The sequence below is a fragment of the Lycium ferocissimum genome, chromosome 7 (assembly GCF_029784015.1).
Source record: "Lycium ferocissimum isolate CSIRO_LF1 chromosome 7, AGI_CSIRO_Lferr_CH_V1, whole genome shotgun sequence".
NCBI lineage: Eukaryota > Viridiplantae > Streptophyta > Magnoliopsida > Solanales > Solanaceae > Lycium > Lycium ferocissimum.
In genome coordinates, this window is record NC_081348.1 from 20,089,379 (window position 1) to 20,159,541 (window position 70,163).

At 33.6% G+C, this 70,163-nt stretch overlaps 7 protein-coding genes across 11 annotated transcripts in view; 5 read left to right on the forward strand and 2 right to left on the reverse strand.

Annotated features, from left to right (window-relative positions):
* LOC132063679 (protein ZINC INDUCED FACILITATOR-LIKE 1-like) overlaps positions 1-10,166 on the forward strand; it is a 116,628-nt gene extending 106,462 nt beyond the window's left edge. Inside the window, exons 1-17 of one of the 2 annotated variants that reach the window (XM_059456350.1) lie at positions 1,773-1,954; positions 3,324-3,364; positions 4,356-4,416; positions 4,512-4,614; positions 4,719-4,821; positions 4,893-4,946; positions 5,085-5,147; positions 5,329-5,378; positions 5,468-5,543; positions 6,338-6,523; positions 7,212-7,299; positions 8,155-8,240; positions 8,336-8,443; positions 9,160-9,204; positions 9,325-9,413; positions 9,670-9,713; positions 9,846-10,166. In XM_059456350.1, the coding sequence (XP_059312333.1) occupies positions 1,804-1,954; positions 3,324-3,364; positions 4,356-4,416; positions 4,512-4,614; positions 4,719-4,821; positions 4,893-4,946; positions 5,085-5,147; positions 5,329-5,378; positions 5,468-5,543; positions 6,338-6,523; positions 7,212-7,299; positions 8,155-8,240; positions 8,336-8,443; positions 9,160-9,204; positions 9,325-9,413; positions 9,670-9,713; positions 9,846-9,940 (1,443 nt within the window). In that variant the 5' untranslated portion in view covers positions 1,773-1,803 and the 3' untranslated portion in view covers positions 9,941-10,166. Of the gene's footprint in view, positions 1-1,772; positions 1,955-3,323; positions 3,365-4,355; positions 4,417-4,511; positions 4,615-4,718; positions 4,822-4,892; positions 4,947-5,084; positions 5,148-5,328; positions 5,379-5,467; positions 5,544-6,337; positions 6,524-7,211; positions 7,300-8,154; positions 8,241-8,335; positions 8,444-9,159; positions 9,205-9,324; positions 9,414-9,669; positions 9,714-9,845 lie in introns of those variants that run through there. The other variant, XM_059456351.1, reaches the window with a different exon arrangement.
* Positions 10,167-17,647: 7,481 nt separating this feature from the next.
* Positions 17,648-23,795, forward strand: LOC132062004 (DNA polymerase epsilon subunit C). Its single transcript, XM_059454664.1, has 6 exons — positions 17,648-17,938; positions 19,815-19,887; positions 19,973-20,066; positions 21,306-21,413; positions 21,538-21,595; positions 23,565-23,795. Exons 1-6 carry the CDS (start codon positions 17,906-17,908, stop codon positions 23,793-23,795), a joined length of 597 nt encoding a protein of 198 aa, XP_059310647.1. The 5' UTR covers positions 17,648-17,905.
* A 1,038-nt stretch (positions 23,796-24,833) lies between these two features.
* Positions 24,834-31,156, forward strand: LOC132063680 (uncharacterized). Of its 3 annotated transcripts, none has more exons than XM_059456354.1 (3): positions 24,834-24,998; positions 26,908-28,965; positions 30,950-31,156. In XM_059456354.1, the coding sequence occupies exon 2, from the start codon at positions 27,012-27,014 to the stop codon at positions 28,962-28,964; it is 1,953 nt and encodes a 650-aa protein (XP_059312337.1). In that variant the 5' UTR covers positions 24,834-24,998; positions 26,908-27,011; the 3' UTR covers position 28,965; positions 30,950-31,156. The 3 variants fall into 3 exon arrangements, with proteins under 3 accessions (XP_059312337.1, XP_059312338.1, XP_059312336.1); XM_059456355.1 differs by lacking the exon at positions 30,950-31,156 and adding an exon at positions 30,083-30,673; XM_059456353.1 differs by lacking the exon at positions 30,950-31,156 and adding an exon at positions 29,004-29,150.
* Positions 31,157-35,658: 4,502 nt separating this feature from the next.
* LOC132063681 (probable serine/threonine-protein kinase PBL5) lies at positions 35,659-42,579 on the forward strand. 2 transcript variants are annotated; one of them, XM_059456356.1, is made up of 8 exons: positions 35,659-35,950; positions 36,863-36,960; positions 38,861-39,069; positions 39,318-40,001; positions 40,299-40,447; positions 41,158-41,379; positions 41,551-41,700; positions 42,020-42,579. In XM_059456356.1, exons 1-8 carry the CDS (start codon positions 35,762-35,764, stop codon positions 42,329-42,331), a joined length of 2,013 nt encoding a protein of 670 aa, XP_059312339.1. In that variant the 5' UTR covers positions 35,659-35,761; the 3' UTR covers positions 42,332-42,579. The 2 variants fall into 2 exon arrangements, with proteins under 2 accessions (XP_059312339.1, XP_059312340.1); XM_059456357.1 differs by having other exon boundaries at positions 40,302-40,447.
* Positions 42,580-44,845: 2,266 nt separating this feature from the next.
* On the forward strand, positions 44,846-55,112 carry LOC132063682 (65-kDa microtubule-associated protein 5). The gene is made up of 11 exons (XM_059456358.1): positions 44,846-45,124; positions 46,937-47,140; positions 47,231-47,485; positions 47,582-47,797; positions 49,348-49,503; positions 49,656-49,815; positions 52,106-52,254; positions 53,465-53,552; positions 54,152-54,225; positions 54,307-54,381; positions 54,554-55,112. Exons 1-11 carry the CDS (start codon positions 45,044-45,046, stop codon positions 54,803-54,805), a joined length of 1,710 nt encoding a protein of 569 aa, XP_059312341.1. The 5' UTR covers positions 44,846-45,043; the 3' UTR covers positions 54,806-55,112.
* A 567-nt stretch (positions 55,113-55,679) lies between these two features.
* Positions 55,680-59,994, reverse strand: LOC132063683 (cytochrome P450 98A2-like). Its single transcript, XM_059456359.1, has 3 exons — positions 59,481-59,994; positions 56,988-57,385; positions 55,680-56,552 (listed from the first exon to the last, which is right to left on the reverse strand). Exons 1-3 carry the CDS (start codon positions 59,971-59,973, stop codon positions 55,908-55,910), a joined length of 1,536 nt encoding a protein of 511 aa, XP_059312342.1. The 5' UTR covers positions 59,974-59,994; the 3' UTR covers positions 55,680-55,907.
* Positions 59,995-62,335: 2,341 nt separating this feature from the next.
* On the reverse strand, positions 62,336-65,542 carry LOC132063684 (protein MAINTENANCE OF PSII UNDER HIGH LIGHT 1). The gene is made up of 3 exons (XM_059456360.1): positions 65,156-65,542; positions 63,283-63,420; positions 62,336-62,928 (listed from the first exon to the last, which is right to left on the reverse strand). The coding sequence occupies exons 1-3, from the start codon at positions 65,336-65,338 to the stop codon at positions 62,503-62,505; spliced, it is 747 nt and encodes a 248-aa protein (XP_059312343.1). The 5' UTR covers positions 65,339-65,542; the 3' UTR covers positions 62,336-62,502.
* Between the last annotated feature and the right edge of the window lie 4,621 nt (positions 65,543-70,163).

Below are 70,163 nucleotides of genomic sequence, written 5' to 3' on the forward strand. Positions count from 1 at the left end.
ATTGACAAGTTTTGAACATTTGGTACGCGTGTCAAAGTTGTTTATGAACTCTTCACGCATGTAAAAGTACAGTATAATTACTCACACTAAACACCTTCCTAGTAGAACTCAATAATTCACAAAAATATTTGTGTATTTTAAAATCAAATACTTATGTCCCTAGTCATGAAATATTTTCTTGGATGAACTTGACAAAAAAAGTACTTCCTTCGTTTCAAAATACTTGTCATTTTTTTGCTTTTCGTAAGTTAGTTTAATTAATCTTAGAAGCTTAATTGCGTTAAATTAATTTAATATTTAAAATTAAAAAATTAATATACTTAAAAAATATAAATTCATATAATTTAAATTTCAAGAAGCGAAAGGTTATAAATATTTTGGGACGAAAAAATACCTTACAAGTTATTGGTGTGCAATTGAAGAGGGCAAAGACAATTAGACTACCAATTGAGAGTGCATCCTGGAAAATGAAGGACCTAAATGTAAGGCGTCATCGCTAGCAGTTGAATGGCTGACAGAATGAGGACAAATTATGGTTGTTGGGATATAAAGAGGGAATGAATCCGCGAGAATCACGACAAAGAAGAATTCCATATTGTACGTTATTTATGTTTAGTCAAACAAATTTGATCAAAAGTAAGTATACTTTTAAGTGATTAAGATCTCAGTAATTGTTCATGTTCCACATCGTTCATGTGGTCGGAAAAAAAAAATCTATTTGACTTTCCAAATATAAACTACACCGCATAATCCCTCCGTCTCAAATTATTTATTATTTTTTTATTTTACACGCTGAAGTATTAATTAGAAAGGATATTTGATTAATTTTATTTTTATTTATGTCTAAATTATAATTTCTCCATTAAATATTTTATTCTATTTATATGTTATCTTCATTAATACTAATAAGGATAAAATAAAATAAAATTAATTTTACCTTGAATGTCTAAAATGATAAATAATTTGAGATAATTATTTTTAATAACCACGATAAATAATTTGAGACGGGGAGTAATACATATTCCAGAGATTAAAATGGGTAAAATGAATTGGACATTACTATTATATATAAGAGGGAATGTGAGACTTTTATCTAATTTCCCATTTTTAAAACTTTTTCATTAATTACTTTTATGTCCTAATTTTATTTATTTAAGTCAATTTTTTTGTTTTTTGTTTTTTAAAGTCTACTTTTCAAAAGTTTATGAAAAAAATAATTTTTCAAATTTTTTTAAAACTTTTTAATTAATTACTTTTAGGTCCTAATCTTATTTATTTATGTCTAAAATGATCAAATCCTACCTCATTTTTCACGTTTGATTTTAATAATTATTTGAGCCCAATTAATCCAATAATTCGCATCATCGCGCCTAAATAATTCCTCCAAAGATTTTTTTCCATATCCATGTTCGAACCCTGTAATCCCTAATTAAGAGAGGATTCCAAGATAAATTATATATTTGTCTTAAAAGTTCATTAACTATGTATAGATTATTTATTTAGAACTAAATAACAAAATTAGGATACATAAGTTATAATTTCATCAAAATGGAAGTTAAAATATTAAAGAAATGAAAATTTTGATTTTATATATATATGACTAAATGAGATGGTTGTTGTTGTTGTTGTTGTTGAATAACTAACACAAATTATATTTTTCATTAAAATATCTCTCGCGCCCTACATAACTAGTTGTACTGTATAAAGAAGTGAAACGAAAGAAACGTGGATTATATATATGTGCTTGTGCATGAGGGAATTAGAGACGTTAGCTCATTTTCTTCTTCTTCATTATCATCAAAAATGGCGAGCGAATTAGAGACATTGCTAAATAAGAAAGAGCAATACTACTACGAGAATTGCCCAGGTTGTAAAGTGGATCTACGCAAGTCGGGTCAAACTGGTTTGCCCATTAAGGAGCTCCTCACTATATGGGTCGTCATGCTTAGCGCAGGTAATTAATTTCCCTTTCTATTTCATGTACCACTACTTTTTTCTATCGCCTCCCTTTTCTTTTAGTCCCTCCGTACAAAAAAAAAAGATTACATTCACTTGACACGGAATTTAATAAATAAAATCAATTTTTTAAAATATGTGATTCTAAATAAATCTTAAATTATCTCATAAATTAAATTATTTTTAAGTATAAAAATGTGTCAGACAAACTAATAAAGAAAATTAATACTCCTTTCATTTACTTTTACTTGTTTACTATATTAAAAATAAATTTTTATTTTTACTTATTTAATTTAGCATATTAAGAAAAAATATTTTTTTTCTTATTTTATCTTTAACATTAATTATTTATTTCTAAATCATTCTCCAAGTCATGAGATTATACACCACTTGATATGAATATTAGGGTAAAATATATATTTTATTTATTAAATCTTAAGGGCCGTGTAAAGTTAAAAGTGGATAAGTAAAAGTGAACAGAACCGTATAAAGTTAAAAGTGAGTAAGTAAAAGTGAACGGGGCGTATAAATTTAAAAGTGGATAAGTAAAAGTGAACGGAGGAAGTACAGTCTTTTTGGACAGAGGGAGTAATATCTAATATCGTGTTTTGCGGTGAATAATTATAAGGAAGATAATGCCCAAAATTTTAGGAGTAGTAGTATTCCTTAGTTGCAACTTGCATGCACGCGTCTAGGACTAAACTAATGAATACAAGACACATATGTTGTCCGCATTCATGATGAGGAATCATAAAACTTAGAATTTTCTCAAAATGTAAATTTCACTAGTGTGTATATGTGCAAAGCTGCGATTTGCATGTGTTCTGAGTTAACCCCGGCAACAGACGGTTTGGAAATGACAACAACAACAGCAACAACATACCCAATGCCCAATGAAATCCCACAATGTAGGGTCTGGGGATGGTAAAGTGTACGCAGACCTTATCCAGGCTGTTCCTGAAAGACCCTCGGCTCAAAGAGAAAACATGAGGAAAAAGATCAGATAAGGACAAGTAGTTCAAAGCAGTATGAAAATGAGCTTTGGAAATGACGTTAGCTTAAATAGCATTTCTGGAATGCCATTTTAGCTGACGTCATCACCCAGATGGTCCGTTGCGTCAGTTATTAGAACACATGTAAATCATATTTCACATATGCTTCTTGCATATTTTTGGAATTGTGATAAAGATTTACATACTAGTGGAGATTGTAGCCAAAATTGCACATTTTGGAAAAATACCAAGTTTTAGATAGTTATTGCTAAAAGCCTCCTTGGAGGATCCTTCTTTCAATTTTATCTGTTGATATTCAGACTGATATTTTTATTTTTTCTTTTCTGTTTCGTGGGATTCATCAACTCTGATCAGCACTTCCAATATCATCTCTCTTTCCATTTCTTTATTTCATGGTAAGTTCACTCAACTCCTTGTTCTGTCCTTTTAGTTTAAGTTTTCCGAAAAATACACATGTTTAAGTCAAACTGAAATTTAAGAGGCAGAATTGAAGAGAATCTACTCAATCTTTAGAATAAACTATTAAGATAATAGCTCTTGTTAATAACTTGATCTGTCAAGGCCTCATAGTTTATGGATATGATCTCTTCACTCTGTAGAGCTCTTACGAAAAGTTTTAGCTTTAGGTACAACCAGTTTATATTGTTGAATATATATAGTTCTACACACCCTGCTCCTTCTTTCTAGTTCTTTCTAGTTTGTTGATTTGATTTGATGTGATTAATGTTGTTGAATTAATTCCGTTCTACACGCCCTGACCCTTCTTTCTAGTTTGTTGATGTGATTTGATTTGATTAATGTTGTTGAATTAATTGCGTTCTACACGCCCTGACCCTTCTTTCTAGTTTGTTGATGTGATTTGATTTGATTAATGTTGTTGAATTAATTCCGTTCTACATGCCCTGGCCCTTTGTTGACTTGATTTGATTCTTCTGAACTTAATTAGATGTTTTACCGATGAATTTCCAGTTCACTCACAGCTTTTTACATTTCTGCAACCTGTCTTGCCAGAGCTTTAATGGTTTTGACTGTTAACCATTCGAAATTATGATTATGATAATTGTTAACATGCATAAGGGATCAGTTTGCATTTGTAACATCTGCCCTATTGCCTTGTCGATTGTGTTTCTTGAAATTGGCCCCCTTTGTTATTTTATTTGATTGCATAAAACTTAATGTCTATACTGCTATATTTTATTGCTAACGTTATTTTTATTTCAGCTGTAAAAATCTGATTATTAAGCTTGAAATCATTGCTTATTTGAAGGTATCGCATTTTGCATGCATAAAACTTGTCAAACAGGGGACGACATTTCTTATCATGAAGATAATTTCATGCTATATTACGACAATTCATTGCCTTCCTAATTTTGGCTTCCTGTACAGATAAAGGACTTTCACATTGCAAAGAGAGAGGAAGATATTAGTACATATGCAGGTTATGTAGGTAAGCTTATTTCATGCCAAAATTTTTATGTTCAGATATATGATTATATAAAGGTCTGTCGAAAAACTGCTTATCAATTTCCTGAAATACTGAAGGTTCTGCATACATGCTCGGAAGAGCTTTGACATCTGTCTTTTGGGGAACAGTGGCTGATCGATATGGACGAAGACCAGTTTTAATTTTCGGCACTTTTGTAGTGTACGACTAATCTTTATTGAACTAATCTTTATTTAAATTTTCTCTCTTTTAGACTTCACTTAAATGTCAACAAGTTTATATCTTTTGCTTTAATTGTGCTTCAGGGTTGTTTTCAGTACTCTCTTTGGTCTTAGTGTCAACTTTTGGATGGCAGTCATTACACGATTTCTTCTCGGTTTCTTAAATGGTTTGATTGGACCAATAAGGGTATGCTATCAGTTTAATTCCATCGTACAGTTCAGAACTACTCTATTAAGATATTTACCTTCCATTCTTAGGCATATGCCGCGGAAATTTTTCGTGAAGAATATCAAGCACTGGGAATGTCAACGGTAATATGCGCTTTAGTTTTCAGGTTATGCAAATGATTTCTAACAAAAGAAATGGAAATAATGCATTTCTGAATGACCATTTAGACAGTGGAATTAGGGAATTTATTTTGTTTTTATTATATGTTTGAATTGTTTCAGATCAGTAGTGCATGGGGCATTGGATTGATTATTGGCCCAGCTTTAGGAGGCTTCCTTGCTCAGGTATTTTCTTTTCCTTAGCTATTTCCTTTTTGTAAGAGAAATTTCATAGCCTAAAATCCTTAATGTTTCTACTTAAAAATTGCTCTGCAAATCTTAGCAAGAGAATTGAAGAACATTATATTTTGAGAAAATTTCCAATTTCCATCAGCATATATGCTCTAAATGTCCGCTTTTACCTAAGCCTGCAGAGAAATATCCGGCTGCATTCTCAAAGGATTCCATATTTGGGAGGTATTCTGCCTTTTTTCTTTTCATAATTGTGTATTTTCTTCTGTTGCTTAAATTGCTACTCGACTCCAACGTATGATCTTTTTCTGCAGATTTCCCTACTTCTTGCCTTGCTTATGCATATCAATATTTTCCTTGGTCGTGGGTATTGCTACATTTTGGCTGCCGGTAAATCTATATGATTATGTTAAATCTTGTTTGCAGTCATCATACAATTAGTATTCACATCCGGAGCAAACTTGAACTTCACATAAACTTTTAATGGACAATCATTACATATTATTTCAGATACCCATATTACTTTAATTTCCGATGTTGCTGAGAATGAGAATCGTCTAGACATCTTTTGCCATTTAATATTTCAATTTGTTTTTGAGCTTCTGTACATTAGTGAGGCGGATGGGGAAGGGCTTGTTCTAGTTGAAGCTCTAGTTCTGATTTAAACTTACCCCGAGACATATCGAGGTTTGTCTTAGTTCTTTTTCTTGTTGGTGTTGGGAGCCTACAACATGTTGAAAGAGAGCAAACTAATGCTTAACTGGTGAAGTGGAGGATTGAGTTGGGAGTTTCTTTTTTGGGATGATTACATTTTTGGACTGCTCAAACGAATAATAGCTAGCAAATGTATAGGTTTGTATATTAAGTATAATTATACATATAATATACATATCGTATACATACAATATACATAATCAGTTTATAGGTTTTATATATTTTGGCTAGCGCCCATAACTAATTTCGGCTGGACGGGCCAAAAATGAGAAAAGCCTGATAAGAAGTTGTGTGGTAATATAGGGTGTATCTCTGGTGTTTTGGTGATGAGAAAACTCTTTAAATATATGGACTCGTTTCTTAATCTTACCTGCAATATATAGATTTCTGAATTTCTCGAATCGCTTTAATCCGTGCGTCTTCGTTTCTATTTTCATATAGTATTCATCCTTAAAGATCATGGATTACAGGAAACATTACACAATCATGAATCAAGAATGCCGCCTCAAAGTTCATACAAGGCTCTAGAGGCTGCATCTGATACAAAAGAAGGATATGAATCAACCCCAAAAGAAAGCCTTTTCAAGAATTGGCCATTGATGTCGGTTATCATCTTATACTGTGTCTTCGCTCTTCATGATATGGCTTACTCAGAGGTATATAGCATATCTTCTAACCCAAAATAAGTTACTGTAGGATACAATCTTTGCATCATGATTATGTAGGCATCTTCTATTATAAAAAAATAAAAAATAAAAAAGATAAAGCTATGCATATCTTTGGTATGACATCCGTTAATTGCATGTTGTCATGCAATGACTTTACTGGAAACAAATTGTATTAGATATTCCTAAGGGACAATGTCGATTTATGTTTTACGCTGATTTGTGTTCCATACCAATGCTGCACCAGTGCAAAGTTTTCGGCCCCAGCATTCCACTGTAAACTTTTAGTAAAGTTCTTTTTTCTCATCTTTGAAGATATTACAAGTGATAAGGTCCGACATTCAACTTTCAATCTGTTATTCTGTTACTTGTATTTTATGTGTGTGCTATTTGCAACTCTAGGGGTATATGAAGAATGAAATACAACAAATTTATCATATCAAGAGGATTTAAGACTGCTAAGAACATCCCATTTTAGCTTCATTACTATTTGGGTAACAGTGATTGTGAGTTGCAAAACACAAATAGATTCTCTTCAATTTGTTGGTAGGTTTTGGAAATTCCCTCCAGTGTAAACATAATGAAAATGTAGATCATACTTGTTCTTTCAATCTTCTGGCACCAGGGGCATTGCATAAATAATCCATTTCATCATCCCATACCCTATTTGCCTTTGCAGATCTTCTCATTATGGGCTGTGACCCCTAGAAAGTTTGGAGGGTTAAGTTACTCCACTGTTGATGTTGGTGAAGTACTTTCGATCTCAGGTACATGCCAATTTTCTAGTAAATTAAATTCTTTTGCAGATAAATGAACCTTGCATGCCATTCTTTTGTCCAACTAATTTATTTGCTTCTTGCTTTTTGTTTCTCCATCTTTGATTTGATTAAGAAGAAGCGCTTGCTGTATTCACGTAGTCAAAATTAACACCTTTTAGGAAATAAGATATTTTAATCTATAATATCAAACTTGATATGATCCTTTCAAAAAAAAAAAAACTCTGTTAGATCTACTAATGCAACTAGTTAAATAGTAAAGGAGGAGCAGAATTTGATCCGTTAAATGCGACTAAAGTACATAGATTGTAAATAATTCAGAAGCACTCTTACTAATCTTTTAAGTTTATAACTACTTTTTTCTAATTGTTTATGATTATAGCTGTAAGGTTCTACAATAGTTCAAAATAACTTGTTAGTTCCTCTTTCTATTTATGCCTCCTGTTGGAAGATTTGTCGATATCAAGGTCTTTTCACTTAAAATGAAAACTAATTCTATGTTGGCTATGATTGCGTCAGCACACATGATCAGTCTTCATATTAGTCAGTAATTATTTTTGCTATTACCTTTGTCAGATCGTAATTGGATTATTTGGTCATTTTTGTTCTTGAAAAGCATGCTAGAGCACAATTATGCTGTCAAATATTACCATTCTCTAGAAGGTCAAGCAGAATTAAGGATTTTAGATTGGCAGTCAATAGAAGAATTAGCTCAAACAGAAAAGTTATTTTCAAAGCGTATTGAGTTATCTGCTGTCTTGTTTGGCATAGATAGAACTACAGCTAATACATTTCATTTCATATAGTGATAAGATATTACGTACTGAAATTACAGTGGCGTTTCAGGATGTGGCCTTCTAGTCTTTCAACTAACTCTATATCCATGGGTTGAGAAGTATGTTGGCCCTATCATCATTGCTCGAGCATCAGGAGTAAGCACTTGACTTGTAAAATACGTTAAACTCTTGAGTTCTATCCAGAATTCCAGAAAATCTATAAGTAACTTAAAATTCCGTGATATGATCAGGTTTTGTCAATTCTCGTGTTGACAAGTTACCCTTATATCGCTATGCTGTCTGGGATCACCCTCTCTGTGGCGATAAATTTTGCATCCCTAATGAAGAATGTTTTGTCTGTAAGTGCTCTTTTCTGGTTTCTGTAATTTATCTTACTAGTCGATCTATTCTTGCTACCAAGTATTTTTGTGCGCATACAAAGTACAGACCAAGACCAAGATGATGAATGAAATATGGAAGTGAATGTGATATTCTGAGAAAAGTAAACCTCTCTTTTAATCAATCTCTCTCTCTCTCTCTCTCTCTCATGACAAAGTTATATTGGCTAATAGGAGGCTGTTGTTAGAAAATGAGTGCTGCAAATGGACAAAGTGAGAATCATATGAAGACTCTTAACACATCATGGTTTCAATTAAGATTAAAGTAATATCGAACAAATATTGAGATAAAACCCGACTCTTGAGGTGTAAGATCATTATGCGAGAAGTGGTTCCGCTTAGGGCATTGAGTTTTGAACTAGTAGATTGTCCCGAGTATATGATATACCACTCATATGGGCAGGGGCAGAGCTAGAAGCCCGCGCGGTTCGGCGGAACCCAGTAACTTTAGTCTAAACTCTGTATTTGTCTAAGAAAATTTATTGAATCTGTGCAAATTATTGATCCAGAACCCAGTGACTTAAAAAAATGCTAGAATCAGGAACCCATAAACTTCAAATCCTGGCTCCGCCTCGGCATATGGGAGTAACATTTCTATACGTGAACGATATTCTACATACTAATATTGTAATTTATGATCTCAAATTCTAACATTGACTTTCGAATTGCCTTCACAGATCTCAATCATAACAGGGTTGTTATTGTTGCAAAACAAAGCAGTGGTAAATTCTTCATTGCTCTCTCCTTTAAAGCTATATCTTGTAAATGTCAATTGCAGAACCATTATATCATCCATGCCATATGCTTCACTTGGTTTTGGTCTGATATTAAATAATTTACAGGATCAGCGACAACGGGGAGCTGCTAATGGACTTTCAATGACAGCAATGTCATTTTTCAAAGCTCTCGGTCCAGCAGGGGGAGGAGCACTGTGAGTTCACTTGTTTTTTATAACACTAACCATTCAACATAGTTTATGACATTTTGGAAAAGGCGGGAATTGGTTGACCAGTATCTTCCAAATTGAATTTTGATAAATCTTGCTGAACAGATCAGACTGTATTCATTTTCTGATGCTTGCGAGGGGGTGGAAAATCAGAATGTGTTTACCTGGTTTTGCTTTAGAAATAGGAATACTAATCTCTGTTCTTACAGCTAAAATTGTCGCCTTTTCTTGATTTGTGCAGCTTTTCTTGGGCACAAAAAAGGCTTGACGCTTCCATTCTTCCAGGTAATGATCATAATATATCTATGTTCGTTGTTAGAAAAGCTGATCAGCTGAACCCATCGCATATACATTGCATCCGCCTATGCTCTTTGCTCTCTCTGATCTTTATTTCTGTTGTGCTCTACGTGAATACAGGTGTTCAAGTGGTATTCTTTGTGCTGAATGTGATTGAGGCAATTGGTGTATTGCTGACATTCAAACCATTCCTAGTTTCAACCCAACATACTTAGAGGAGAGCCTATGGTCTTTTTCATTAATTAGGGCACCTGAGCTCTCTTTGTTAATTATTACTATATATATATATATAAGGGACAACAAAAAGGCTTTTGTAGTCCTCACAAAACTTTCCCAAAAAATGTAAAACTTTTCAATTAATTACTTCTAGGTCCTAACCTTATTATTTAAAGTCAAATTTATTTTTTGTTCTTATGGTCTACTTTTTTAAAAGCTATCGAACATTCTGCCTTATTTACTTATTTTCTATCGGGTATCTGGTACCCACATTGGAGCTCGCCGAATACAAATTCGGGTCACATAGGGCCCAATCGGGGGAAAAACTCCCTACCAAGGATTTTTTCATACCCAGGCTCGAACTCGAAATCCCTGATTAAAGGAGGAACAACCCCATCCGCTGCACTTTATTTTCCCTATTGCTTTCTTCTGTTGACATTCGATCTTTAATTTTCTAAATAAAATTTACATATTTGAAAACTATATAAAAAGTACTATAAGTCTCAATAATTGACATTTTAAAATATTTAAACGACATATGAAAAATTGCGGTAAAAAAAATCCGTTTAACTATCAAAATGGGAGAGAGAAGCTCTTTGGACTATAAAATTTATGATAATTTCAAATTTTATATTTAAGCAAATAATTAATAAGAGAGAAAAAGAGTCAAGAATTAATAAATAAAGATAGTTAACAGTATTAATAATTAAAAGCAAGTCAAGAAGAGTTAAAGGGAAAAAAGAAAAAGGGAAAAAAGAAAAAGGGAAAAGGCAACTGATATAAATGGGTTCTAGTCAGCAAGCCAAAAACTGCTATGTTGTCTATTTAATTAGCAAGCCAAAAATTTAAATCTTATCTATTAACCTAAAATATAGTCATTTTTTTGCTAGATATTCTTGCTTCTTGTTGCTCTTTGTTTTCATTTGTTGCTTATTAAAGATTTTTACATGTAAGCATTTCTTTTACTTTATATTTGTATTATGAAATTTGAGAATTTAAAAATTCTTTTACTTTATATTCATACTTTAATGAGCTCATATGTGTTTACCAAGATTAGTACAAAAATGATTTTCAGATTGTTTTTAACGTTAAAATAAAGATAATATTATCAGTTAAGATCGGGTTATTTTTAAAATTTCTTGTTTGGTTAACTAAAATTAATTTTTTAAACAAAATGAGTTTGAAGTAGGGCGGAATTAGAGTGTCAGCTACCGATTTGATCGGATTCGGTAGCACTTTGGTCAAAATTTGTCTTAAAAGTTCATTAAATATGTACAAATTATTAATTTAGCACTAAATAACTTAAAATTTTAGGATTCGAAACTCATATATTTCAAATTATGGCTCCGCATTTAATTTGAAGTAAATAATTTCATCAAAATGAAAGTTAAGATATTAAATGAGTGAAATGGAAGTTTTGCTTTTATATATTGAAAATATACTTATTTGAAGTTTAATTGTCCGTATAGTCAGTAATCGATGTAAGAAAGATTCTTCTATTACTACCAACATAAATTATATTTCTTTAATTAAAATGTTACTTTTTATCACTGGAGTTAGCTCGGGCCTCGTGAAGCTAGTCTTAAATATAAATGTCATTTTTGTCTGCTGGCAATTCTTTTTAGGTTAGAGGGTATTTTCTTTATGGTTGTGTAGGATGTGGAACTTCATTCAGACACCCAGTTATAATATAGTTGATTAATGAAAATTTACATATTTGAAAACTCAAGCATGCACTAAGCCATGGTTAACTAAGAAATATAGCCAAGAATTATGCATATTAATTAACCACAATTAAGTAATAATCCTAATGTAAAACAGTGTTTTAAAGGTAGTTTCGGGACTCATCTCGGGGCCCGGGGCGGGAATAGACAAAACGCCTCGGGGCTTACGTGTATGGCTTAGTTCTATGAGGCTTACGCCCTAAGCGCCCGACTGTTCGCCCTAAACACGCCTAACGCCCAAGGCTCGGGGCTCGCCTAAAAGTTCTTACACAAATTATATGTCAAATTCCCCAGTTAACATTATCGACCCTCATAATTCTTTATTAAATGAATGATGCTTAATAGTTTGCTTCATTTATAGAAATAAGACGATTGAGAATAACTTAAATAACGAATCGTAGTATTGCATATTTACTATTTGAGAACACTGTGAGGGTGAACATCACTTAACATTTCTTTTAAAAATATTTAGCCGAATTTTACATCTTTACTTGCCATTAGTCTTCACGTTTTTGTCATGTGTCTCAAAATTATCATAGTTTATTACTTTGTTATTTGAAATTAATTTTATTTTTATTCATGAAGGAGTGATGTTTTAATTATAATTTTTTAAAGCTTATTGATTCCTTTCTTTTAGGGAGGTAAATTGCATAGTTTATATGATAGTAGTATGCTTTAGAAATTATGATTCTTTTATTGTTTGAAAGTTAAGGGGCTAAAAATGGTTTGTATCTCATAATAACTTTTAAATCATTGCAATTATTTATACTTGTAAAATCATGTTAGAAGTTTTGCTTTCTATAAGTTTTTTTTAATCATGTTATTAATTTTTTTAAACTACTTATATATATTTTATAATTTTTGTGTCATTATACTATTTTACTATATTATAAATTAAAATTTTAAAGATCCATAGGGCTTACGTCTCGTACTAAGTAAAACGTCTAGCCTCACGCCCCCGCCTTTTAAAACACTGATGTAAAATATATACTACACACACATGTTGCTTGGTGTATGTACTGATTTCAGATATATATTTTTCATGAGTGATGTATATATAGGCCTAATAATGACATCACGAGAATAAGTTTTTATCTAATTTACATCAACTGCATACTTAATGTTATGCATAGCATATACATTTTTCGGCAAAGGGCCAGATCTGCCCTTCAACTATACAATATTGCATGCATATGCCCGTCATTTAAATGTTGTCCCACGCATGCGCTTAACGTTACTTTTTGGGAGGTTACCATGCCCTCGGTTTAACGGAAACCTGAAACAAATATTGGAGGACATATTTGTTCAGTTTCGCATAGTATAGGGGCATATTTGATCCATTGAAATTCCTAAATATTATGGCACAAAAACAACAATATGGCACAAAATATCATTGCATTCCAAAATATAAAAAGCATTTGCAATTACAATCTATCCACCATTACATTACATCATTATACAACTAAAAGATCAAATGCAATTACAACCATATTTTAAAGATTGTTTTAAAAAACAAAAGCACCATGTTCCCTTTTCATTTTTTTTTTTTAAACTAATGATAATATCATTTTTATTTTTCAATTTGTTGATGACCTGGATATTTCATTCTAGATATATTTCGTCTTCCCAGTCTCAATATCTACACGATAATGCACGCAATAACTATCGCAACACAACAACAACAACAACAACAACAACATACCTAGTGGAATCGGGTAGGGTAAAGTGTCTGTAGACATTACCCCCACCTTGGAAGGTAGGGAGGTTGTTTCCGAAAGACCTTCGGCTCAAAAGAAAACAAGGGAAAACAAGGCAAAAGAGTCATATACGGACAAGCATATCAAAGCAATGCGAAAATGAGAAATAACAAGAGCGAAAAAGTCAAGATAAAACAGCCTGTAAAGGCCAGACCCAACACATAAAAGCAGGAATCAAAGGTCAATAAACGGTAGAGCAAAACTACGCCTACTAGTGCGAAAGAAAAGCGAGACTACCTACTAGCCTTCTATTCTAATCGAGTCCCTCCACAACCTCCTTATCTAAGGTCATGTCCTCGTGCATCCGAAACTGCGCTATGTCCTGTCTAATCACCTCTCCCCAATACTTTGTTGGCCTACCTCTACCTCTCCTAAAACTATCCATAGCCAACCTCTCACACCTCCGCACTGGGGCATCTATGTCTCTCCTCTTCACATGCCCAAATCATCTCAACCTCACTTCCGCATCTTGTCCTCCACCGATGCCACTCCCACCTTGTCCCGAATGTCTTCATTCCTAATCCTATCTTTTCTAGTGTGCCCATACATCCACCGCAGCATTCTCATTTCCACGACTTTCATCTTCTGCACATGAGAGTTCTTGACTGGACAACACTCTGTCCTGTATAACAAGGTCGGTCTAACCACCACTTTGTAGAACTTGCCACACAACACTCCGGAAGCGAGCCACTATTTCATCTATCCTGCACCAATACGATGTGTGACATCATCGTCAATATCCCCATTTCCTTGAATAATAGACCCAAGAAACTGCCGCAACAAAACATAAACATAAAGAAAATTCATTATAGATCTGGCCCGAAAATTATCACAAGGAAAAAGAGATAATTTACATTAGACTTATGACACCTGAAAAAATGTCTCCCGCAGTGCTGAAATTTTGATCAATAATAGAGAGAATATTACATTTTAAGCATTTATACAGTTTCTTACATAAAATTCAATGTGGTCTGGCCCTTTCGCAAATTCCACATAAAACAGAAATTTACTAGAATTTTCTAGAGTCCATGTTGTGAGATGGAGTGCAGCAACTCCACATCCACAAACCCTTCCACAACTATTTGAAGAACTCGAAGCTTTCGACATTTCATAAACAAGTGAAAGAATAAGAGATCAAAGTGTGGGGTTGCACGATAAGTGTGAAGTTTCAAAATGTAGTATCAAAAAATCACTGGCTAGCATAAATTGCACTACCAAAAAAAAAAAAAAACCGAGAACTATTGGTACAATATGTAATTCAAGAATTTCAATGGATCAAATAAGCCCCTATGCGAAATTGAACAAATATGCCCTCCAATATTATTTCTGGGTTTCCGTTAAATCAAGGGCATGAGTAACCCAAAAGTAACCTTAAGGGCATATGTGGGACAACGTTTAAACGACGGGCATATGCGCGCAATATCGTATAGTTGAAGGACAGATCTAGCCCTTTGCCATACATTTTTTCAATGCAATATCTCCAACACAATCAAGAGGTGTAATATCTCTATTTTAAATTTTCTGCTGAGGTATAATATGTCTCTTTTAAATTGGGATAAGGCATAAAAAATACCTGAATAATAGTGAAATTACTAGTTACTCACTTGAGCTATGTGGGGATCCTATGACCCTTCTAAACTTCTTTTTATTTTTATTTTTTGTAATTTTTACCAGCTTCGGTAATGACCTTATAATGAAGACAAGTTAAAACTTGGCTTGTGCAACACGCACCTATATATACAAAACCAAAAAAGAGAGTCTTACGTCCATTATTTTAATTTTGTGCTCTTAGGTTAGACCCAAAATCGATCGAACCCTCTTTCATCTCTCAACCCTTCATTCTTTCACATTTATCCGATCAAAATCTCTTGTTTAATTTTATTTATTTTCTTTCGTTTTGTTAATTGAAGAAATAATTGAAAAATAAAAAAGCAAGTGCAAAAATGAGTAATAACCCCTATCTCCTATTTTACTTTTTTTCTTTTTTTTAATCAACGCTACACACTTAAGTACAAAAGTTTATCTCTTTATTTGTAGTTGTAATTTCATCGAAACTTGAAGAGATCCAGGATTATTAAGTGCTACATAGCTAATCTTAAAACTATGTACCGTTTGAAAACAAATTACAAATCCTAGCTTAAGTTGTAACACTTTAAAGGAATAGAAGATTAAGATTTATAATAAAGTAATCTTTTTCACAAAGACGACACTAGCTTCTAATTTGGACCCTTGCATGGCAGATATGTAAGGAATATATTTAATTTGGTCAATACACACTCTTATAACGTGCATTCACCTTGCAATTCAAATCATTACTGAAGGGGGTAAAAAATACGAAAAAATACGTTTAAGGAGGTCATGGACCCCAAATAGTTCAATTGTGAAACTAGAAATTTCATTTTAGGTGTATTTCTATGTCTTATTCCTTCTAACTTTTTGCAATATCAATTAGGTATTTAATAACTTTCGATACTTAAAAAAGGTTCGAGCGCCAACACGCATCGATCTCATACCAAATCCCATCAATCGAATCACTTTTTTCGAGAAATACGAGACATCTAAGTCATACAAGTAAAGAGATCTATTCGTTGATAAGAAAAAGAAAAAACGTGAACGGGAATTGGATTGATGATAAAATAGAATCCTGAGTCGCGAATAGTAAAGAAAGCCAGATATATCTACTGTAGTCATCCTTATAATAGTAAGTAAAATACTTTGCACTTATGAATGACTGCATTCGAATAGAACCCCAACATGAAATTCAAGTAATTGTTTGTGATATATCCAACAATCAGCCAGTGATCGATGTACATTTTGATTATAATAAAGATACCACATAAATGTTGCAGGACTTATCCCAATAGCAATCCCAATAGCAATATTTGCCTAAAGTGCAAAGAAGCAAGATTGATTAATAAAGTATGAACTTTAAATCTTGTTTATGCATGGATTTTTATTAACTTTTGGCTCATCTATTCCAATAATGTACTATTTTTAAGGAAATACCAAAAAAAATGTATTTGTAAGATGCGGATTTAAGGATAAAGCATGAAGGAAAAAGAAGACCAAAGCCACTCAACTTTTATTTTATTACACTAAAAGTCATTAAATTTTATTTTTGTAAAAAGATATCCATCTTTGCCTAAATATCATCAAAACTTGAAAAAAAATTTACTCAATTTTGCCTAAATTTCACAAAAAATTTATAAACAATTTGTGACGAAAAACATTAAACTTTGCTTAAATGTCTTTTAAGATATCTTTTCTATTTATGCTAATGATTTTTTTTGTAATAATTATGCAAGTTTAGTGACCTTTTGGTTACAAATAGTTTAGTGACTTTTGTGGTATTTCGATAAAATAGAGTGAAGCATTCAATACAGAAAATTATTTAGTGACTTTAATGCAATAAAGTACTCCCTCCGGATAAAAAGAAGTGTCCACATAGCCATTTGCACACCCCTTAAGAAAATACTAACTCCTAGACAAAAATAGGTAATTTGACTAAACTGTCCCTAATTAAATAAGCATTAGGATTTGATCACACTTAATAGGGATAAAACTGAAAAAATAAGGTTAATTCTTTCTTGAATTGATAAGTGGACACTCTTTTTGACCCAAGAAAAAAATAAGTTAAGTAGACACTTTTTTTGATCCGGAGGGAGTAAAAAGTTAAGTGATCATTTATGTAACTAACCATAATCATTTCATTATTAATCACCATGTAGTAATTCTTTTATTTTTATTTACCGTGTAACAATTAATGTAGTACTAAACTACTAATCACCATATAAACAATCTTTATATTATTAATCCCAACATAATAACCCCCTTAATGTATTACTTTGTCCCTCCCATTTTATATGAGGGTGTTTTTTTTTGGCATAAAATTTAAAAAATAAAGGAATACTTTTAAAATTTATGATTTAAAATAAACCATAGAAATTTGTATGCCCAAAAATCATTTCATTAAGAGTAAGAAGGTAAATTTAAAATTGAATTGTTACTAAATATATAAAGATAGAACTGACTAAAAAAGAAATGTCATATAAACTGAAACGGAGGGAGTATAATTTGTCTATAACTGGTTTAAGAAACAAATGACCCCTAGATTATGTGGTACATACTATTCACCCCAAGATGTAGTACATCTTTTTACATCATTCTCTCTACCTAACTTTAGTACTATACTAGTAAACCTCGTACAATATTTTTCCAAAAAAAAGTTTAAGAAGGAAAACAAAGCAAAATGGTGGTCTCAAATCACTATATTGTTTAGTAAAAGGACCAATGTGTCAAGTCCTAAAAAAATACCTTCGATTTGCCCCAAATCGTCTCTTCTCTCCCACTTTGAGCAATGATTGCGTTATTCTGATTCTTCCAATTTCATTGAAAAAAAAAATTGTTCACTAGATTATATAATTTAGTATTTAATATCCTCAGATTCTCCTAATTTGTGAATGGAAAGAATCTGATAATTATCATGAGGAAAAAACTTGATACTCGCTTCCCTGCGGTGAGTTCTACTTACACACTCTGTTCCTTCATTTTTATGTGTATTGTTGACATGATCTGCTTATGGGTTGTGTTAGTTTCAATGAATCTGGTGTTTTCTGATCTGTGTTTCAGTTAATTTTGGTTTATATTGTTCTGGCCATGTCTACTTCTTGATAAATTTTGTGCGTTTTTTGTTTTTTTCAGTTCTTGAGTGTCTTGTCTTAATTTGACGGAGAATTTGAGGTTTTAGCTGGAGCTATGTTGCTTAGTGGGTCGGTTTTTTTTTTTTTTTAAACTAGGGTTGTTGCTTTCGTTTTGTAGTTGCTTTATACTCCCTCCTGGTTCACTTTACTTGTCGTCCTTACTATAAATAGATGACCCAAAATAGTTGTCATTTTAAAAAAAACAAGATATAATTAACTACTAGTTTCCGCCTTTACTCTTGTTCAATTAATGTGGAGAGAGGTTAATGTGGTGAAAAAGAGTAGCATTAAATTGAGATCAAAGAATGAATAAAATTACCCTTTTTGTTAATGTTTTCTTAAGGGGCATTAAAAAAAATTGACAAGTAAAGTGGACCGGAGGGAGTATTATTTTGTAACTTCAAGTTGAATGTTTGAGCCTTTTTAACAGTTGACACGGAAACTTAGGTGTTGCCAAAGAGCAAAAGGGAGCTAGGATTTTGTGTTGTGGGTTAAAGTTATCGCTTCCATTTATTGGTGAAATAAAGAAAAAATTGTGCTGCTACTTCTTACTGGTTAGTCTGGTTTTATACTTATGTGTTATGGTCCATGAAATGACTCAAGTGAGGTATATTATCTGTGCTTGTCAACTTGGATCATTGTTGGATACAGAAAGACAAATCAGCAAGTTCCACTTTGTTGCAAGTTGTTGTTTCACAGTGTAATTTCTTAGGGCGCATTTGGAACTTTTTCAGCTTATATAAATTCTGTCTGCTGCTTTGGTGGTCAATGGCATCCACAACTGTGGGGTTTGCCGTTTGGAGCTGACTGTTTAAAGTTTTATATTTTCTTTAAAGATGTAAACCAATTAACCCTAACTAGTCCAGGCCAAGCTTTAAAAGATAACTCATTCTAACTTGTCTAAAAAATGTCTATTGTAGACATGAGGCCTTATCTCGAAGAAGTAATCATTGGGATGCGTCTATTGCTAAGAGCCATGAAAAGCACAACTAGCGCAATGTGCAATGGCCTCATAACGATGGCTGTGCTAGCATTGTTCAAGGAGACAACAAAGAGGAAACAAATTCTATATTCCAGAGGTGGCATTGCTTACCATGATGAGAGATTACCTCAAATCAATCATATTAAGTGTGCAGACCTCTTAATCATTCTTCTTAAATGGCATTGCCACAGCCATTTGTTTGTCTTATTCTCTTTTTTTTTTTTTGGATTTTTTTGAAGACACATTAAGTATAGTTTTCTGGTCTGAATTACTATGGTAAAAGATGGTGATATTATCACTTTGTCAAAGAAAAAGAAGGCTGGAATTTCCTTGTGCCAGTCTGTCTGTGGCCAACTGGATTTGTGACAAGACGTGGGATACTGGTATCCCTGTCTCATATCTGTGTGTTAAATGAACAGTATGCTGGTGCCTCTCTAGGATCTGCGTTATTACCTTTCTGATTCAAGTAGGGTCTTTGTTTCAATGAGTAATTTATCCTTCGGGTTAAGAATTAAAAGGATGAACTTAGAGGATTAACATTGAAAACACATAGAAGAACGTCTAATCAGATTCAAGTCTCTTTTATTTGTTATTATCGTTGACGTTCTTATTGTTGTTGTCGTCATCATCATTATTTGCTTTTTAGCTTTTAGCTCTATCAAATGTGGGATATCTGAAAATATCTCTTTTTCTTCATGAAAAATGTTTAGGCCCGGATCAAGAAAATTATGCAAGCTGATGAGGATGTTGGTAAGATTGCAATGGCAGTGCCTGTTCTAGTGTGTAAGTCCTATATAATGTTTGTCTTTTGTCAATTTACTCGTTGGTTGTCTTTTTCTAACCCTTCATCTCTTGGCATTAATGGCAGCAAAAGCCTTGGAGTTATTTTTACAAGACCTTTGTGACCGGACATATGACATAACTCTTAGAAGAGGAGCAAAGACTGTTAATTCACTGCACTTGTGAGTGATTTGAATCCATTATCTGTCTAGATTCTAGATCAGATCTGGAAGCTAATAAAGAGCCATTACTATTCATTCCCACTGATTTCTGATCTGGATAATTTGTTGTTGTGTTCGGTAACTGAGTCCTGATAATCGACTTGACTGTGCTGAGTAGTTGCTTCAGATTTGTTCTTATCTGGCTCAGGTCTTGGGATTCTAGTGTAGTATTTGTAATTATATTGCATGGATGAAACACAAAGGCTTTGCTAGGAAGGTAATTAGATTTCAATTTCTACATGTTATCTTGGATTCTTGGTTGTCTGCGAAGTTATCCGGCTCATTTCAGGAAATGTACTTGCCTTGTTATAGTGTATAGGTCTCCAGTGCTGATTTTCTTATGTAATACATTTAAAGAATTTATTTCTGCAGACTGCTTCATCTCAGTGCCATTTTATTTTTATCACGTTTGATTGATGAGAGGACCCTAGTCTTCCTAGTTGTGTCATGTGTGGTACTTTTGGTAAAACCTCTTCAGTCTTTTTGATTCTTTTCTCCGAAAATATCTGCTTTTGTAGTGCTGTTCTTTCTCTAAATCTGTTTCTATCGTTGGAAACTTGTTTTGGCCAAATGGTTGAATTGCTCTGCATTTCTCACATGCTCTCTCCAAGTGTGCCAATTTCTACCGCAAGCCAACTGAGATGGATCCAGAAATCATGACTTCTTTTTAACATTAGTGGAGTATAATGGCTTCCTCTTAGCATGGCGCAGTATCTTATGTTTGAAAGAACCTGTGGTAGCAATAGAATTAGTTAAGAGCGAAAGGCTGCAGGAGGACTTGGGTTAATACACTTTTTATATCTGTAAATCATAACATCAATTGATAGGAGGACTAGGGGAAACAGTCACATATGAAATCCTAAAGAGGCTAAGACGATTCTTATTTAAAAAAAAAAAAAAAAAATGAAATTCGAAGGAATTCTTCAATATTACTAGTTGACCTTGGAATTCTCTAACAAATTGAAAATAGTACTCTAAAGAATATTATTCCTAGAATTTAGATTCCAATGCATTTCCCAAATCCCCTTTTATTGTTCGTGTCATCGTTAAGTCTGTGATTGCTAATGCCTCATTTTTTTCTTCCCACTCTGCTGAAAAATATGCTGCCGTTTTAACTTACTAGTCAATTCGGAAATTATGGGCTTGTTGGTTCATTTAACCTATTACATGCGTACTGATTGCATTTAACATTTTTTGTAGAAAGCACTGTGTACAAAGCTACAACGTGTTTGACTTTCTTCGGGAAGTTGTCAGCAAGGTTCCTGATTATGGCCATTCTGATGCTGCCGGTGAAATGCCAAAAAGAAGGTTAGGATCATTTTCTTGTGTTCCTTATAATGTTAAAGTTAGGAGTTTTTCTTCAATTCTGTTGATTATTCCTCTTACACTTTTAAGGTGACAAACTATGCAAAATCATATACTGTTTTACCAGGAAAGTTGCAACAGAAGAGCATCATGACAGTGAGGATGAATACAAAAGAAGCAGGACGGTGAGATCCCCTTTTGTTGACTATTCTAGTTTAGATCCTCTTAATTTCTCAGACTGAAAACTGAAAGCACTTATTTATAATAAAGCATTTAATTATTGAAGCATTTAGTTCTTCAAAGAATAAAAAGTGCTCTGGATGTAGTATTAGCAGAAACAAGTAATTGCTGATGATCTCATTCTCGTGAGATGAAGGTTGCACGGGACAAACTGATTTAGCTCATGCAAGGATTGCATTATCCATATCTTTGATTCTTTTGATCTTCATCTTTTAGTAAGACATAGAGCCTGTTTGGATGGGCTTAAAAAAAAGCAGCTTATAAGCTGGAAACAGCTTATAAGCTGCTTTAGATAAGCTAAGCCAAACGGGCCCATATTATTTTTTTGAGCTTATTTTAAGCATAAAATGGCTTTTAGCTGGCCAACCAAACACTCAAAAACGCTGAAAACAGGTTATAAGCAACTTGTAAGCCAATCCAAACAGGCTCATAATGTTTTATCTATTTGTTAGGGTAACCCTATTTTCATTTAAAGATAAGGTTTTGTAGTCTTAAATCTTTTTTTTTTTTTTTTTTGGTTGATGAAGTAGTCTTATATATATATATATATTTTTTTTTTTTTTTTTTTTTTTTATATTTGATGGAGTAGTCTTTTTTGGTTTAGAGATAAAAAGCTTATAGTGGTTTCACAAGCTCTAATTTGTTCAGAACTCCAGGACCCTTAATTGCTTTACTTCGGAAAACATTTAGTGGATAACATTTTGCTTTATTTTACTTTTATAATGGTGGTGTCCGGGACTAGTTTGTGCACACCTTGATTATCCATCCCGTTCACAAAGGCTTAGGAAAATGAGAATTAATGGATAACACTTTATGAGTTGATCTATCTCTATATCTCTTCTTTTATGCTTATCTCGGTTTTTCGTGCTTCTCTCCTATCCGCTTCCTCTTCCTCCTCTTTCTTTCTCTTTGTTTCTTCTCTTTCTTCCTCTTTTCTCTTTTCCGCTTACTCTCTCTTCTCTCTTTTTTGTGCTACATCAATTTGGTAAACTCTATGTTTTTCTTTTTTTGGTATTACATCAATCTTGGTATGAGAGCATTATTCATAGTTCTAATTCATTACACTTTGCTGCAATTCTTTAGCACCAATTAGTATTTATCATCCTACCTCCCTAAATAACTCAATCTGCAATAGTTACTCGGCCCTCTTTTCATCATTCAACTGGCATAGTTACTTGGCCCTCCTTTCATGATATGAGAGTTGGAGACAACAATGGTTCTTCAAGACCTCATTACAACGGGAGTTGAATCTATTCTAAGTTAGACATTTGACAAAATTCCTAAGAGGGATGGAAATTAACTGTTATATGATGTTATGTTGACCATCAGTTATGAGTTCCACTATTGTAGTTGTGATTTTTGTTAGAGTTGCACCAACAATTTCACTCATTGCATTTTTCTTTTCTCCAAGTAAGAGAGTGATGTAGCTTAAACTAAGGTTGCCCTCATTATCTTTGGTTTTTGTTTGTTTAAGATTTATTTGTCGATAGAAAATGTAAATATCTTAGTGATATAACCTCAAATTACAGAATATTGGAATGAAGTCGGTCTAAATGGGCGAAATGGATAATAAAGATTCATATCGCTGATCTAACTACCTTGGCATTGAGGCACAGTGTTATTGTTTCTCTCAGTTAGGGTTTATATATGGCATAATTAAATTCGGAGGAAAGATGTAATGTGATTAGGCAGCATCATATCACTTGTCAGGTGTTTTTATATAATGTGATAACACAATCATTTCCCCACTTGTGGGATTACCGTGGTTTTTTTTTTTTTTTTGTTAACGCAATCATTTGTTGTCATTAATGTTGTGAAAGCATAATGTTTTCACATTAGCAACTTACAGTGCACAGTGATTGCCTCATATTTTCTGTTATCAAGTCATGACATGAATGGCTTCATTTCGTGCAGGAGATGTGTCATGCTAGCAGTAGTGGTAGGGGAAGAGGTAGGGGTAGAGGAAGAGGTCGTGGTCGGGTAAGCCGTGCTGATAGGGAGCTCGCACGCCCTGATATGCAACTCGAATCCTGCACATCTGTTCCGCAGAGTGGTCAGCAAAATCCAAATCCTGTGACTCAGACAGAGAACTGCGTGGAACCAAAGGAATCACCTAAACAGGATTCCACTACAAGGAAATTCTAATCTGAAGGTCAACATAGATGATAATGTTGATAAACCAACTGCACCGGAAATGGCAGACTGCAATCCATCACCAAGGCCTGTTAATGAGAAGGCAGAGGAAGGTCCCCAGTGGTCTCTCGAAATGGATAGAATGGTCATTGACCCTGCCCATATGTCACAACTAAATTCAAGTGTGGCGGAGGAAGAAGAAGATTATGATGAAGAAGAGTAGGCGGATAAAATAACAAACTGGCTTGTTTGGCGTATGATATTTATTGTTCTAGTGTCCTGTAGGCCTTAGCATAAAGTGCATGAATCCCTCTGCCTCCCTTTGTGATTTATTGCCATATTAGTGTCTATTTCGTAGTTGTCTTTTTGACTCGAGTCTTGTAATGGTCTCTAACCGTTCTCTCTTTTCAGTAGAAATAAGTAGGAAGTGTGTTTATTGCTCCAACCAACACTCCATGTACCAGTTACTGTATGAAATATGTCAAGATGATCTTGCTACTGCATCCATTTTATTTTGTTAACTGAAGATCCCCGAGAGCACTCGATGGGAAATGTTTCCGCCGCTCTGCAACTCTTACCTTTTTTTATCATAACCGAGAAATCCGCAAGGGCCAATAACACACGATTTGGAACTAACGGGCCAGCTCCTCTGCAACTCCACACATGTATTTCTGTAGAATCTTAAAGGGAAAATGATACTTTTCCTAAATATGCTGGAGGTAGAGTATTATTTATGGCTGCAGACGAATTTAATAACTTTTGATTAAATCTTGTATTTGTATTAGGAAATTTGTTAAATGAGTATAAATACTAAATTATGAACCTGGTGACTAACATGAGTCATAAATACTTAATTACAAAGCCAATAATTGAGATAGATAACTTTTTCAACTTCTTTTGGAATTATTAATTTTCACACTTCTTTTGGAATTATTAATTTCACAAGAAAAAGAACTTTAAGACAAACGTAAGCACTGTTTGATTTTCTCAGAACGTAAGGATACTCTATGATCCACCACTTGGTGATATCATACTAGCCCGGCATAATTATTATTCTTGTGGGGGTGGGGGGCACAATTATTATTCTTGTGAACTTTTGTTTTGGTGATATCATACTGGCCCTGCCCTTCTCTTCTCATAACCCCACAACTTAACCCCTTTTTTTTTTCAGATCATCCTCCCTAATCAGAAACTAAATTAGATAATCACGAAAAGGTAATTTCTATCTCCATTTTTTTTTTTATTGTACCTTTATAATGAGGCCGATTGTTGTTGTTGTTTTTTTTTTTTTTTAAGTTGCTTTTTCTTTTGTATTGTGCATATGTGGGTGTTTTTTCCCCTGTTTAGTGGCCATGTTATGGAAAATAAATCAATGTTTGATAAGTTTGCATATGCTTGGAGTGCTGCGAGGTAGGTATGTACTATAATAGCTGGATCGTTGTAGAAGAAATGGTGTGCTATGTGTCTGAATAGGTTGCTTTGGCAAAAAAAATTGACTCTTCTTATATATGTGTCCAAATTGTTGATATGTATCTATTTGCTTGAGTCTTTTAATTTATTTGTTTTGGGTTTTTGATATAGAAAACAGCCATCTTTTGCTGCTTAATTTTATGGAAATAATAGCAAGCTAGCTTTTGTTTTTTGATTGTTTAACAAATGATTGAGATGAATAATGTAAACTGTTGAGTTGAGAATTATTCCCTCTTGCCCCAAGGCATAATCTGCTTTTGGCTTCTCAAGATGTGAAGAAAGAAACTTTTGATAAAGATTTTGGGAAAAGGTTACTCATAGTACTACTCAAGAAGTTTCTGAATTTTGAAATTTTATTTTCAAGAGGTGGATTAGTGCATGTCCTCTATAAGACGTCATTTAAATTGATCATTGAAAAGCAAAAGGAGTATAATCTGTGATGAAGTAATTTTGTAAATTTTTATAAGTAGAATGAATTTCATTGATACTGAATGAACCAAGTAATTGTGTATGTTTCCATAAGTAAAACGGATTGCATTTGTAGTGAATGTACAGAGTGATTGTGTATGTTTCTGAGGAAATGAAACGAAGGCATGGAATAAGTATTATGATTTGGTCATGATGAATTCTTTTGATTGTAGCTTGACAAATGTTTCCAGTGATGCTCTAAAGTTTGTTATAATGAGAGAACTTCCATCCGAAAATTGTTGCACGGTAGAAATCAATAGATTTGTCAACTGCATTCTTACATGAAGAGGGATTGGTGGTTTCATCTTTACCATGGAGTTAATTATGAATTTAGTTTTTGTTGAATGCAATTTGGTTCAGCTACTAAGTTCCAGGATTTGGAGCCTATTTTGTTAGGCGATAAGCTGTATGATTTTGGCAGTCATGAATTGGGTTGACATGTTATAAGTGTTCGATTACACAGATTGTCTTTTGATTGAAGGTGTTGGCCATTATAATCATTCTATTTTCTTGCTGCTTGCAAACTGTGATGAAATATATATAGAATCTAGATATCAAAAGCATCATAGCTCCCCTCTGTTTTCTTGTTTCAACTTTTTGCCATCCGAGCTGTTGTACTCATCTGATTCCACTTTTGTCATGTTTTCATTTTTGTGCCTTAACACTTCATGTAATATATCAATCAGCTATGCCTCCCAAACTGGTTGCCTATACTAATCCTGTGTCCTTTTGTTCTATTTAGGTTCGCTTGATTTCAATCCTATTAGACAAATTAGGAGCTTTTTACTATTAGAGGTTCCAGAAATCTTAGACTTATGCTTACACGGACAGCCTACACTCTTTCGGTAGCCATCCATACTAGCATATAATTTACGTGTAAATAGAAGCCAAGAACTAAAGAAGTTGGAGGGGTTGACCCTTCCTTAACGTCACAACCGATGAAACATACAAGCTTAAGAAGAAGATTAAAGACCCCTGGACCTAATGTTTTTAACAACCCAACTAAGCCTGAATCCGTAATAGCTGGTATAGCCTAGGAGAGTCCTTCTCTTGTGATACTTTCTAGCTGCTGCATGCAGCAACATATGCATTGCTTTTATGATGATGGATAACATTATTTCCGGCCTCTACATTGTCATTGACTTTTGTTTGATGTGTCGTAATTAAGTTTTCCTCATTAATGCAGGCTGGAGACTGCAAAAGGCTGCTATTCTCATCTCTTGCCCCAAGTGTAGCTGTTGGTAGATGTGTTCATATTCATCTTCTAAACTTGAGGGCTAAACTTTCTCTATGGCTTCCAGGAGTAGCATCCGTCTGATATCATACTCAGAAGAGATTATAAATGGTGAACCTATCTATATTTCCTCGAACTGCTGTCCTATTAAAGCTCACAAATATGAGCCTGCTGGGCTTGCTTTTCACTCTGCTGCTCTTAGACTGATTGGCCATGTTGAGAAAGAAGACCCCAAAGACAGTAAAGAAAATGTTCCTAATGACAAGGAACAGACATTTACATATTCATCAGAATCATACAGCTCTAAGGGTAAAAAGAAATCTTCTACTGGGGAAAAGGTACAAGATCATTATGCATTGTTAGGTTTGAGCCATCTAAGGTATCTTGCTTCTGAGGATCAGATAAGGAAGAGCTACCGTGATGCTGCATTGAAGCATCATCCTGACAAGCTGGCTTCTCTTCTTCTAGCCGAGAGAACTGAAGCCGCAAAACAAGCTGAGAAGGAGGAAATAGAAAACCACTTCAAAGCTATTCAGGAAGGATATGAGGTTCTTATTGACCCTGTTAGAAGAAGGATTTATGACTCCACAGATGAATTTGATGATGAAATCCCAACTGATTGTGCTCCACAAGATTTTTTCAAGGTCTTTGGACCTGCATTTTTAAGGAATGGCCGTTGGTCAGTTACCCAACTTATCCCCTCGTTAGGTGATGAGAATACTCCAATTAATCAAGTGGATAGCTTTTATAATTTCTGGTACAGCTTCAAAAGCTGGAGAGAGGTCCCACATGCTGATGAGTTTGACCTTGAACAAGCTGAATCTCGTGATCACAAGAGGTGGATGGAAAGGCAGAATGCAAAACTGTCAGAGAAGGCCAGAAAGGAAGAATCTGCTAGGGTACGTACACTTGTTGACAATGCCTATAGAAGAGACCCTAGAATCTTAGGAAGAAAAGAGGCCAAGAAAGCAGAGAAGCAGAGAAAGAAAAAAGCTAAGATACTGGCGAAGAAATTACAGGAGGAAGAAGCAGCTAGGATTGTTAAAGAGGAAAAGCGTAAGAAAGAGGAGGAGGGAAAAAAAGCTGCTGAAGCTGCTTTGCAGCAGAAGAAGTTGAAGGAGAAAGAAAAGAAATTATTGCGAAAAGAGCGTAGTCGTTTAAGAACCCTTGCAGCTCCTGTGTTGTCCCAGCATATGCTTGGGCTAACTGATGATGATGTAGAAGGTATATGCATGTCATTTGACATTGAAAAACTGAGGAACTTATGTGATAAAGCCGATGGAAAGGGTGAGCTTGTGATAGCTGAACTTCTCAGGGAGGCGCTTGGACGTGAACACAACTTGAAATATGAGAATAAAGTTGAAAAGAGTAAGTCACAGCAAAATGGTTCTCTGGAGAATAAAAAACAAGTTCCTCTGATGAGCAGTGAGAAAAAGGAGAAACCTTGGAGCAAAGAAGAAATTGATCTTTTGAGAAAGGGGATGGTGAAATATCCTAAAGGAACTTCTCGAAGATGGGAAGTTATTTCTGAATATATTGGTACTGCAAGGACAGTTGAAGAGATCCTAAAGGCTACAAAAACAGTTCTGCTCCAGAAGCCTGACTCTGCTAAAGCCTTCGACTCCTTCCTTGAGAAAAGAAAGCCAGCACCGACTATTGTCTCTCCTCTTTCCACGAGGGCAGAAGTAGAAGGGGTAGAAAACAGTAGCAAGCTTGAAGGTGAAAGTGCTAAATTAGCTGATTCTCAGGAGTCCCCTAATCAAAGCACAAACAGCCAGAACACTGAGGACGCACCTGGAGCAAACGGGGTTTCCTCGAGTTCTGATTCCGACATATGGTCCGCTGTTCAAGAAAAAGCTTTAGTTCAAGCTCTGAAAACCTTCCCCAAGGAAACCAGCCAGCGGTGGGAAAAAGTTTCGACTGCAGTCCCTGGGAAGACCATCAACCAGTGTAAAAAGAAGTTTGCATTACTCAAAGAGAACTTCAGGAACAAGAAGAGTGCCCTGTGAGGTTAGTGGTGCTTGATACTTCTGAGTCTCAGTAGTGAGGTTAGTGGTGCTTGATACTTCTGAGTCTCAGTACGGCATTGTGAAGTTACTATACTGGAATACATTAATTTTGATGGGAAATACCGATGATACCTAAAGTTATGCATCTTTATATTTATTTTGATTGTTTGGTCTAAATTTAGATTCTCTCTTCCCTTCATAAAAGTTTCTTCTTTTCATTCCCTCTCCCCTTTTGGTCGAGCTTCTTTTACCCTGCTTTGGGGTCCTCGATAATCTCGGTGTGGTTGCTAACTGCTTTGGAGCTACCCTTGTTGGTTGACTCCGCCCACATCATACAAGTTGATCATCAGTTCAATAATGTGGTGTAAAGTAGTTAAATTGAGGCCCATGGAACTTCTTGTTGAGTAGAGATATAGAATTGAAATATTTCTTTCAACATAAGTGGACTTCATTCTAGGATGGGTTAAACGGAAAAAGGTGGTCGTCTTTTAAAGAGAAGAACTACTTTCCTGCAAGCTATTGGAATGTGCCTTGGTTTCTAATCATGTTAAGCTTTGCCTTTTGACCTTTTCCATTGTATCAGGTATTAGTCTACTTCATTCATGCTTGTGTCCTTCCGTGTTAATTATCATCCGGGGTGTTTCACCTGAACAGCCCATCCTCATAATATTTAACTTCTCAGATAACAACATACCTTCAGTTCTCTGTTAAGTTTTCTGACAGATCCTTCCCTTTTTCCTTATTCTTTCTATTTTCTTCCCAAAGGCTGTTGTTCAAAATAACAAAAACGAGACTTGGCCAAGTAGTTTAAATGCTGTTGACCACTTTTTTGTGTTCGATTTTCAACTCACGCCTGGACATTATGTGGCTTCTATTTTTCATTTTTGTTCCCAGCTATACATAGGACCGGTCACCCTATAGCCCTTTCATTCCAAACATCTATTTCTTTTATCTATTTTATGATTAAGCACCTCAACTACGAGGTATGAATTTGGAAGAATAGTGAACTTCCCAAGGATGATGTTAACTGGGGAAACAATATTGTAACATCTACTTAAAAGTTCGAGTGAAACTTACTGAATAGCCCGACCTTATACTTGTCCATTTTTGTCATGTAGGTATTCGTACTTACGGGTTTGCCTACTAAACCCCTCTACACTTAAAAACTGAGCATTTTAAACCCCTCTGACCGTTGACCAAACGCGTGGCATTAATCGTGCTGAGTTGGACAAACTGCGTGAGATACAAGCGTATTAAGAGCGTGAATTTGATATTTTTGATTAAAAATAAATATTTTCAAAAGAAGAAAAAAAGAAAACAAAAAAAATAATTAAGCAAAAGAAATTTCCTAGCCCTGTTCATCTCCTTGTTCACCCTCATTAAAAAAATTTTTAAAAAAAAAAGAAGAAAAAACCAGCCCCACCCATGTTCATCTTCTTCTTGCAATCTTGATGGCAAAAGTCTAACCCATCTCTGCAAATCTTCTTTCAACATAAACCTACCAAAGCATCACAACAACAAAACCCAATACCCAATCTATAACCCTTCTTTTCCACACATTAATTGAAAATTCAAAAAGAGTTAAACCTAAACCCCCCAAAACACATCAATTTCTAAATTCTTCCACAAAATTAATCACAATCCTACATCAATAATTACCAAAGGGACAACCCAAAATCCCCAATTTATGTTCTTTCTTCTTCTTCATCTCCATCCATTAAAAACCCCATCCATTAGGGCTGTGCAAATTAACGGTTAAACCAATAACCCGAATCGATTATTGGGTTAATGGTTCGAGTTAATGGATTATTGGTTTGGGTCTCAGTTGGTGTCCTGTGGTTATTGGCTTATTGGGTCGGGTCATGGTTTGACCATTTTTGTTAACAGGTGAACCGATAATCCAATAACTATTTATTTAATTACAATTCTTCCGATTTAGGATTCACTTAATTTCCACTTCATAACCATTTTTCTTGTTTTCTCAGATCATCAGGACATGTCAATGGTATTGATGTGAGATTATTTTTTGTTTTCCCAAAGAAAATTCTACTTTTTTATTTTCAATGTATTCTAAATTTTGATTCTATTCTTTTGAAAATTGTCTTTTTTTTTAATACTACAATTCCCTGTACACTAGATAATTCCAGTGATAGTGTATATGGTTGATGATTAAGGAACTTATCTTTCTTCGACTAGTTGATTTAGAAATTTATCTTTATTTTCCTCTTTTGATATCAGGTCAAACTTTATGCGGTTGACTACAATAGTAGCCGAAGTTCTTGAAATTATTTTGTGTGAAATCTTAACAGTTAAACCGATAACTGAACTGATAAGAAACAACAATCGATTAACTGATAACTCATTAACCGATATCTTAATGGTTCTTTAACGGTTTAACAATTCTACAAATCAACAACCGAAAAGTTGGACCGATAACTTTCAAACTCAAACCGAACCGACCGATATGCAACCCTACCATCCAAGACCCGACCCGAAGAGGTTGAAAAAAAAAAATTGACGACTTTATAAGAATGAAAGTGAGGTAAGGCATCAGATACAAATTACTTTTACTAATAGGAAATAAACATTCAGATAAGATTTTTAGCGGGCAAGGCATTGATTTTGATACCTCCCTCGATATTTGGACAGTTTCAATATCTTCACACGCTTGAGAGAATAGATTGACATGAAATAGTTTGTAAAAGGATCGTTTAGATGTGGATATTTTAGGTATGTGGTTGTAACAAACTAAGCTTAATTATTTGTTGGTTTTTGGTGGATGGTGGTGGGTGTGGGGGGGGGGGGGTGGTGGTGGGTAGAAGAGGGAGATGTAAGGGTAGAGAGAGAAGAGACAGTTTTTTTTTCTTTTCAGAAAAAGGAATAAATTTGGTTTTTTCACAAAGCTAATTTTTATAAAAGTAAATGGTGATATGACATTAATTTATTTAGGTGGATCTGATGTGTCATTCATGTCAGGGTGAGTGAACCACACACATCATCAGAGGGGTTTAAAATACTTGTTTTGATTGAGTTGAGGGGTTTAGTTGGCAAACCCGTAAGTACGAACACCGGCATAACAAAAATGGACAAGTACAAGGGCCTCTCAGGCTATTCCGCCAGTGAAACTACATGGTTGATTTTGTTGAAGAAAATCAATTATCATTCATACTTTTGTGTTTTAACATCATAGTATAATAATAATAATAATAAAATAATAACTAATACATCATATCATTTCCGGACTAGCGGCTGAGCAAATTCATTTTCTTATTCATGGACAGAAAAAGATTGCGGTCAGTTTGATAATGATCGAATGACATTGCTTCTTTGGCCCGAACCGAGAAATCCCTTAGATATGATGCAAAAGGACTCTTGAATTCATTCGAGATGTGAGTAAAACTCAAATTGGAGAAGAATATGGGCGCTCGGTTCCTTTTATTGGCACTATGTTTTTATTTATTTTTGTTTCTAATTGGTCAGGAGCTCTTTTACCTTGGAATAGAGTGTTTTATTTAGAGCAAGGTTTAAAATGTTCTCATTTGAATTACAGAACTTTCAAGGTAAACGATATTAAAAGTAGTTGGAGTGTTTTACCTTGAAAGTTCTGTAATTCAAGTGGGAACATTTTAAAACTGGAGTAAATAACTACATCATATATAGGATTGCGAAAGGCATTTAATTGTTAATCATCATTTAATTTATAGCATCGAGTATCATGGCAATGTTTGCTGATGAAAATACGGTTAATTCTATTCACCCAAGTTTGTATAGGTTCGACAGGGCATAGTTTTGACAATTTAAATGGGTAGGATTAGGCACATTTTCATTGTAGGTAAAACTGGGTACAATCCAAATTAGTCCGTCTACAAGTTAGGTTGATTTGGTTTTGATATATCTCAAAATGACCTAAGGGAGAGTATATATATATATTTTTTTAAATTGATATGTTAGATATAGAAATGATACAGCAAAGAGTTTTATTTGGAAATTTTGATAAATACTAAAAAAAAAAAAAAAAAAAAGAGTTGAACGAATTGAGCTATGATATATTATTAGCCTATTTTAGCTCAAGTAATATTTGGATAGGTTGATGCTTCGCTCATTTTTTGTTTCATCCTAGTCTAAACCTCCGTCTAAATTCAGTTTAACCCGCCTCTTTGCGTCGATTGTTGTTTTTCTCTTTGATAAAGAATTTTGAAGATACAGATATATGTAATGTAACTAGTGCAAACTCTAACAACACACGACAATATATGGAATTTGCCTACGTTGGAGATTCTAAGATTCATCAACTCCTTATTTTATAGAAATCTGTCAACTTCAAGTCTCGACAGGTCCCTACTGGAATAGAGAGTAGTACTGCTGGAAATCAAATACATGACTTCTCTCCATATATGATGTTTAATGCATTCATTAAATTTAAAAGTATTTTTCGATAATCTTAAAGGAGAACAAACACTTAAAAGCAAATACATGTTCTCTTGAGAGGGGGCTTTATGTTTTGACATTTGAACTAGCTCTATAGCTGATTTAGTTCGATACAAGTATGAGGTAATTTAGTTTTTACAAAAATTAATAAAATGATTTGTAGGTACTTTGTGCCATGGAACTACTTAAATCGTGTTTTTCAAATCATTTCGCAGTGAAAGGAAAAAAAAATTTTTTTTTACGTCATCACAGACATGAGAATTTTGACTTTCTAAAAGAAGATCGATAAAGCATATTGTATTACAAAACTATATGCAATATAACCTTAATAAGTAACTTTATAAATTATACTCCCTCCGATCTAAAATAATTGAGGTTTTAAGCTTGAGCACATGGAATAAGTAGTTCACTAATTTCTAAAAGTTAAGAATGGTTTTGACTTATATACCATCCTTAATTATGATTTTCTTATCTCTTTAGGTTGACATAATTATTGTGGGAATATGTGAATGTGCAAGGGCAAAATTTGGAAAAGAGAACTACTCTCTCCGTCCCATATTACTTGGCCAATTTCCCTTTTGCACGCTAATTAAGAAATCATAAATAAAAGATTTATTCTACCTTACCCCTATCTCTCTCCAATAAATACATACTAATCAATATTGATTATTTTCAAAAACATTTAATACTAAGGGTAAGATGGGAAAGATTTAATTAATTTTATCTTAATTTTGTAAATGAACAAGTAATTTGGGACATATATTTTTAATAATGTGACCAAGTAATATAAGACGGAGGAAATAAATATTTTCTTGGGTTTGTGAAATATCAATTATTTTGGATCAATTTTTAGAGGCTAAAACCTCAATTATTTGTACAGGAGGGAGTAATAGCCCAAGTTTTTATCAACCGCATGGAGATGAATCTTTCCCCAAAATTAAACAATTCACTTGCAAACAAATTAGATACCTTGTAATTAATGATTATACTTACATCAGCTAAATTACTGTTTTCTTTCGGACAGCTTAATTAGCCTAGAAGTTAACGACCAGTAACCTTTTTATACTAGCTATACAGTTTTAGAACAGAAGTTGGATCCTTTTGCTGGATTCATCCTTGTACATTCGTGAACAAGTTTTGCTCTTTCATTTCATTTACACCCCACTTTCGTCTCTGATCGACCAGTCGAACTCACAGTCAAACACATTAAATCAGACACGTTAATATTGTTATGCTCACGACCAAAATCGTAACTTAGTCTATCTTCACACACCTCTCAATTATATTATCTATCAAATTTTTCTTGAAAAAGCGTAATTAAAAAAAAAAGTAAAAAATTATAATGGGAAGCAAGAGAGTGGTTGTGGTCCATGATACATCAAAAGAGGTAAACTGGGCTGCTATTAGAGGGGTTCTTCATAATTTATGTCTGAGGGCTGGAGATGAGCTCATACTACTTGGAGTTGTTCACCAATTTAATAACTCAACTACTACGTCAGTTTTTCTGGGCACTGTAAAACTTCGTAAGTCTTCTATATAAATTCTGTTAAGACTTATATATATATATACAGAATTTTATTCATTTGTCCGCTTTATAAAAAGACAGCTCGGTGCACGAAGCATTTCACATTTACGTTGAATCTAGTAAAGAGTTGCATCTCAAGAGAACGTACGGTTGACAATCTACCTTAATGCAAGCATTAGTGGTTGAATCGAAAGTTCAAACCCGTAGCAAGACCTATATGTCATACGAACGGAGACAATTCAATCGTTGCTCTAAAATTCCCCTTCTCATACGTGCATTTTATGTAACGAATTGATGAAAATATGGCTACTAGAATTACCGAGTTTTTTGGAATTACACTTTTGTCCCTCCGTTTCAATTTATGTGAACCTTTTCAGAGTACGAAGGTCAAACTTTAAAACTTTGACCGTAAATTTTGGCATAGATTTTTCATGTTTGTAAAAATAAAATTTATATATTTAGAAACTACATAAAATGTACTATAAGTCATGATAATCTATAATTCAAATAATTTAGAAAAAAATATAAGAAAAACGTGGTCAAACAATCACCTCGTAGACTCCCCAAATAGTAATAGGTTTACATAAATTGAAACAAAGAGAGTAGTATTTTTCTACTTTTACCCATGTACTTAGTTCTTTTGCATATTTTCCCTTTTCTTTTAAATACTGATGTAATGCACTTCTGAATGTTATCTTGAGTGAAAATATATCTTTTACTCTCTTTCTCTCCCTTTCCCTCTTTTGTTCCTTCTTTCTCTGTTAATGAACTCACCTGAGCTCTTCGTATCGTTACATTTTATAGCAATACGGAACTATTTAAGGATTCGTCTTTTATTCAAAAAATGATAGAATATCTCATTATTACTTCAAATAGAATATCTCATTATTACTTCAAATTGTTTATTTTTCTAGTAGGACAACGGAATAAAGTAGACCAGAAACTGGTGGAAGAAGAGCTAGTTAAGAGGATGGATGAGTATAATAAGAGCATGGAGATGCTAGTGCTGTTGAAACAATGTGAAGTTCAGAAGGTTAGTCTCTAAAACTCTTACTTCATATATTGGTCACGTAATATATTAGAGAATTTTGTTTTGTTTTTTATCTTTTCCTTATAGACTAAATTAGCAATTTGTACTCATCCCTTTAAAAAAAAAAAAATAGAATGCACGGTTGAAAAATTACAAGAAGAATTTCAGCAAAATATAATTACGTCCCGTTACATCTTACATGAGTACGTTTTCCTCTAGTTTCAAATGGAAAATACTCTTCAAGTTTGAAAAATGAAATTTTATCTAGCTCTCTGTGTAAGAATGTTTCACATATGAAGTGTAGGCGTGGTAGTTTTCAGAAGTGCACCATTAGGATTTAGGAATATTATATATGAGTTACAGCTTGAAATAGTATAAGAAGAATGCAAGCAATAACAAGATACCAATTGGAAGCGGTCAAAAACACCTATGAAAATGTTTCCGTTCATTTTCATCATAAGCTGCATTAACTATATTTTTGCATTTGACGCCTAACACAATTCCAAACTAAGAATAAGTTTAAACTATAGTCAAAAGTTGAAAGGTAATTTTCACCATTTTTCTCGAAAAATTTAGACACTTGAAATTCATCGATTGTGAGACTCCGTTAAAGACAAGCACAAATATGAGAAGATTTAGTAACATCAAAATATGAATGAATCAAAAGTAGGTAATGAATGTGAAAATTGAGCAATTTAGAGGTAAAATTTAGACTCCCTTGTTATGTACAAAAAGTTATATGACCGTTAAAATCCATGTCCTCTTAATTGTTTTACTGGGTTGCTTAATTGTTAATTGCAATCCTGTGAAACCGGAAATTGTGCGTAGTATAAGAAAGTTCCACTAGAATCTTAAATCACAGAATTCATAGTTCAAATTTATTTCCACTTAATTAGTTGACTATTGGAATTGCAGGTCAAGTTTCACATAGAGGTTCAAGCAGGAAATTCACGAAAGGTGGTAGCTGTGATAGCAATCAAAAGGTTGGGAGCGACTTGGATCATTCTAGATAGGTTAGTAATAACGTATTGATAGTCTTTCCTTTTTAATTATTCAAAGGAATTGATCTGTTATTTTTTTTTTCCTTTCGTTTTTGTCCTATCAAGCATGTAAATGAGAACTCACGGTTCTCAAAGAGCTTGTTTGGAATTACACAGTTTAGCTTATTTGTTTGGTCAGGTAATTAGAAGGAAATTGAGTGTAATTGTGAGGATATAATTACACTCTCCAATTCTCAAGGGGTGTAATTACATGACGTTTTTTTTTTAAATCTCTTTTCTTTTAAAAAAAAAATTCTATTTATTTCATTTATTTTATCACTTCTATTATTTTTATTCTTTTTTGTTTTTACTTTTTAAATTGGTTTTATATTTTTAACATATTTATATTTCATTTTCCAACATTTACTTCTTGTAATTCCATATAATTGCTTGTATCTTTTTATTTCTTATTCATGTTTCTTTACTTTCTTCACTTAGCGTAAATATGTTATTATAGTTTTTAAAACTACACCTTCTAGTATTAGGAAAAAATGAGCCGCTAACAAACTTGGCATATAATGAATGAGGTCATTAAAGTATAATTTCGTTGTTGAATGAGGTTTCAGACTTATGTTTTCCTTTTCTTTTGAATTATTTTTACTTAAGTTATGTTGGAACTTACTTTATGTTATATTGGAATTTGACATAAGAGTATTGTTGTATTTTTTAAAAAAAAATTATGGTATATTTTCGGTTCCAATTTATTTGTTTTAATAGTATTGACTTGTTATTTCACATTGCGTGCCATTCATTTTTCAATTAGAACTGATAGATTTTTTTTTTGTCAAACATTTGAATAATGTTATGGAATTATATTTATAAATATTAATCTTTTTCTCAAACATGCGTTCATGATATTCTTACAAAATGTAAGCTTTTAATTTTTATAATTAACTAAATTAAAATATTATTAATATGAAAATATATCTGTCAATTATTTTGTTCAATATTAGTTACAAATATATGATTATAGATTAATATATCATTTACAAAAGCACATATTTGTCAAATATTAACTTTTAATTTTTGATGATTAATTTTTATTTTTAAAATTTAATCAAACTGTGTAATTATGCTTGTGCAACCAAACAGTACGCTTGTAATTACACTGTAATTACGTTATGACAAACAAACAGGCCGTCAGAATTACTATATTGCGTAATTACTTGACCCTAAATAAATTACTCCAAACTAAATCATGCATTAGTATAATTTTTAGAAGTCTTTACCTAATACTTGTTTCTATTGGTAAAGCTCTACTACTATATAAGTGGTTGACTAGTACATATATATGATTCTCTTTGCTATTCCCTTGCTCTGTTTATGCTAATAATATGAATGTGATTCATACTGGACATAGCCAAATGGACTCGCTAACATGGTATTTACTTGACTTTGAAATTTAAGCGAGTACTTTGGTAATTATTACATACCATTACATACCATAAGAGTCAGTAATTATAACATAGTATTTAATGTTCGTATTGGCAGTCGCGGAGGCAGGATTTTTGCCAAGGGGATTCAATTTTTTTTTTAAAAATGGCTAATGTGGTTAGTTGGAAGTGAACTTATGTTCTCAAAGAGACTTTGAACCCGCTGAGCTAAGTTTTGGCATTTGTCAAGGAGATTCATCATTAATATATATTCATAAAACATATATTTAATCGTATATATACAGAGTAATTTTCCGACACTCTTGCCTCGATCTACATCCGCCCATGCGTATTGGTGTTGGGTTAATAGCCAAGTTATCATCAACTTGAACCTGCGTGAAGTTCGTAGTATAAAATATTATTGCTTTGGGCCTTTTTTTTTTTTTTTTTTCCTTCTATTTAATAACTTTTGGTCGTATAACTTTTTTTTCTTATTGTAGGGAAATGAAAAAGGAGAAGAGGTACTTTATGGACAAGTTATCATGTGGCATATCAAAATTGAAAAGTGACAACTCCATGGAAGATGTGAGAGGGCCACTAACATTAATAAAGAATGCCAAGGTCTCCCTTACCAGAAATAGGTTTTCTTATGATGAAATGATCCCAGGAGACGATGACTCGTCAGAAGAACTTTCGTCTTCTCAACAAAGTAAGCAACATATATAGCTCTGCATAACTGAACTGTAGTTATATTAATCAAATGAGAGCTTTTGGTTCACATAAAACCATTTTAACGTAGGTATGTATGACACTGTTTTGAAGTCGAGGAAGTATTTAATGGAGTAAATAAAATAGGACTCAAGCTATATGTATGAGCAATTCGTTTATCATACACCTTAGATGCTTCTGTTTTATGTTTAACAGTGCTTTGTTTTTATTTATTTTGACGAATTGTAGACTTGAAAGTTGTTTCACATATGAGAACCTCAAGCAAAGAACAAGCAAGCAGTATTCCCGGAAAGCCAGGCTCAGATTTTTGTGAAAACTTGAGGAACTATTCGGGTTTTCCAAGCTTGAACTTGAATTCAAGTGACCTAGTAAATTCAAGTTCAAGCTTGGGAAACCAGAATAGTACCTCAAGTTCTTCTCATCAGAAAGCAAAAACAACCACCGAAAACTCACCTTCCGACATCTCCAATGACCAGAACCAAAATCATCAAAATGTCAAGGACAAAGAAAAAGAGGAGATATTCAGTGATCAATACTTTTATGGTGTAATATCCAAAAAATCTGAATGTTCCATTTGCGAGAACAGAAGGCCAAAGATGAGATGGCATAAGGACTTCAGTTATAAGGAGCTTGAAGAAGCAACAGGAGGCTTTTCCGGTGAGAATTTTCTGTCAGAAGGTGGATTTGGTTCTGTTTATAAAGGGGTTTTAAAGAATGAGCTAAGAGTTGCTGTGAAGCAGCATAAAGATATGAGCCTTCAAGGGGATAAACAATTCAAGTCTGAAGTTGATGTTCTTAGCAAGGCCAGACATCCAAATTTGGTCATGTTGTTAGGGTCTTGCTCCCAAGGAAACCAAAAGTTGCTTGTCTATGAGTATGTTTGCAATGGCTCACTAGACCATTTTTTATCAGGTAAAGTTTATATTTGAATTGCTAATGCATTAGCTTTAGAATGATAAAACGAGGGGTTGGATGGGTGGGTTGGGCTATATTGTTCGGATTAAAATAGATCGAATCAATGAATAGGGCCGCCCTGGTGCACTTCAAATCAATGAATCGGTTAGGTCATACTTCGCCCAAGGTTTACTTGGGTTAAGATGACCGGGTAAATTTGGGCTATGTCCGAAATGACCTGCCAATATATATACCCAACCCGTCCATGTTTGAGAATCTGTATATGCTCACTGATTATTATTTTATACTTTGCAGCAGATATAAGGATGCCTCTCAATTGGGAGAGGAGGATAAAAATAGCTTTGGGTGCTGCCAAAGGCTTAGAATATCTCCATAAACACAACATCATTCACAGAGATATCAGACCTAACAACATCCTCATCACACATGATTATGAATCACTGGTATGTTGTCCATGGATTACTTATATGCATAGTATATTAATTTCTTCATTTATTCTTAGCCTAATATATAAATTCTCTTCATGAATTTGATCTAGGATAAAAGATCATTTTCCATCTTCCTGATTATATGACTCTACATACGGCATCAGCTTCTTTTGAAATGTATAAAATTTCCTGATTTTAGTGTATTTATTTGAAAGAATAGGAAGGAGAACAGAATAACATATGGAATAACAAGATAGTGCATTTCTATGTCAAAATCTACAACTGTTCCACAACGGTTCAGAGTACTGATCAAATTTATTAGTTTTCACTTTATATTGGAAGTGAATGTACTATTTTCTTATTAAAATAACAGGTACATATTTAGAGACTACACAACTTATTATTAACCATTATAAACAATTAAAATGTTTAAACAATATTTCAGAGAGTGGTAGTCCAAGAAAATTATGTTCGTCTCTCTAAGTAGCAATAATATCATAAAAATCAGGACAGACAAAGCACGTGTAACAGTCATTCTTCAGTCTTGGTGAAATGCATGTAACAACTTACGACCTTAGATTGGTTCAAGCAAATTAAGGTGAAACGCACTGGTCTAAAGTCTGGAGATTGAAATGGATATGATCCTATAATGTATGGACAAGTGACAGTTATTTTCCTTAGGTGTTTTAAGTTAAACATATTTTTATCTAACATTTATGTCTTAGCTAGGAGATTTTGGACTTGCAAAAGCTGGGTATGATGAATCACAAAATTCTTCTGGTAACAGCGTGGTTGGCACTCTTGGATATATGGCACCAGAATATGCAGCTAGTGGAAAGTTCTCAACTAAAACAGATGTTTATGCTTTTGGGGTTGTTCTGCTGCAGCTTATCACTGGACTCAAGACCACAGATAAATATCCTGAAGATAAAAGTCTTGTTGAATGGGTAAATTAAAAAGCCATTTCACCATATAACGTATGCTTATTTATTGTTCTATGACACGACTAGTTCTTTATTTGTAATAGTATTATATCCTCATGTGTTCTGTGAAACAACGTTATAACATTAATTGCAGGCAATATATTGCTACTGATAACTTGCACCTTTCAAGTGCAGGCAATGCCTCTTTTGGAACAAAGGAATTATCCATGTCTAATTGACAAAAGGATTATGGATTCCCATGATTTCCATCAGCTATTTTGGATGGTTGAATTAGCGGAAAAGTGTCTCGAAAAGGATCCTAATAAGAGGCAAACCATGGAATGGGTAAGTTTTTCTTGTAATGTCGAACTAAAATGACTTAATCCTCTCTTGATTTTTTTTTTTTTTTTTGGGATTTGTTTATTATTGGATGATTCTATAAGATATGATTACTAGTATCCATCATTTTTTTTTTAAAACTATTATAATCTTCATCTGTATGATCTTAAAACCGCAATACTGAATTTCAGTATAAAGGTCTCCCTTCAATCCATCATATATAAAACTCTTTACATTATGGTTCTTTCCTGCACTGTTGACGCATCAGTTTGTAATTGTTGTTATTCTTACCTTATTGATTGTTATACATATTTTGTTAATGCAGGTGGTTAAAACTTTGAGTCATATAATGGAAGGAAATGCTGATTATGCTATAGACTTCAACTCCATAGAATCAAGCTCATGTGTTGATTTAGGTAATAATGATCATAACAGTAAACATGAGGATGGCAAAGGCAATGAAGAAGATAAAATCCTTGGAACAGAAGCAACTTCTTCATCTTCATCAAAAAGGTGGAGTCCTTCATCATCCAATAGTACTCATGAAGAATATGGAAGAAGGAAGACTCCTCGCAAACATAAAGGACCATCTCCAAACAAAGGCAAACTACTTTATAAAGAGATGATAATTGACTAATTGATTTTAGTCAGAGGCAGATCCATGATTTAAACTTTATGAGTTCAATCTATAATGTTTTTGGCATTGACCCATTTTATTTCTAAAATTATGGGTTCAAGTATACTATTTGTTGTAATTTTAATGGATTTCCCACAAAAAAGAAATAAGTTTCACATCGAAAATATTGGGTTTAGATGAACCTAATGTTGCAACGCTTCATCTGCCTACGGTTTAATAATATTTGGCTCTGGGATTTTGTAAGATTAGGAATATTTTATAACCTTGATATTGTTTTTTTTTTCCTTACACAAATGTAATTTCATTTATTGCTAATTGTTACAAGATGTGACCCTTCTCCTCATAGTTTGATTTGAAGGGTCATTAGTATAGTAGTCATACACAAATGAAGGAGGTGAAGTAAAGCGTGACAGAACAGTAATAGCACTATTAGAACAACCATATTTGGACAAAATATCAGCTACGGTGTTGGCTTCTTTGAATGTATATTGGACAGGTGGCCCTTCAAGATCGTCGAGTAGTGACCTTGCATATAGTAAGAATGTGTGAATGTCTTTCATTTACACCGTTAGGCATAGAGCATAATACCTGTGAGTCAGATTCAATCTGCAAGGAAATGATGTTCAGTTCCTTGGCGAGTTGTAGTCCATGTAACAATGCAAGTAGGTCTCCTTGGATAATGGAAGTAGAGATAAGGTGTTTGGAAAATCCAAATATCCAGCTACATGTATGGTCTCTAAAAACACCCCCTATTCCTCCGTTTCCAGCAATATTGTTGTTGAATTATAACGGTCGGGTTTTTTTTTTTTTGGATCATTAAGTCCGCTTGGGAGGTTTTTTATTGTTTTAAATTTTTTGCTATATCATAAATGTTGCTGGAAACAGCACCAAGATGACTTCTAGTTTAAAATAGCAATAACACAAGTGACTCTGTGAAAAAATAAAACAAAAAATTGTTTTATATAATTTTCACTAATTGGATGACCTACTGAGCAATCAACTCCAAAATGGGTTGTTACATCCATGTTTTGCTAATGTATGTGCCACTTGATTGGCCTCTTCGTAGATTGGCCATCTTCCGATATGATAACAATTATTTTACTACTATACATGCAAGTAGTATAATGAAAAGAAGAATCAAGATATATCCAGAATTTCAAATAAGGAAAAAAGAATCTCATAAAGAAAACTAAAGACTTTGAAATTCAAAAAATGGTAAGGAATTCCAATTTCTACATAATGCTATTAATTTCTAGAAAAGAAAAAACTTGCAATAATCCGAAGTAATTGAGGGCATTTGACATTCTTGAAAATTTGGAAATGTTTTAATTATTTTGAGATCAAAGGTTTTTTTCTGTTCAAAATGTGAACAAGATATTGTTTTTCTGTACCAGTTAACTAAGCACAAGGGTGTGTTTGGTATGGAGAAAAATATTTTCTCAATTTTTTTTTGTTTGGTCCCCGTCCTACCCCTAATGTTTTCCTAAATTACATCTAAATATTTTTGGAATATTCTTTTGCTTACATAAAAAGGCACCCCAATGCACTAGCTCTCGCTGTGCGCGGAATCTGAGGAAGTATCGGACCACAACGGTTTATTATACGCAGCCTTACCCTACGTTTGTGCTAGGGCTATTCACAGTTTTGGTTAAAACCAAAACCAAACCGAAAATTTAACCAAACCGAATAAAAAAACCGACATTTGGTTTGGTTTGGTTTGGTTTTAAATTTGAAAAACCGATAATATTTGGTTTGGTTATGGTTATAGTAAAAAATAACCGAACATATATAACGAACCAAACCGATAATTATATACATAAAATTTATAATTATTTATATGTATAATATTAACTTTTCATAAATAATTAAAGATATTTTATATCTTTTAATTATTAATTTAATTTTAGGTCTACTTATTTTTAAGGCCCATGTCTTAAAAGAATATGTCCAAGTCAACAATCCAAGCCAACTCTAATAAGTCGTAAGCGTAAGGGTAAAAAGTTAAAATCCTACTATCTCTTTTCATTTTACATTGCTTATCGTATGTCTTTCCCTTAATATCGGAAAGTTCGCCCTTGTGGGCCGTGAGAAAAAAGAGCATAAGAAATTTGAAGAATGTAGAGAGAGAATATTTGAATTGTCACGGCTAGTATAAATTGAAAAACCGAACCAAACCGACAATAACCAAACCGGTGGTTATTATTTTACTTGGTTTGGTTATGGTTTTAGACATTTAAAAACCGACTAAATTGGTTTGGTTATGGTTTTAACCAATAACCGACCCAAACCGAACCATGAACACCCCTAGTTTGTGCAAGAGGCTGTTTCATGGCAGCAAATTCTTTTGCTTACTTAACACCATAAAATAAGCAAGAAAATGACATATTTTATAAGGAAACTTCAATACAAAATACATCCCTAAGTGCAAATTTTCTAAACTCTTAAAAAATACTCCATACTCCTTAATGAAGGAAAACATAAAAAAAAAAAGGAAGAAGAGAGAAGTAAAGACAAAAAAGGTGTAAATAAAGGTGAAAGGAGAGAAACGGGGAAATTAGAACAGTTTTCCCGCCCAAAAATGCAAAATGTGACTACTTTTATAACGCCAAAATTTAAGTTTTGTACAGATAAACATTACCCTATATGTGAAAATTGAAACACCATTCTCTTCAGTGATTTTCTAGGGTTTGGTTTGAAGAAAGAATCTGAGTAATGTCAATCAGTGTTTCCTCTCCACTCTCTCTTTCTAAATCTGCCACTACTACCTGTGGCTCTCTTCTTCAGGAATTGCAGGTAACACTTTCAATTCTTTTTATTGTGTCTTTGAAAATGATTCTTGTTTTTTTTGTTTTTTTTTTGGTTCTTTCTTTTGGGTACTCAGAGATTCTTGAAATATTAAGTTGGAGTAATTCTTAAGTATATTTGTTCACTAAAGATTTAGGGTTTTTGTGTTTTCCCGTTCTTCTTTACTTTTTTTTGTTTTATTTAAATGTGTGGGAGATGCAGTGGAATTTGTAACAAGTAGCCATAACTGTTTAGACAGCGTGTGACTTTCATGAAGAGGAAAAAACTTTTTATTTGTTCGAATGTTCTTTCTTTTGGGGAATATTGTTGTTGTTGTTATGTTATTTTTACCTTTTATCACAAATATACATACAAATACGTACGTACATAGATAAGAAGAAGACCCAAGACTTGTTTTTTAATTGCTGTGGAGGAGGTTATTGGGAAACATGATACTAGAAATTTTTGGAATTGATCATAAGGCAGTGTGATTTAATTGGCATATGATTGAATATGCAAATTACAAATCATCGGTATCTTTTTTTTTTTTTTTTTGTCATGAAAGAAAACGAAAAGAATTGATAGTGAAGGAGAGTTCTGAAAGTAGAATTCTCTTAGTTGTTGGTTGAACGAATTGTCAAAACATCAACAGTCTGAAAGAATTGATGTTTTGACAGATTGCGTAACGTTTTTTTTGCGATACTTAGGTTGATTTGTTATATTCTTTGTGGGCTCTTGTTTGGAATTTCAATTATACATGTCAATAGCTTGGTTATTCGTGTATCTTTGTATTCTTGTTGCCATATGTTTTATTATTGTATTGGAGTATGTAAAATATTTAATAGCTACAAAGATTTGATGAGGAAAAAGTACATTTTTTCTGAACTGGGGAGATCTTGCAAACTGTTTTCATTTCGTTAGGGCACAATTAAACGTGTACTTCTGGAATTTGAGATGTGATAGCTTTTAGTTTTAAAACTGAGCAGAGATTGCAAATGCCATTGATGGCCTAAGGCTGTGGCTTAAAATGCTAAAAGTGATTTTATTTGTTATGCTTTGGTATTATAGTTCAAATCTGCTGCTTCTTATCTTGTAAGTAATGTTGTCAATTTTGAAATTACAGTTCAAATCTGCTGCAAGTGCTTTCCAAAGTTGATCCAATTTCATGATAAGTTTCCTGCTTGATTGTTGCTAGAATACACATTTATAGTTGCCCATGTCACTTTAGCAAAAAATATTTGCTGCTTATATAATTTGCTTTCTCATTTTAGTTCTAGTAATTTGCTTCTTGCTTGGCCATTATCAGAATATACTTTGTTTCGTTTTTCTGGCTTACACATTTGGTATGTAAATGCGAATTGCAAATTATGTACTTCAAACACTTCCCTCGACGTTCTTTAGTTGTATAAAGATGAGAAAGTTTTTGTCTGCATAAAAGCAGGTGAAGAGAGGTGTTTGTTTCTTTTTTTTTTTTTTTTTTTTTTTTTTTTGGTTTAAGGCTCCGTCACGCGTTAACATTTATATTGTGGTTCATGCCCTTACACACACACTGGTGTACCCAAATACTTTTTTTGAAACTGAAAAAATAAACTGGTGTACCCAAATACTTATGGTTCAATAAGTTCCTGAAAGTAATTTATCATTTCAATAATTTTGCTTGGCCTCCTAAAGTAACTATCTTTGATGTCTCTATCTCCCTAATTTGGAGAATGATGCATTTTTCTCCTACTTCCCCACTTGTGTCGGTATAATATGCTGTATTTTCACTTACACTTATGGAGGTAGAATATATTCAAATAATCTGTCATTTTTTGTCTGAAGGAAATATGGGATGAGATTGGGGAGAGTGACAGTGAGAGGGACAGAAAGCTTCTACAGGTTGAGCAGGAATGCCTTGACATTTACCGTAGAAATGTTGATAAGGAGAGAAAATACAAAGCTGACTTGCATCAGTCATTAGCTGAGGCTGAGGCAGAAATTTCCAAACTTGTTTCTGCCCTTGGAGAACAAGCTTCATTGCAATTGGTTTGTCTTATGTTTCTCTAGAATTGTTAAACTTCTCCATGATTCAGGCTTTCATTTTTTTAACAATTAAACTCTTTTCTTCTTTTTCAGTCTGGAAAGATGAAAGGTACCCTTAAGCAGCAATTGACGGTTATTGATCCTGTGTTAAAAGACATAAGGACAAAGAAACATGAAAGGATTAAGGAATTCTTGAACATAGAAACACAGATAGCATCGATATGTGCAGAAATAGCAGGAAACGACAGAGTTTTCAGTCCCACAGATATTCAAGTGAATGAACAAGACTTGACGGCTAAGAGATTGGGAGAACTGAAGTCACATCTTGAGGAGCTTCAATCTGAAAAGGTTACTTAACTGATTTTCTGCCTTTAATTTTTACTGGTATAAAACAAATTACGTATCATTTCAATTCAAGCTGTTAACTTTCGTCCTTTTTTGCAGAACCTCCGTTTGCAACGAGTGAATAGCTATATGAGCGCAATTCATGATCTTACTGTAGTTATGTCACTTGATTTCAAGAAGATAATAGCTAATATCAATCCAAGTTTGGTGCCTCATTTGAGTGTACAATCAAAGAGCATAAGCAATGAAACACTTGCTAGCTTGACAAGTGAAGTGAATTCACTGAAGCAATTGAAAGAGCAGCGGCTAGAAAGGGTGGGTGAATTATCAACCACAATCTCTCCATGTTTTGCACTTCACATTTGGTGGAACAGTTTCTCTAAAATATATAGGGACCAAAAGCGCTCGCAAGTTTTAATTTGTTTTGAGTAGACTTGCATGACTGCATATCATTTCAGTGCGCCTAGTGGTGCAAGTTCCTTGTTTTTACTGCACTAAATATGACAACTTACAAGTACTGTTTTGTATCAGTCTCTGGCCACATAACATTTTGAAACTTGTATTTCTGCAAGTCATATTTCGGCGAAAATGAATTAAACGATCAACAAAATATTACCTATTACAAAATTTTAACAACTAAGAATTTAATTGGATAAACATGATTGAGAATTGGATGCAATGTTATCTGCTCTTGTGGTTAATTTCAGATCTAGACTACCCTATTCAGAAAGCACCCCTACATACAATTCTTATATTATTATTCACTGCATAATAACCGATATATTATAAGCCCTTGATAATTTGTCTATGGGCAAGTTCTACAAAGTGGTGGTTAGACCGACTATGTTGTATGGGGCGGAGTGTTGGTAGTTAGGATCTCTCACGTTCAAAAGATGAAAGTTGCCGAGATGAGAAGGTTGAGATGGATGTGTGGGCACACTAGGAGGGACAGGATTAGGAATGAGGCTATCCGGGACAAGGTGGGAGTGGCCTTGGTGGAAGACAAGATGCGGGAAGCGAGACTGAGATGGTTTGGGCATGTGAAGAGGAGAGACGCAGATGCCCCAATTTGGAGGTGTGAGAGGTTGGCCATAGATGGTTTCAGAAGAGGTAGGGGTAGGCCGTAAAAGTATTGGGAGGGGTGTTTAGACATGACATGGCGTAGTTACAGCTTACCGAGGACATGACCTTAGATAGGAGGGTATGGAGGACTCAGATTAGGGTAGAAGGCTAGTAGATAGTCTCGTTTGTCCTTTCATATTAGTAGTCGCATTATCGCGCTATAGTTCCTTGTGTTTTGATTTCTGCTACTATCTGTTATTTCTTGTACTTTGATTATCTTATTTTATCTGTGGTAGCTACTGTCCCTTTGCAAACTGCTTCATCATGACTTAGTCGCTTTCGTTATTTTCATTTCCATATTGCTTTGAATTTCTTGGCCTTATCTGACCTCTTTTTATGATTTCTATTGAGCCAAGGGTCTTTCGGAAACAGCCGTCCTACCTTGGTAGGAGTAAGGTCTGCGTACACTTTACCCTTCCCAGACCCCAGGTTGTGGGATTTCATTGGGTTGTTGTTGTTGATAATTTGTCTATGAACCAAATGGCCCCATATATCATTTGGCGCACTATTTCTGTTTATGATGTTGATTCTTCTTTCATTTGGAGCAACACCATTTATGTACAGGACTGTTACAAAGTAGAAGCCATAGTTGCTCTCATTAGCTCTATACACAATCTGTGAGAGCTACTTTTGATGTACTCAAATGTCTATGCAGGCATACACTTTAAACTGTTACATGTATAAAACATTTCCTTAATAAAAAATGATGCTGATTCTTTGTTCATTTTATTTTATTGGTGAAGCTTCAAGATCTTGGCAGCTCTCTAATAGAACTTTGGAACCTCATGGACATGCCGAAGGAGGAACAACTGAGGTTTAACCATATTACATCCTTAGTTTCTTCTTCTATTGATGAGGTATCTAGACAAGGATCTCTTGCCATTCACATTGTTGAACAGGTACATTAAGTCATGATTCCTTTCTCTTTTTTCATCTTAGTCTTTGGGGGATGCGGGAAGAAATCATCCGAAGATTTTCGAGTTGGTTTCACTTAAACTAACCTACTTTCTCTACTACAGTCTCTTACTGCTTCTCATTTGCATGTTGGTAGGCTGAAGTGGAAGTTGAGCGTTTAAATGTCCTAAAGACCAGTAAGCTGAGAGAATTGATATTTAAGAGACAAAATGAGCTTGAGGAAATCTATAGGGGTGTTCATATGGATGTAGATAGCGAGACTGCACGCCAGATTTTAATCCAGCTTATGGAGTCTGGTACATTCAGTTTACTGTACCCTCATTTCTTTTCTGTGACTTTGATGTGATTTAACTGCTTTTTCTTAAAACAAAAGTTAATTTTCTCTTAAAATGATTTTTCGCTTGAATTATTCCAATTCTCAATTTCATTATTTTGTTTCGAACTTATCGTTTGTTTCTATTGTTATGTGCTGGGTTTTAAGTGAAAAAAACTGTTAAATCCATTTCTGATATTTTAGCTGCACTGTGCATGCTTTTTTGGTAGAGGCAAGTTTGTGGGGTTGATTCTGAAGTAATGGTTGGTTTGGATTTACTTTCATATGCTAAGGGCAATAATTTGGCATCTCTCGGTCGAATCACCTTAAAATGCATTTGACTGGGTATTAGCTCTTGACTTCTAACTTGGAAAAGAACGCTTAGTGTAAAATCTAAATCCTTATGTTTGAGATGATGTAGTCCTTGATGGCATGTTCTGCTCTTGCAAATTCCCTCTTTTGAATGGTCAACTCTAAAGAAACTTTTGTTGGTTACAACTTGAATTCAGCAGTCAACATCTCCTTCAGAAATGGCAATCAATTGGCACCTAGTGCAAATATTCTTCTAGATTTAACCATATGCACAAGTAAACTGAAGGTTTTGGTAATAAAGGAGAGACTAGCCTATGATCTATTTTCATCTTAAACTGTTAATAATCTACTGTACAAAATTTTGAATAAACTACATGAATTATAAGTTCAGATAGGCATTTCAAATACCAACACTAGCCATCACAACCATGTGAAAGGAATAAATACTAGACGTAGACAAATTAATATAAAGTTAAAAATTGTTGGTGCTCTAAAGATGACTTAGTATGAGACCTGGAGGACGGATTCCTAAGCAATTTTTGAAAAGAAGACATGGCTATTGAGAATGGAGTACACGTGGCTCACTTATGAAATCAAACAGTGTTCCCATTGATGTAAAGATAACGATACATGAAATAAAATATACCCTGTGATGGATGAAGAATGGAGTGATAAATGACCCTTTTCAACTGCCACATCATATCTAATAGCAAGGGCAATGTATAGCTCTCGGAAAAATCTATTCGCAATAGGTAGCAACCCTGTCTGATGAGACTGAGGGGCTCACAGTATTCCCTTAAAACTTATCTTAGCTGATATGATGTGTTGCATGCAAATATCAAATAATAGGACTTCAATATTTTTTAGATCCTAACAACTCTATGATGTTCCCTCAAGTTTAGACTTTCTAAAGTTTGATATAAGATGGACATGATGCAATAGTTTTATATTCATAAGGGCCTTTCTTCAACAAGATACTCTAAGGGCATTATATGAATATTACATTGTACATTTTCTTTCGTTGTTTAGCCATTTAATTAGTAGAAACTGTTGGAACCTGGCAGTAGCTGTTGAATCATCCCACACTATATTAAAAGATTAAAGGCTTCAAAGAACTATTTCCAGAGTTTCTGAAGGGCCTCTGAATGAGTGCTTAACTGCAACAAGAAAAGGGATAACGCATTAACCTATGGTCTATGGGTGGAGGCCTTACTCCTTTGATGGCCCAAGCAAGTCATTAAACTATTAGATGGATCCTCCCAATTCCATTTACTTAAGGCTTAGTAGCGGACAGATGAGACCCACAGTTCTAGTAAGTTAAGCTTAAGCTTTTCGCAGTAAAGCAATTCTACAAGCTGCCACTACAGTGACTTAGTACTCAGGTTGTGACTTCTGTTCTTTGTAGCCTTTATTCCCGTCCTCACTGGAAGATATGATTTCCTCCCTTGTTTTCTCCTATGAATGCTCGTTATACCTCTGGTGAGAGAATATATATATGAAAATTGCTAGGAGAGTGTTACTGTCAATATCAATTGACTGTTTACAACTTTGATATACATAATGATACAGAAGAGGATATGTCTTTTTTAGCTGAGTTGTGCATTCATTCTCGTTTTTCGTTTTTTGAACACACTACCCTGTATGTTGGAGCAGGAATGCAAATGTGTCCAGGCCTCTTGCATCTTATCATGTCTATTGATAAGATCAGTAGAATTGAAAGATAAGACTTCATTAATATTAGGTTTATGTTTGTACAGGATGTAGATGCAATTTTAGATATAATTTGGGAGCACGATCTGTAGTTAGGTTTAATCGCACTGGCTTAGTGCAAGCTTTTTGTAGACGGCGGTTTATGGCCTGTTAATGGAATGAAATACATTTACTTGATCAATTTTTTTTTTTTTTTTTTTTTTTTTAGGTTTATGTAATCTTATACATTCTTTTATTATAATCCAATACAGGCAGTGATCTCTCTGATCTTCTTTCAAGCATGGATGATCAGGTGGTGAAAGCCAAAGAGCAAGCTGCTAGCAGGAAAGAAGTTTTAGATAAAGTGGACAAGTGGAAACATGCATCTCAAGAGGAAAGCTGGCTTGATGAGTATGAAAAGGTATACATCTACATAAATACAAGTGTTTACATGAGAATTATACTCAGTTATGAATCATATGGAGCATACGTGCATAAAGGGCACCTCTACCAAATTGGTTCTTTTATCCTTATATTGTAGGTCAACTTTATATTTTTCGTAGATATGTCATAATCTAATACCTGTTGCAAGCTACTTACGGAAGTCTGGCATCTCGAACTTAGTCTTGGAAGAGGCCCCCTTATGGCAAGCTTAAAGCCTAAAGCTCAATGCAGTGCGGACTTGCTGCTTTGCTTCACTTAAAAGCTCTTTAGCATACACCTAATACATCCACGAGTCTGTCTTAAAAGAGGACAACACTAAACAATATAGTTTTCAAAGCGATATCCTAATTATTAAGAATTGGATAAAATATATTAGTATTTTGGCATAGTAAATTAGAAATTTAGTAATGAAAATTCGCAACCAATAAAATAGCAACTTGCATATTAGTCATAATTTAAAATGGTTTTGAACTTGATTGAGGTGGTTGTAAATATAGCTATTTTTCTTCTTTTGGTTACTTATAATTTTTTCGATTCTTTTTTCATCTACATCCTTTATTCACTAAAGCTGACACTTCAATGTGTTTTGCACTTAAATACCTAGCAGACACCTGACACTTTTCTACGTTTTTTGTGATAACAAAGGCATGCCTGAGGATTCATGTATTGTTAATTTGCTGGCTTTTCTAAGTTGTTTGTGCTTATAGGCTAGTAAGTAGTAACAAATGCTGTGGATAAGTGCAGTCAAAGTAGCGTACAGTTGGTTGTAAAAGCTTATATCAATCAGTCCAGTTATTCAGTTCCATTGCTTAAAGTTGGCCAGTGGTAATTGGATGTGTCCCGCATATAAAATATGAAGCATAAGCCTTCTTAAAAATAAAAAAAAACCTTCTTAAAAAAAAAAATTCCTTCTCAAAATATGAAGCATAAGTGCAGTCCAGCAAAATCAGGTGATAATGGGATAACTCGATTTGCTCATCCATACACTTGTATCATTTTCTTCAATCACAAGTATTTACCTTTTCTATGCCTGGCTGGCTTGCCTAGTTTTAGTTCAGGCTTCTTGAGGGAACAGAAAACACTGGTTAAGTACCTGATAGTTTAGATGCAAAACGGATCTGAGGTTTTATAAGATACTGTTTGCAACTTGAGTTCCCCATTAAATCATGATTAACTTGTTTTAACAGGATGAAAATCGTTATAGTGCTGGGAAAGGTGTCCATATCAATTTGAAACGTGCAGAGAAAGCGCGGATTTTGGTCAGCAAAATACCATGTGAGCTTGTACTCTTTTATCTCATTTGATGTACTCATCCTCCAATGATAGACCAGTATTAGTAGCTTCATGATGCACTATTGTTTCCTTTTGGAGGAGGATTATGCATAATTGTGGATTTCTGTTAATTACTATATGAAGAAGTTCCCTTTTCCCCCCTACCTTCAAATTTCATCTCTTCTTCTGGTTACAAACTTACTAGTTCACCCATTTCTCTTTGCAAACTTGTTGTCTACTCTGGAAAGTGGAAACTGATACTTGATTTCGGATGGTGCTACTCTGTGGCCTATTTGTTATGGCTGAACAATTTTGGTACTTGGAAGTTAAACTATCATTGAGGTCTATTCATTTGATTTTTCGTTTTATTGGTATTTGCTACTTGGTGTATTACATTACTTTCATTGATCAGTTGAGCCTGAAAAGGTGTTCGTGGCCCATACCTGTTGTGGTAATCATTAATTAAACTATGTTCTTGGAGGGCTACCTTATATTAGGTTCTACATCAATGCATTTTCCACACATTCTAATCTAAAGTATGTTGTGAATATCATATGTCAGCAATTATCATATAGTGACTGAAGTTTGAACCTATAATGCAGCTCTTGTTGAAAACTTGATTGCCAAGATAAAGGCCTGGGAGAAGGAGAGAGGAATGCCATTTTTGTATCACAAAGTGAGTTCAACATTGTTTTTCATTTAAGATGATATTATGTTGTGGAACTGCACCTTCAGACCAGAATTTTTTTGTGTCTAGGCCCCTCTACTGCATACTTTGGAAGAGTACATCATCTCGCGACAGCAAAAACAAGAAGAGAAACGTAGATCTCGGGTATTACTTTTTATTCTCTTGTCTGATACTTGTTTCTGAATCTTTTGTTCAGACGTTAGATAGGAACTGGGAATCGATCTCGTCGATTTTGCATTATTACTGTCTTGGTTAATTTCCGATAACTAATTTAGCACTTCTAGATTTGGATGATTGAATAGTGTGTATATTTCAGGAGCAAAAGCGGCTCCAAGATCAATTTGCCGCAGAACAAGAAACAATCTATGGGTCGAAGTCTGCGAAGAAACCTCTGGGTAATGCTAACACGGTGCCGGGGACTCCACATAGTCGGCGTATGTCTACACCTTCGGGTCGTTATGGTGCATCCATAGGGAAGGAAAAGAGAGGGAGTGGTCATGTTGGTGCTGTAATACCCCTAAACTACGTAGCTCTTGCAAAGGATGATCAGAAACCTGGAGGACTTTAGGCTGGAATAGTGATTTGTATAAAGATTATACATGTCTGCTATTTTTGCACAAGCTAAGCCCACTTACCCTTTGCGTGGTAGTATAGCATATATTAGAATAAAAGGCCACGCAAGCGTAGTCATTATTCTTTTCCAATTTACAGAGGTTTTAGAAGTCTGCTATTAACTGGGGCATGAAAATGCACATATCGTCCTCTTCATTTTCTTAACAGAACTTTCTAAGTACATGTCTGGTAATATTCCGCCAAGATATTTTTGCAAATGCTCGTCTATTTCATCACTTAAATTGAATTTGCTCTTTTCACAATATTTACTCTACGATGGGGATGTTGAGAACATTGATATCGTAGCAAATTGATTATCCACCACAATATTGAGCAAATTCAATATTTTAATCTAATGAGCCGAACATCTCCAACAAAAAAGTATATACACTAAACAATACACAAATTACTACTACCTACATAAATTTGTCCGCAAACTAAATGACCCTTTACAGCTGAGTGTCAAATTGACAGGTTCCGTGTTTGCAAATTAGAAATTGCACAAAAACCTATTTGATGATGAACGAAATTTAATGCGAAGTTATAAAGTAGCTTATGCATTTTGTCTACTTTGGTACATATTTTAAAGTTGTAGTGAAATTACGCTGTAATTTGTTATTCATCCCCTGGAAAAAAGAAAATAAAAATCCGACAACTGTTCAGTCACTTGACAATGAACCGAGCTATTCTCTCTCCCTCCGAATGTATTAAATCAATAAACTTATTCGAGTTTCAGCTGTCATACTTCTCCGTTTCTCGAACTTCATGTCACTTCCCAGAAATATAAAATTATGATTTCGAAAGCTACAATTTTCACGACTAACCAGAAACGTAATATATATTTTTTCATGAAGTACTAGCTCATATTAAAGTAAAAATATAATTCAAACGAAATTGTACTTCAGGCTCAAGTTGTAACTTTTTAACTCTTGATGTAACAACAAAAGAGAAAGTAAAAGGAAAAAAAAAAAAAAAAACAGAAAAAAACAAAAAACTTTTTTGGGAAGTAGCTGTTTGCACCTGGGTAATTCAATTCTTCCCCTTTGGTTTGTTTTCTTTTACATGTCCACTGCAATTCGTTTATACAACTCAGCAGGCAATCTTGGAGTGGCGACTGCTTGTAATGGAGTCCTCATGTAGGTAACAAGCCCAGGGTTCTCACCCATATCAATCTCCTCTGGGCTCAATCCATTAGAAGGAGCCCAATGGAAATGGTGCAACAGATGGCCCAACATAGAGGTGACCAAGTTGATACCCAATTGTGCCCCTGGACACACTCTTCTACCAGCACCAAATGGGAGTAGCCTAAAATCATGCCCCTTCATGTCCACATCGTCCTGAAGGAACCTCTCTGGTCTGAACTCCAACGGGTTTTTCCACACCTTGGGGTCGCGAGCAACTGCCCAGACGTTCACATGCACGTTGGAGCCCTTTGGAATGTCGTAGCCACCAATCTTGACATTGGCATTGGCTCTGTGTGGAAGCATTAGAGGAGTTGGAGGGTGCAGCCTTAGTGCTTCCTTGGCCACGGATTGTAGGTATGGGAGGTTGGGGAAGTCTGTTTCGTTCATGACACGCTCGTAGCCAATCACTTGGTCGAGCTCTTTTTGGGCCTTCTGCTGCACTCTTGGGTTCTTGATCACCTCAGCCATTGCCCATTCAACAGAGATTGCAGTTGTGTCCATTCCTGCTGTGATCATGTCCTGCAATTACAGTGAGATCAGTTCAAAGTTCATCCGCAAAGTGGCACTCACTGTTATAGGTTTTCATCTAAACATAATCTCATTTGAGCTCTTTATGAGTATCCGAGTGACTCAGAGCGACAAAGGGCAAAATCTCAGTGGATCGTGATTTTTAGCTCTTTCTGTGAGGAGAGTGTATATTAATTTATTATCCCCTCCATCCCAATTTCAGTTTGACTAGGCACAACGTTTAAGAAAGATAGGAAGACTTTCGAAATTTGTGGTCTAAAACAAATCTTAGATATTTGTGTGACTATAAACCATTTCATTAAGGGTAAACCGAGAATTTTAAAGTTATGCTGTTTCTAAATATATATAGGTGACATTTTTTTTTGGGGACATACTAAAAAGAAAAGTGAGTCACATAAATTGGGACGGAGGGAGCAGTATACTTACCCAAAGTAAGCCAATGATAGTGTCTTCACTTAGGTCATATTTTTGTTGGAGGGTCAACAATGCATCAAAGAAGTGTTGCTTCTCTCCTCCACTCTTTTGGCGAGCAAGGGTGTGCTCCTCCATAATAGCTCGGGTAAGACGGTCTCTTCGTGCCCCATGCTTAGAAAACGCATCCTCGTCAAGAGGAAACATCCAGCGAAGCCATGGGATGTGCTCGGCCATGGCAAGGGATGCTCCAAGCTTCAATCCATTGGCGACAATGGCCTTGAACTCGTTTCCTTGTTCATCCATCACACCTTCAAAGTTCACAAACCTCTTCCCAAAGGCAAGCCTTGTTATGTTGTTGAAGGCCACTGCTCCAAGGTACTTCTTCACCAGCAGATTCTTTCCCATATTATCTACACAAAAACCATATTCTTGGAATTTAGCACAGGGACAGATCCACAATGTAACATGTTGGTTCACATGAACCCAATAGCTTTTGCCTATACCTTATATATGTATAAAGAAATTCACTAAGTATCTATAAATATTTGACTATGAGCCAAATTAATAGCGTGTATTAACTTGAGGTCGTTGGAGAACCCATACACTCCAAATCTTGAATTTGCCTCATTTAGCACCAAGTGGTTCAAGGTTTGAGTACTTGAGGTTTTCACATTAATACTTGTCGTAATTTCAGAACCAAACATATCGTTTCTCTAAAATTATTGACCATTAACGAGGAATATATCTGCAAACTTTTTATTCATACACGTACTCGAGTAATTTCCAATAAATAGTGCTAACATAAAGAGAAAGGTTCATAACATTTGATGAGAGATAATTTCACTGAATCACAATAGTACTTAAAATGAAAATTCCCTATCCTAGATACTAGTGCAATTCTTCGTTGTTTAACCATTCACCAACAATAAAGAAATAAATAAAATGGAAAAATCCTAAAATGTGCTTTCAGGTTTCTTAACTTCACTTTCTCAGAAAACAAATCTCTCTCAAAAAGATTTCTTAGCTTTAAAAATGAAAGAAAAAGTTTTTTTCCAGTTATTTCTCATCACCCCATATAATATAATTTAAACGGACTTAACTTACACTCCCTCCGTTTCAATTTATGTGAACATATTTCCTTATTAGTCCGTACCAAAAAGAATGACCTTTTCTTATAGTTGGAAACAATTATACCTTTATGCAATGATTTATAGTCACACAAAATATATGTGACTCATTTAACATCACAAGTTTAAAAGTCTTCTCTTCTTACTTAAATTCTGTGCCCAGTCAAATACAGAGTGAGTATTCATTAACAATGTGTAATTTAACCAGCTATAGAAGATTACTTGTTCTCTTTATGTTTTATTATTATGCCTAGTTAGTGTAATTATATAGTACTGTAATAAGTTTTATATTGTTTGCAGGGTTAATAACATTAAATGTAACGTGATTCTTACATGAGATTGGCCAGACCAACCTAGCGATAATAGCGGGTCTTTTGAAAGTTTGGTCTACCATTACCAACCCTCCAACCACACCTGCTACTTAATGTTGTGGTTATTCACCATTTCTTTTTCTTTTTATTATTATTGGAAAATGATAGTAGGTTGATATTAGTCAACCCATCATTTTATTTGAGTCCATCCCCAACAACCCCTCATGGGTCCCAAATGAAAAAGAAGACCACCAAACGTTAACCAAATCAACCTCTTACTTGAAAAAGACATTTTTGCTTATCTACATCCACGTATATGAATACAGTTCCATTTCTCTAAGTAATTTTTTCCCCGTAAGCAAGTATGATAAAAAGTGAGACTAATAACCTGAAAAATTAGAGCCCGTTTCGATAAGCTTATGACATTTGACTTATAAGTCAAAAAGCCATAAGTTAGGAATTCTAACTTATGATTTATATTTGTTATTTTGCCTTAAAAATAAGTGCTTAAAGGCACCTTTTAATTTTACCCAAACACTATAAAAGTGTTTAAAAGCTATTTTGGCTTAAAAGCACCTAAATAAGCCAATCCAAACATGCTCTAAGACAACTTCTCTGCTACAGCAGGTTAAAATACACAAATACTAATATTTAAGAAATTGCATTGTCAATATAATAAGAATTCAAATCATATTAATATATCAAAGAAATCTACTTAGAACGAACAATAACAAATTTCAAATTCCACAAACAAAAGAAGGAGCAATGCTTTCTTTTCAATATTCTTTGAGAGGGTATATCCAATTATTTAAAAAAAAAAAAAAAAAAGGATCTAGATACTAAACTTTTTTAAAAAAAAATAAAATTAACAGACATATTCATTCTCAATAACTTACTAAAATCTAATACGGAAATTTAGAAATAATTTTTTATATGCCTTTACTCGATCATGTGTCTGAGCATCATATCAACTAAAAACTTCTAAGAAAGAAATTAAAATTACCAACTGAAAAATACATTAAGACAATAAACAAAACAGAAATACAAAACATCAGTAAAAAACATACCAGGATTATTGCAATCTCTATAAATAGACTCGACCATAGCAGTAACCTCATCTTCTCTAATGGGCCTAAGTGCTTCAAGTCTTTTAGGCGTAAAAAGCTCAATAGTACAAACTTTTCTAACCTTAACATAATGAGGCCCATAATCAGCCCAAATCAAATCTTGTCCATCTCTACTAAACTTAGCAGCAGATCTACTCCTATGTCTGTCAGCTAATTGCTGGTCTTTTTCTTTCAATACTTCCTTAGCTAACTCCGAACTTGAAACGACAACGTTTAACGTTGAGCCAAACCAAACTGATATTACAGGCCCGTATGTTTCGGCCCATTCGTAAAAGCAACGGAACCTAACGGGCTTGATTTGGTAGAGGTTACCGACAACGGGCCATGGGCTTGGGCCCGGTGGGAGCTTGAAACGGAGACGGAAGTAGAGATGATAAGCTATGTATGTTAAGATGAAACATAGAGGGATTAAAGCAATTAAGGGAATAGCCATTTGTTAAGTGATGTTTGAAGAAATGAAGGGTAGTTGGGTTTTATATATAAATAGTGAGCGAGGTGGAGGGAGTTGGTGAGGGGTATTTTGGTCTTTTGAGGTGTGGTTGTTGGTGTTTTTGGTGAAAGAGTATTGTCTTGGTTTTTTTAGAAAATGGGAACATGAAGGGTTATGGGATTTTTTAAATTGGAAAAAAGAAAATTAGGCATATGAATCTAGTGAATTTTGATTGGTGAGGGAAGTATATTATAGTCAATGGATAAATTGTTAAGGAAGCGTGACTTCTAATCTCAACGATGAGTTCATCTTCGATATATATTATCGATTTTTCTATATTTTTTACATTCTTAAATCAACGTTTGGACGTGTATTTCATCTCATGGTTTTAAACCATAATTTCAAACCCAAATCATCCAAAAAAGCATGATTTGGAGTTTCAAAAAATTTAAATATAAAATTTGACCCATAAGTTGGTAGATATTTTTAACAATTACTCCTACCAACCATTTACTGTGTCTTTTAATTCCTCGTTAAGCTTATTTAAAGACACCTTAATTATGTCTTTTTGCAACCTTTATTTATATCTACTTCATCCTCATTACTATGTTAAAATGATTAAAAATTAAATTTTGTAACATTTTATTGAAATATAGTTTGATCAAATGATGTTGTATTTTTAGAAAAGCCTTGTAAATAGCGTATTAATTTTGTTATGAACAGGTTAGACGCAAAATTCGTTTCCAAATTAAATGATTAGTATAAGAATTGGGAATGTTTTGATAGTTTTTATGGCTGTGAAGTTTTTATGTCTATAAGAGAAGATTTAAGTTAAGATATTCATATTGCGTGTCGGCTATAAAATTTGAACAAAAATTTAAATACCAAAGTATAAACCATTATCGCTTAATTTCGTTAATAGAATATGTAACAGTAGTGGTCTTAACTCTAAGTTTGATTTTTTAAAAGTTTTTTTTTTAAAGTGTCTTTTATTTATTTCTGACTGTCCCACTTAATTTACACTTACTAATTAAAAGAGTAAGGGTGAATTTTAAAAAATAAAACACAAAATTGGTTTTTTAAACTCGCTTTTAATTTCTTTCCGATATAAAGGTGCTTTGGAACTTTTTTTTTTAGTATTGTTAATAAAAAATTTGGGTTTGCACTCTACCATGTGTTCTCAATGCTCTACTCCGCAGTACGGATATTTACATAGGCAAGATCCTCTGCGGCTATTATCAACGGTCAACGTGGATATGTTGTTGTTATTGTTTTTCCTCAAATGTCCATTATTTTGAGTTTTCCAATATGTTAAAATGATTAAAAATTGGGATCTGATGAAGCATTTTGTAACATTTTTTTTGAAATATAGATAGATAGGAAAAAGGTAAAAGTTGCAACACCTTCCGTATTTTTCTTGTTTTGTCCATTATTATTGGATTTGTTGTTGTAAAATTTGTAAATATAAATTAGAAACCACGTTCTAAAACTTTCCGACTCATTCTGACTATGAGAGTTAGACGCAAAATTCAGAAGAGTATTCCAAATTAAATGTCAAATAGACGATGATGTCCTTCTTTACCCAAAAATAAAATAAAAGAAAGAACCTTAATCATTGATACTCACCTAACTTTTTAGTGTTTAGTTTAGGACATAAAGTCTACAAGATTGAGAACATAAAGTCTACAAGATTGAGAACCTCTCTGAATCTCCATAGTTGAAGTGCTACTTGAAAGATATTTGGTGTTATTAATTAAACCAAACAAATTCATCTAGCCCAAACATTCAATCGAGCTATTTAACTCATCACCAAGGTCAATAATACAACGTCATAGCAAGGTTAATATTATGCCTAAATTGTAACCTTTCATTGCCGATACCTTTTTTTTAATCACCAAACATCATAACCTACTTCAGGTAGGTCCATTTCACTAACCACATCTCGTTCTATAGACCTTTTTTTTTTTTTTTCATTTACATTCTTCAACAGTTCTGTGGGCGCCCATGTTTAATCGTTGACAAGAGCAAGCGGAAATATTTTGCAGCAAATATGTCTTTAATTCTTTATTTTAATAAGTATTTTTTTATTTTATTTTTACCTTTTAAGGCTGTGAAAATAGAGGATTATCCTTCTTATGCTACTAAGTAATTTAGCGGATGAATGCGTTTATATGGCTACAAGTTGAGGTGTGGGTCGGTCAAGGACCAACAATTCACACCTAAATGAGGGCTAAATGAGTTCTTAATTCGATTAGTACATTAGTGATTTGGATGGATCAATGTGTATGTGTAACAGTCACTATTGGATAGACATGGGAAGATCTCATTTACTAAATAGCGTACATAAATGATTCATATAGAGAGATTTCATATAGAGGTATGATCATTGAACTAACTCAATTAAGAACTCATAATTGATATTTGACACGTAGAATAGTTCTATTTGAATAATAGTATTACAAATACTTACTGGAATATGTATACTAGGTCATCTCTACAAATAAAATATACAAGAAAACAAAATGATTTGTCCTAAGAGATGTTAGAACTTGAACTTGAAGTGTCCTGAGGGGCTTCAGATTGGACCTCAACTTGGGGAGCAGGAGCTTCTGGGGCAGAACTTTCAACTTGTGGTGCATTTGGTACTTCTGTTTCTGGTGCTGCTACTGAAGCTTGGACAGCTTCAACTTCTGGTGCAGTTGGTGCCTCAGTTACTGAAGCTTGGACAACTTCCGCGGGCTTAAACTTGTTGATATAGTAGCTAAGGGATGGTCCTGAGTACTCTATTGTTTGTCCTGGAGGAGGCGAGTTCTTCCCAACTTGAAGGAGAATCGATGAAGCAGCTGCAACAGCAATTAAGCCTAACCCACCTGCAATAGCTGCGGTGTTCTCTGCTCCATCAGATGAGGTGCCTGATGTCCCAGAGCTGATAGCACTTTCTGCTACATAAACTGCAGGCTGTTGTGAAAATAAGCAATGTTAATAACACAAATGAAATAACAGCATCCGTACAGGTCTTCAAATAGTAATACGTTGAATCAGTGTGACATTGCCAAGATACATATATATATTTTTACCCATAACTATAATAGCTGTAGAGGTAATACTAAATTGATACTTGAAGTTGAACTTCAACAAAATGAAATATTGATTGATTTGTTTTTGCAACTCGACAGACAGATTTCACTACGAGATAGTTTCTCATGTGAAGAGCTAAGGCATGTCATAATCTGAAACTTCCTTTGCTCCATGCCACCTGATCAATGTAGTTTCAAGAGAACTTATGTCATTGCAGAACATAGAAGTACTAACCTCAACAGAGTATATATTTGTCTGCCCAGCAGTATCCTTCTCAACATACCCTGTCCAGCCACGCGGCTTACGAGGTGGAAATGTCCCGACCACTTTGGTGTTGTCCCCAGCTACCCAATTCATGCTCACCTTCCCAACCTGTTTCGAATATAAGAAATGTGTCACAGTATTTTCCAGCATGAATTACCGTCTTGCCACAGTAAAACGTGCAATATTGATCCACTAATGATTGTTAAAAAACAATGAAGTAAGGGCTGAGGAACAAACAAACTCAAAACTACCAAATAAAGTGTATATGTACTGTTTGCAACTCTGTTTTGTGAATGAAAAATAACAATTACATGCTTTTATACACTTGTAAAATGGCTTAACAGTGTTCGTGAGATGCCTATTGAGCTTTTAGTTTCCTTATTTCTTTTTATGAGACTCCAATTATGCGCTTTCTAGCTTAAAGCTTGAAATAGCTAGCTGGAGAGTACTTCTTTAGATATTAATGTCTGAAATAAAAAGTTGACGACATAGCGAGCTAAGTCCTTAGCTCAGACACAAATTGCAACTTCTATGTGGAGCAATTACATGTAACTGAAGATGATGAAATCAGAGGTAAAATTAAAATCATCTGTGATTCTGAGATATTTCAGCACACTTTTGCATCACACAATTACATGTAAATTGCTCCACATAGAAGTTGCAATTTGTGTCTGGGCTAAGGACTTAGCTCGTTTGTGAAGCAGGAAACATACATTTGATGTGTTGAAAAAGCATAAATTACAAGCAAAATCAGGTGAGATCTCGTAGTAAGCAGTATTTCAAAATTAAGAGAAGATATCACGACATCCAAAATGGAGCAATACCGCAAAACCTTGCTGCAATGTCGGAACCAACTACTGACTGCAACCAAAAGATAAGAACTTGTGACATGTTTTCAGCCATGTCTAGGTAACTATGATAGGTAAGTCCATTGGGAAATCTGAATAATGGCACACTGTTGAGATGAAAAAGCCTAAAAAGTTATTCAATCTCACCATCGTGGAGAAAATATGAGGCCCCATAGAAGTGCATATGGAAACTGAAGATGATGAAATCAGAGGTAAAACTAATTCATCTGTGATTCTGAGATATTTCAGCATGCTTTCGCATCACACACTCCCAAGTTTGTTCATGTGTGTAAGAAATATTTTATTACATAGAGTGTTCAAATGGGTTGATTAACAATTCACATCCTTCACAAACTCACTCTTAAGGAAAATAAGAAAGCTTCATTACCCACAAGTCCACAACCTTCCTACAGCTAGTCATATCAAATTGTCTCTTATCCCAATACATTTTCCCCAAAAAAAATTGCTATGGTCTTCTCCTAACTCATAGCACCATATTTAAAGATTTCCTCACTAGACATGGAAAAAGTATTCCATGTGCCTCTATAGGCATAATGCCATAAACTAATACAACTCTCCTTTGCAGCTTTTCCAGCATATTAGCTCTTCAACCTTATACATTCTAAATGAAATCAAACTGCTGACATCTTTACTAGTTGTAGCATTAGACACAAATATATCATTATCATCCACAAATTCAAGAGCATAGTATTTTTATACTCTGTAGGCAGTAAATTTACTGTTTCCAGAAACATAAGTTCACATACTTTAACTCAAATACTCTGTAGGAAGAACCAAATTATTTATCTCAATTTTCATTAAAGTAGTCCAAATTTCAAAAAAAAAAAGGAATTGTTTTCACTGGAGGGAGTACAAGATTGTACATACCCACTCCCTATTTTCTACATCAGTCAACAAATATCAATCCACATACACAAATTCAACAAAGAAAAGAAGTATATATAAATTCAAGAATAGCAAAGAGGAAATTTCACCTCCTTATCTGGAGCACATTCTTCATCATTGCAATCTTCATCAGTTGAAGCCCGAATTCTGAATCGAATTAGACTATGCTTCTGCCTAAATTTTGTGTCCTTTTGGTAAGTACAAAAGCTCAATCTTCCACTAGAAGATGAGGCTATGGTGCAGCTGTTTGCTGATAATGCAGCACAAGCCATTATTTTCTTTACTGGTTTTTGGGTTTCTTTAGACTGCAATTATTTTTTTAAGTTTTCAGATGGTTGTGTCTCTCTGAGGTGAAGAAGCAGAGCCACTTGTAGAATTGCCTGCTTCTTGGATTGGCTGTGTTTGAGCCTTGAAAATCCTTTTATTTTAAGGATGGTTTGGTTTTTGTGGTTTGATTTGAATGCACGTTGAGTAGGTTATGCGTCTCAGATTTTATTCTCTTTCTATTGAATGTTAAAATGACAACTATATCCTTTATCGTCAATTTGCGCCCTCCATAAAGCTGTTATAATTAACCATATGGAATTTCGTCATACCCGTCCCTTGATGGTATTGCTAGATTAATTCAATTAAGGACTAGAAAATTTGCGCTTAAGCGATTGGCGGAGTCGAGAATTTGTGATAAGGGGTTAAATTTGAAGAAGAAGTAAACAGACGAAGAAGGCGAGGGGTTAAACATCTCTTATCATAAGTAAAATATAATTTTAGTATATGAAAGCGAGTGTAATTTTAAAATAGAAATGTGGCCGTCCACAGCTTAAGAATGGTAAAAAGATTGTACTATATGAGAGAGAACTAAAAATCTATGAGATTATACTTGAACAAAATGTCTAAGCTATTCAGTAAAGAAATTTTCGAGATGATTCTGCTTGTATTTGGCACCTTCTCTCTTTTTTTTTTTTGATTAAGTGGACTTTATTTATTTATAATCACGTTGTTAGCACCTTCTCTTTCATTACAAATCAATTACGAAAAAACATTGCTTGTGAAAAATTCTAAGCAGCCAAATTTTCCATAATACCACTCATAACAAACAACTATGTTGGAGAAAGACATTGTGCTTCACTTGCGTATCTATATTTATTACCTCACATAAGGTCTTAGTCCGTGACTATTGGGAGTGTAAACTAATCTCTCTCTCTCTATATATAACTAGTATTCATACCCGCGCGATGCGCGAAAAGTGTTAAAGAACGTAATTATGACAAATTATTATCTGGCTTGTTTAAGTGCATTAGACCATATTATTTTAATAAATTAGTAATTAAATTGTAATATTGTTTCTTATATTGCGATGTACTTAATAATAAAATCTTTATGAAATTAATGAAACAAATGATATATAGTGCTAGAATATCTTCTTAGTTCCTTAAATAGATATCTAATTTATTTTACTCTTTATATGTTTAATATTATTATTTAAACTATTGCTCAAAATATATCGAAATCTTTTATGGGTGAAAATTATTTTTCCCTTTCTAGTTTCCTTTTAAAAATCAAACACATCCCCCAACTTTGAACAATTGCCCCCCCCCCCCCCCAAAACACCCACAACCCCCACCCTCTCCTAATTGAACATTTCAAGTACTTTTTTACCCTTTAAATTATTAATTACGATATATTTTTTTTTCTCTTTTTAACATATATTATGGACTTAAAACTCAATCTTCTTATCTGAGTAGAAAACAAAAACCTTCCAACCATATACCCAATGCATGTGATATACAAAATTATTAACAATAACGATATATTTAATAACAATAGCCTTAGTGATTCGATATTGTACTTTAAATGAATTTCATATAATCGAATATGTTAATATCCAATCCATGTTAATATCCATTAATTAAAATTTATGTTAATATTTTAAGTTTTTCCAAATTATTACTCCTATATTAATTTATATTTACTTTTTTTTAATCTTTCAATTAAATAAAAAACATACTACACTCAATTTAAAAAAGTTTATATGTCATTGATAAGAAGTATATGTTCTGTATTTATACAGATATCCTTGTGTTTCTTGTCAAAAATCTGAGATCTACTTCAACTTCTTCATTATCTCCTTTTTTAAGCTGGTGATGTTAGTGTTAAATTTATGAAGAGACTTGAGGATCGATCTCATTAAATAGTGTATTGAGAACATTTTGTGAATTATATTTATTCAACAACTCCTTGAAAATCTGAAAGCAAACAAAAGCGAAAGTTCAAAAACACATTAAAAGAAAAAGTATGCAGGAATACATGAGTACAAAGCAAGCTTTAAAAATAATAAAAAATAAAAAATAAAGGTAAAAAAAAGAGCATAACCTTGGAGGTTGATTGGTATTTATCAACTTGTGTCGACATAAATTTATAAGGAAATTCGAATGACAAACCAACTTGAAGAGCATAAACAGAAATTGCAAGTATTGTAATTTGAAAAACATACATATCAAATATACATCTTTTATCCAATATAAAGATTTTCGAATTTACACACATTTTTTCATTAAGAGCAGAATTTAGAGCATCACACCTGCCATCGACATATACTTGAATAACGATTGTATGTAGACAAAATAAAGCATATGGCTACATATTCAAGTGCAAAATGGAAGAGAGAAAATCACTTTTTTAATTAATTGCTGAAGAAAAAATTCGAGATGCAAATAATCCTATCTTTTGTAGCTATATTTTTATAATTGTGTTTGATCTAGCGTTTGTATTAGCTTTTTGGAATTGTAAACTATTATAATAGAGAGAGGAAGGAGCCAAAGGATGTGTTTATCATTAATCATACAAAATTATGATAAGGATTCAAATTTAAAAATCAAATCTGAAAATCTTTTCGAAAAACTTTCGATTGTGTGTTCATTAGCGGACTTCCTCTTTTAAAAAATCGAACTCCAACTCTAATTTTAAACAATGATCATTATCTCATTGATATATGTAATATCATGGCTGTAATTACTTTAGAAGTATTAATTCAATAAAGCAAACATGTTTTTCATATACCATTAAAATATTTATAAATAATCAATTTATAAAATATTAACAATAACTACATTTTAATTGAATAGAACTATTTTTTCATTATAGCTGATCTAATTGACATATTTTAAATAATAAAAACAACTATTTTAAAATAACAAAGCTTTCAACGTCTTCAACAATCTTATGGTAAATTACACCGGTGAAATTGAACTGAAACCGTAAATGAAATAATCATTGTAATTTTCTTTCCACAGTATCACTAATGGTAATGCATATATTTATTCAAAAACTAATGTAAATTAACTAATGAGAAGACCACATAGACAATATAAACTGGAGAAAATATTTTGTTTTCTTAAATGAAAAAAATGTGCATTGTTATAAAAAATAATTCTACATATAAAAAGAATTCTTTACCCGTCTCATCTCCTTTTGTTAGATCTTCTATCCCGAAAGAGAAGAGTACCTTTAGCTGCCTCTTGTTGTGTTCTTGTGCCTCTACTTCAATATAATTATCTTTTTTAACAGGATATAAGAAATAGACCATCATTCAAATTTATGAAAACATTAAAAAGAAGAGTACATTTGTTTACCGTGGGAGAGAGAACAACATATTAATATACATATGGTCATAAATAATTGACAATTTCCTAATCAAATGAACTTACCATTGCTGCATGGCTGCATATAGGAGGAGTGAGAAAAAGATTAACGGAAGAAGTTTCTTTGAATTTGAGACTATGACAATCCACCTGCACAGAAGAAGCTAAACAAAGGTCAATCAATTGTAAGCAAATAATTCTTCAACTCAATTCAAATAATAAATATGATGTTGAAAAATTTGTGGGATTGACAATGATCTAGGGGATTAAATAAGAGAAGGGAGAATAATAGATTTTATCTCTTAAACTAATTAATTTTTTTTTTATCTCTCAATTCATAAGTCTTTATCTCAATTCAAATCCACTTACAATACTATATGTATATCCAACTCAAGTATCCATCCTCGAACAACTTGTTGGTTTGTTTATTTTATTGGCTAAGATCTTTTGAAACTGAATTTTTTTCTAACTAGATAAGATAAGTACAATATGTAGATAAAGTCACAATAGGAGAAAGTAAGTGGTTTGGGGGAAAAAAATGGTTTAGACGGATAAGGGGAAAGACCAAAAGAAAATATAACGGTTTGCTGATACAATTAAATAGTGGATTTGGTTTAATTTTGAATTTAAAATAGTTCAGTAGTTTTATGTAAATTTTTAGTGAATCTTATTGATAATATTTTGTTATAAGATCTTTAGCTTTACATTCAAATTTGAAAACCTATATTTTTGGTATTTAAGGTGCTTTTAATATTTGTTCTATCACGACAAATTTGCATGATTATGCACACTAATCCACTAATTAAATAATAGATATTAATCTCATAAAATCGTAAAGAAATGTCGATTTTTGCTTCTGCTAGTTAACTATGCTCAAAGGAAAAAAAACAAAACAGAAGTTGCTAAACATGAAGAATCTACATATATTCATATTCATATTCAAATTTATCTTTCTAATTATAATTAGTTAGAAGCAAGGGTCAGAGTAGGCATAGTATATATCTACGGAAAATATCTCCATCTTTATCTTAATTTCCATTCATTATTTTTTCTTTTCATTTTTGTCTTGAAAAATTAATATAACTTCTTTTAATCATGCCTATGTTCTAAATTTTAGGTTTAAACATTAGAATATATCTTCAACTATATTTTAGGTTTAGACATTAGAATATATTTATCTTCAAATCCAAAGTTTAATCTTCTAATTCAAATTTAAAAGTTCTATCCAAAAATTCCAAAGCTTTATTAGACAAATCAAACTCAATCCGATTTCCGATTTTGAGTAGATTTGAAAACTACTCCAATCTTGAAATTGAATTTTATTTTTTTACAAAAAATTCTTTATAAAATTCTTATTAACTTTGTCCTAATTCTCATTAACTTTGTCTTAAAATTGCCAAGTGGCTTGTAATTAGTTTGTCACTTGGCTTAACCATATTGCTTGTACCTCTCCTATTTT

What these genes read in the sequence shown, in the direction of transcription:
- LOC132063680 (XM_059456354.1), top strand. Translation starts at nt 27,012, where the DNA reads ATGGCTTCCAGGAGTAGCATCCGTCTGATATCATACTCAGAAGAGATT.
- LOC132063681 (XM_059456356.1), top strand. Translation starts at nt 35,762, where the DNA reads ATGATAGAATATCTCATTATTACTTCAAATAGAATATCTCATTATTAC. An exon ending in ACTAGACCATTTTTTATCAG is followed by an intron (nt 40,002 to 40,298) that starts GTAAAGTTTATA and finishes TATACTTTGCAG; the next exon opens with CAGATATAAGGATGCCTCTC. An exon ending in ATAAAAGTCTTGTTGAATGG is followed by an intron (nt 41,380 to 41,550) that starts GTAAATTAAAAA and finishes TTTCAAGTGCAG; the next exon opens with GCAATGCCTCTTTTGGAACA.
- LOC132063684 (XM_059456360.1), bottom strand. Translation starts at nt 65,338, where the DNA reads ATGGCTTGTGCTGCATTATCAGCAAACAGCTGCACCATAGCCTCATCT. An exon ending in AATGTGCTCCAGATAAGGAG is followed by an intron (nt 63,421 to 65,155) that starts GTGAAATTTCCT and finishes TATTCGAAACAG; the next exon opens with GTTGGGAAGGTGAGCATGAA. An exon ending in CAAATATATACTCTGTTGAG is followed by an intron (nt 62,929 to 63,282) that starts GTTAGTACTTCT and finishes TTTTCACAACAG; the next exon opens with CCTGCAGTTTATGTAGCAGA.
- LOC132062004 (XM_059454664.1), top strand. Translation starts at nt 17,906, where the DNA reads ATGAGGAAAAAACTTGATACTCGCTTCCCTGCG. An exon ending in TTGATACTCGCTTCCCTGCG is followed by an intron (nt 17,939 to 19,814) that starts GTGAGTTCTACT and finishes AAAAATGTTTAG; the next exon opens with GCCCGGATCAAGAAAATTAT. An exon ending in GGTGAAATGCCAAAAAGAAG is followed by an intron (nt 21,414 to 21,537) that starts GTTAGGATCATT and finishes CTGTTTTACCAG; the next exon opens with GAAAGTTGCAACAGAAGAGC.
- LOC132063683 (XM_059456359.1), bottom strand. Translation starts at nt 59,973, where the DNA reads ATGGCTATTCCCTTAATTGCTTTAATCCCTCTATGTTTCATCTTAACA. An exon ending in TAGAGATTGCAATAATCCTG is followed by an intron (nt 57,386 to 59,480) that starts GTATGTTTTTTA and finishes GTTTTTGTGTAG; the next exon opens with ATAATATGGGAAAGAATCTG. An exon ending in CTATCATTGGCTTACTTTGG is followed by an intron (nt 56,553 to 56,987) that starts GTAAGTATACTG and finishes CTGTAATTGCAG; the next exon opens with GACATGATCACAGCAGGAAT.
- LOC132063682 (XM_059456358.1), top strand. Translation starts at nt 45,044, where the DNA reads ATGTCAATCAGTGTTTCCTCTCCACTCTCTCTTTCTAAATCTGCCACT. An exon ending in TTTGGTCAGCAAAATACCAT is followed by an intron (nt 53,553 to 54,151) that starts GTGAGCTTGTAC and finishes CCTATAATGCAG; the next exon opens with CTCTTGTTGAAAACTTGATT. An exon ending in TGCCATTTTTGTATCACAAA is followed by an intron (nt 54,226 to 54,306) that starts GTGAGTTCAACA and finishes TTTTGTGTCTAG; the next exon opens with GCCCCTCTACTGCATACTTT.